General features: G+C 42.3%; 3 protein-coding genes across 9 annotated transcripts in view; 1 reads left to right on the forward strand and 2 right to left on the reverse strand.

Annotated features, from left to right (window-relative positions):
* Window positions 1-25592: 25592 nt before the first annotated feature.
* On the forward strand, window positions 25593-49680 carry LOC117867000 (xanthine dehydrogenase). Of its 3 annotated transcripts, none has more exons than XM_072290367.1 (14): window positions 25593-25990; window positions 34363-34462; window positions 34776-34884; window positions 37944-39446; window positions 39548-39784; window positions 39890-40204; window positions 40808-41047; window positions 41314-41598; window positions 41677-41898; window positions 42157-42318; window positions 42423-42557; window positions 43564-43800; window positions 44638-44690; window positions 48831-48968. In XM_072290367.1, coding segments are annotated over exons 1-14 (3750 nt in total). In that variant the 5' UTR covers window positions 25593-25839; the 3' UTR covers window positions 48832-48968. The 3 variants fall into 3 exon arrangements, with proteins under 3 accessions (XP_072146468.1, XP_072146467.1, XP_034607196.1); XM_034751305.2 differs by lacking the exon at window positions 44638-44690 and adding an exon at window positions 49337-49680 and having other exon boundaries at window positions 25595-25990; window positions 48831-49004; XM_072290366.1 differs by lacking the exons at window positions 44638-44690; window positions 48831-48968 and adding an exon at window positions 49337-49680.
* A 678-nt stretch (window positions 49681-50358) lies between these two features.
* Window positions 50359-59852, reverse strand: LOC117867001 (ubiquitin carboxyl-terminal hydrolase 5). Of its 3 annotated transcripts, none has more exons than XM_034751313.2 (13): window positions 59467-59852; window positions 57419-57661; window positions 56584-56728; window positions 56286-56345; window positions 56112-56207; window positions 55554-55970; window positions 54795-54938; window positions 54548-54718; window positions 53767-54024; window positions 53528-53676; window positions 52858-53343; window positions 51664-51937; window positions 50359-51233 (listed from the first exon to the last, which is right to left on the reverse strand). In XM_034751313.2, the coding sequence occupies exons 1-13, from the start codon at window positions 59589-59591 to the stop codon at window positions 51051-51053; spliced, it is 2751 nt and encodes a 916-aa protein (XP_034607204.1). In that variant the 5' UTR covers window positions 59592-59852; the 3' UTR covers window positions 50359-51050. The 3 variants fall into 3 exon arrangements, 2 of the variants coding, with proteins under 2 accessions (XP_034607204.1, XP_034607203.1); XM_034751312.2 differs by lacking the exon at window positions 59467-59852 and adding an exon at window positions 57990-59290; XR_004643080.2 differs by lacking the exons at window positions 50359-51233; window positions 59467-59852 and adding exons at window positions 52576-52641; window positions 57990-59303 and having other exon boundaries at window positions 51816-51937.
* A 3710-nt stretch (window positions 59853-63562) lies between these two features.
* The window catches only part of LOC117834074 (ER lumen protein-retaining receptor), a 3730-nt gene continuing 3495 nt past the window's right edge, over window positions 63563-63797 (reverse strand). For all 3 annotated transcript variants that reach the window (XM_034713691.2, XM_072295690.1, XM_072295689.1), the window contains exon 6: window positions 63563-63797. This exon is cut by the window's right edge and continues 129 nt beyond it. The gene's annotated coding sequence lies outside the window, so the exon portion shown is untranslated.

Consider the following 63797-nt stretch of genomic DNA (forward strand, 5'->3'; position numbering starts at 1 on the left):
ATTTAAATGCCAAAACAAGGAGCAAGGTGCCTCTTTTTTTTAACACCAACATATAAGCACGTTCATATTTCAACTGGTTTCTAATAGAATAGAAATGTCCGTACTTCATAGAAGTTGAAACAAATTATAATACATCCCTCATGGCAAACAAAGCCTAGCACAATCACTTCCTCATGGCAAATAAAGCATCCGCAAGATGATCACGGAAAGTGTTCATGTTTCCATCTTCATTGCCTAAATGATGGTAGACACCTCCTGTTTGAGATGAGGACGATGCCATTGGCTGGTAGTTTTCATCTCGATAACACATGTCAAAGTCCATACACTACGGGACACAGGAAAATTGCCGAGTGCCACTCGGCGAAGGGCAAAATACACTCGGCGAACCGTTTGCCGAGTGTAACACTCAGCAAACAACACACGGCAAATTCTGAGTCGGCAAACACGGATTTGCCGAGTGTTTTGTGTCGCGCACTCGGCAAAGTCTTTGCCGAGTGGCCAGAAAACACTCGGCATCCAAATTTTGAAAAAAAAAACTTGTTCCGCCGCCGCCGCCACCACCGGCCAACCACCACCGCCAGAACCACCACCGGCCGCCACCACCGCCAGCTCCACCACCACCGGCCACCAGCTCCGCCAGCTCCACCTCCCATGCTGCCACCACCGCCAGCTCCGCCAGCTCCACCCCCACGCCGCCGCGGATCTGGAGAGGGCCCCGGCACCGCCGGATCCGCCGAAGAGGGTGGTGGAGGGGCAGGGCGCGCCTCCACCAGGCCCCCTCCCCTCGATCTGCGGCTGCCGCCCGGATCTGGCCGCCTCCGGAGCCCCCTCCCCTCGAGCCGCCCGGATCTGACCGGCGGTGGAGGGAGGGAGGGAGGAGGCCGCCCCGGCCACCAGATCTCACCGGTGGGGAGCGGGATCGGGAGGGGGCGCCGCCCGCTGGAGAGGGAGGGGAAGGGGCACCGCCCGGCCGGGAGAGGAAGGACCGGAGGAGGGGCGCCGCTCGTCGGAGAGGGAGGGGAGGGGCGCCGCCCGCCAGAGGAGAGGGAGGGGAGGGGCGCCGCCCGCCGGAGAGGGAGGGGAGGGGCGCCGCCCACCGGAGGAGAGGGAGGGAAGGGGCGCCGCCCGCCGGAGAGGGAGGGGAGGGGCGCCGCCCGCGCCGGAGAGGGAGGGGAAGGTGCGCCGCCGGTCGGGAGAGGGAGGGGCGGCGCGTGGGTGAGTGCGGGTGGGTGGGAGTGCGGGGGCCGGGGGGGAGGGGCGCGCGTGGGTGAGTTAATGTGGCCAGCCGGCCGCGCGCGTCCCGTGGTATGGAGTTTGCCGAGTGTCCCTCTTGGCAAAGATTTTTTTTCATTTTCCCACCTTTTCCATAACAGTTTCTACTGATATTATTTGATTATATTATGCGGTGATAGTTAAAATTCACTCAACAATATATATTTGATTATTCTACTCATATTATTCCATTATTTTATGCGGTTATAATTCAAATTAAATTTATATCAATTAAAATTCTATAATTGCACTTAATACATTAAAATTATCTAACGGTTTCAAAAAATTATAAAAATTTCACATGACACAATATATGTTCTCTATTGCCTATACAGAAAGTTTTGTAGTCAAAATAAAAATGGACCATCACTCTAACTCTAATTCTTATCGAATCCTTCTCAACGCTACTATTCTTCTTCTGAGATGTTTCAGTTTGTAAACATCGTATGTGACGACATGTGCGAAATCTTCTCAATTTTTTACCGCAGCCTCCACGTTTAATATCATCACATCATGACAAATCTCATGATTTTCAGACTTCGCATGCTTTTTTTACAATTAAAAAATCATTTGGCCACACATTCATGGTTGTTTTTCCTAAACAAAATGTTCAAAATTTCTTTTCATTTCATGGGTAAGGCCTCAAACTTGGCTAAATAACATGAATATCATTTTTCTACTCATTTTATTCTATAGTTTGAATCACTTGCAGTTCAAAATTGACATATACAAAAAATTTCCTTGAAATGCAATTAATTAATTAAATATAGCAAACAAATCCAAAAATGTACCAAATTTTAACATGGAGTACCAAATGTTGTATGTGGGGAGTAGAAAAATTTTCAAGGTGAAAAGAGATAAAAAAACTTATTATTTTGCCGAGTGTCAAAAAAACACTAGGCAAACCCCCTTCTTTGCCGAGAGTTTTTTTTGACACTCGGCAAACCCTCCTCTTTGCCGAGTGTTTTTTTTGACACTCGGCGAAGAGGCGGGTTTGCCGAGTGTTTTTTTCTTGACACTCGGCAACGACCCGATTTGCCGAGTGTTTTTTCTTTGCCGAGTGTTTTTGGCTTGGCACTCGGCAAAGGGCTTGTTTGCCGAGTGTTCGAAAAAAAACACTCAGCAAAGAAAAAACACTCGGCAATTTTTAGCTTTCCCGTAGTGATATCCTAAAGCACTTTCTCGAATAAAGTTATAAAGTGCCATGCATGCAAGGATTATTTTGCTTTGTTTTGCTATAGGATAACTTGGTAATTTTAATAAAATCCTCCACTTCATCTTCAAAACACCAAAAGAGCGCTCAATGACGTTGCGAAGTGAGGAATGTAAATAATTGAAATGCTCTCTTTTACCACTTGATGTAGGGCCATTGCGAAACTCTAGCAAATGGTACTTTGTCCCCCTATATGGCACGGGATATCCTAGCCTGTTAGAATAACCCAAGTCAACAAGATAAAATTTTCCTACAAACAAATGTTTTAACAAAAGATTAGAAAACAGCAACATCACAAACTTTAGAAAGTGAACTTGTCATTTCAGTTTACCTTGTGGAGGATGCGGGAACTTGTCACCATATTTGGTTATAGAATCATTTAATACCTTGTGGAGGATCCGTGACGCCTCGTATGTTGAATTGACTTTGAAGATGGAACGACAACAGGTATATGCGTCCCATCTATAGCACCAATGCAATTGTTGAAATGTGGTGAGAAACAAGTACTTTGGAGTCTAGGATGTATGTATTGTCTTAAATTCTAGATCTCTAGGTTTGATAACATCAGCAGAGAGCAAGTACACACTATGTAACACATCATCAAACTTTATGCTCACGGTCTGTGGATCTCGCAAAGCGGTTGTCTGTTGGATTGTGGGGCACCAATAATCTGTAAAAACATGGCTAAAGACTCCACCGAGGTCATTTTCTTTGATGTCTTCAAGCCATAAGATTTAACTAGCACATCATAAAGCATATAAAAACTACTCTACTCATCCTTTAACAAGATGTTGGATGTTCAAGAGTTCTCAGAACTCATTCCTCTCCAGTCTCTCCAGTTTTTAACTTCTTGGTTTTGTTCATGAAAGTAGCTTCATAATACGTACCAAGCATACATGCAACTTCACCAAATTGTTGAATCTGGTGCCATTGATCCAATACTTTCACTGTATCATCCTCAACATCACTTGCAAGACTGTCATCATCACTCGAAGATTTATTATCCTCACTCGAAGAAGAGTTTATCTACACATCATTGAACCATTGATTAATAACCAAACAACAATATATATGAACCAAACAGCAATATATTAAGAGGAAACAACAAGATATATGGACCAAACAACAATATATTAAGAGGAAACAGCAAGATAGTATGACCAACAGCAATAAGGTTCACACACTAATAACTTGAAATGATAGGCAGGAAGTTAGTTCACTCGCTAATACAAAGACCAAACTAGTTCACGGTTTCACTAGCTAATACATGGACCAAACTAGTTCATAGTTTCACCAGCTAATACATACACACTAGTGGATGTTTTTGTCTTGGTACCATCTCTGTAGCCGGAAGAGCCTGTCTTCATCTGCCTCTAAGGTTAGAAACATAGTACGGTGCTGAGCTTTGTTAAACAGTTTGCTAGCCATAAAATGCTCCGGAGTTCCTGGTTTTGCTCCACTGTCCACAGCTAAACGCATCAATTGTTTGAAAAAATCAGTTTCATATTCCCCTTGCATTGCCTTTTGGGCTACTATAGCAGTGGCCTACATAGTTCCCCACATGCCTTTCATTATCTTCATCAAAGGACTCTTCACTTTCTTCCTAGGGCTAGTAACTGTAGTATTGGTACTACTACTCCTCTTCAAACATCCCATGCTCATAGGGCTGCCATCATCACCTCTGTCCTCTGCTTCATAGTCCTTAGTTTCATCCCTGTCACACAAATCAATACCACTTGGAATCTCCCCTGGAATGCAAGAGGATGACCCAACCACGGTTATGCCTTCAAACATAAATTCAAGATCTTGTAGACACTCTGGAGGACCAAACTTTAGCTTCTTCCTCTCAGGTTGTTTCTGAAACAATAAGAAAAAATAATAAGGGCAATGGCATTATAGTAGACAATTGCAAAGAAAAATAGATTAAGGAAAAGTACCTTAGTATGCTTTTCCCAAAAGTCATCATTGGCTGGTCGGTCGAGGAGCATGATAAGGTTGTGCTGCAAGAGGACAGGGCGGCGCACCTCCACTGGATGTCACAGCTCCATGGCCACCGCCAGCTCCATGACTACTGGCACAACCACCACCTTGTCCACGGCGACCACCAGCACCTCGACCACTGTCGGGGATAGATCCCCAGTACCTGTAAGGAAGGAAGAAGATGAACTCTTACTAGGATTCCCCTATAATCCTAGTAGGACTCTACCTTGTAACCGGCTAGTAATCCCACCTCCGGAGTATATAAAGGAGGGTAGGGGTCCCTAGATCAGTAGGTGAAAACCTCATACAATCACAATAGATGACCAAATCCTCAATACCAAACAACACCCAAGCGTAGGGTATAATATACAACACCCCAAATAGGATGTATGGTATTACGCTACTTTTGCGGCCCAAACCTGTATAAATTTGTGTCTTGTGTTCTCACTTTTACCTTCCAATTGCAGGTCCAACAATTCCCCACCAACCAATCTACTACCTCGGGATACCCCTTGGTAGGTTGTTGGGTATAAAATATCAATAGCTGGCGCGCCAGGTAGGGGTGATCATCGAGATCATTGGCGAGCTTGAAGGACCTCATCTTCAAAGTCAATCTACTCGATGAGAAGCAAGTCGCTGAGTTCCAATTCAAAGCGGATACGAGAAGCTTGCGGTAGATCAATCTGTTGTCGGCTTGTCTACATGAAAAAGCTACGGCACTTTGTATAAATACAGAGTGACGAACCCACAAGTAAGAGAACTGGTCTCACCCAAATAGAAATACTATTGACAGAAACTAATCACAAATATGAAGTTACTTTACTTGAAGGAAGCTAGCATCCATAGAGGTACAAGCTTAGGGAAGAGCGCCGACAGACCCGGTGCTTCCCTGAACTACACCTCACTCTCTCCCTACTCTAAGCACTAGCTAGGTAGTGCTTCGCCTTTGCAATGGAGCTCTAATTCTCTCTTGGTTGATCTTGTGTGTCTCCAAATGAGCCCACCCACTATTTATAGGCACTTGGGAGAGTGGAGATGCTCCAAGCATCTCAAGGGAATATTCTCCTCCAACTCCTTTCTTTGTGCCACCTAGTACTGTTTGATGTTGTAACTTCATGACGAAGCGGTCGTAACCACCTTTGGGATGTCTCGAGGAGCTAACATGTGGAAGATGGGCTCGAGGGGCCACCAGAGTGGTTCGGCTGAACTGGGGGTTCGGCGGACCCCTGGTTGGCTCCCCTCATGCCTCCTTTCATCCAGGACATTGCCAGGTGGGTCTCGAAGTGGGTACAAGGTGATTGGCAGTAAGTTTAGGCAGTTTAACCCCTAATGTGGGCTCTTTAATCCATGTGCTTGCTCCTGATTAGTTAACAGTGTGTTTCCTTGCTCTTTGAGGTGTGTTTTCTCCCTTAATGGACCTGCATACAAATATTCACCAACACTTGTGGCTTGTCGGGGATAGATCCCCAGTACCCACTAGGAAGGAAGAAGACAAACTCCTATTAGGATTCCTCAATAATCCTACTAGGACTCATACCATGTAATCCTACTTGGACTCCTACCTTGTAACCGACTAGTAATCCCGTCCCCTAGAGTATATAAAGGAGGGTAGGGGTACCTAGATCGGTAGATAGAAAACCACAACAAAGGACCAAATCCTCAACACCAAACAACACCCAAGTGCAGGGCTCAATATACAACACCCCAAATAGGATGTAGGGTATTACACTACTCTGGCAGCCCGAACCTTTATAAATATGTGTCTTGTGTCCTCTCTTTTACCTTCAAGTTCTAGGTCCGGCGATCCCCCACCGACCAATCTACTACCTCGAGATACCCCTTGGTAGGTTGCCAGGTATAAAACATTGACATCTAGCGTGCTCGATAGGGGTGATCGTCGAGATCATCGGGCGAGCTTGAAGGACCTCAACAAGATCAATTTTATCTACAAGACAAGAGATGTCGTTCTCCCATCCAATCGATGACTCGGTGTGCAACTTCATCAGAGTCTGAGGCAAAGTCGCTGAACAGGCTAATTCTGAGCTAGCATCTGTTCTTCCTGAATTGGAATTCGAAACGGAGTGTGGAGTGGAGCAATTCACCTGCCCCTGATCATGTCCAAGCATCAAGATCAAGATGGAATATAATTAGATGTCATCAAGATGGAATCCTACAGGGAATCGATTTCCTTAGTCGAGTTCGAAGCGGAGACCAGCTTTGTTGATCAAAGACAGAAAAGCACGCCAAGCATCAAAATAAAACAAATAGCTGTTGTTGTTCCCTCTGGTGCTATAAATCAATGGTGTATTCAGCTATGCGCACGCCAAAAAAGCTACCAGAAGGACTTCAGCTTGCGTGGCAACACCAACAAATCTTCGACAATGCGATCGACTACTTTTGCAAGAGCAAGACGTCTATGCTAGCTCGCTAATGACTACTTAACTACTCATCTCAACTAGAAAACTAGTCGAGGGCAGGCCTCATACCGTTGACAACTACTCAGAATCAACTCCAACTAGTCGGCTTCATCAACAACCATCACAACTTCATCGACAATCATCCATGAATCAAGATAAGTCACTTTTTAATAATTATTTTTCTCTAGCTTGTTTTCAGCATAGTTGGTGAATGCGCTGACTACTTATTTGTATACGCCTCTTGATGGAAATTACCCTTTAGAGCTACACTTTGCTGACTACTCTTGGGGCATGTTGACCGACAGCCATGGGCTTGGTACACCGAATTATGGAGGCTATCACCATGGGTTTGGTGCACTGAGTTCCGGAAGCTCCGCCATAGGCTTCACCAAATTAGGAGGCTCTGCCATGAAGTTTGGTGCACTAAGTGTTGGAGGCTCGCAGTGGCTACACCCTAAGGAGGCACAAATCCTATGCGCAGCAACACGAGCTCTCCTTGCCAAAAAGGCACAAAAGTCTTAATGACTACTTTACGCGCAATCACGCAGTTTTTTTGTCGCAATGTCGACTAATTTTTACTATCTTCTCTTAGTGGTCACTAATCTCTTCAAGCATAACATGCCTTAATTCGTAAAAGCCTCAGATCTTCTGTCTTGCCTAAACACTAGGACGCTAGGACGCGAGACAAAGATCTCTGTAGCAGCAGTGCCAGTACGCGTTCACGAGACAAAGATTTCACACGTAGTGGCAATGGCTAAATAGGGACTGAGAGCCTAAATATAACAGGCTAACTACTCAGGAAAAATATGGCCGAAACAAGAGTATGACACAAAACATTTACATTACATTCATCACTGAATAAATTTTAGTAGTTTCAATATTATACAATATGTTTCTTAGATGTCACCTGTCACATCGTTCTTTTTGATCTTCACCTGAAATGGTTAGCGAAAAAATACCCAAAGGAGAGTTTATCCTAAGGACATGCTCTTGCTTTTATTGAAGGTAAATTCTATGATGATCCGGGCTATCTCCCGGCAATACTTTATTTATGGTCACAAGCTCGACCATGGGAGCATCCTCTTGCAGCTATCATTGATGATGTGTTCTCCTCTCGCCACCAATTGTTAATGTGTCATTGAACCTTTAGCTGCAAGGTTAGTGCCACATTGCGTCCACGAAATTTGCAATGTTTACGATAAACATATGCATCTACAACCAACCTTCTAAACTTTTTGCAAGAGAGGACCTTAAGGTGGTTGTAGTCCTCGTGTGTGCGCATAGCACAAAGCATGGCTGACTCTAGAGAGGCATTAAACGAGCATGGTTCTTGTGGTATTTCAAGAATGAAGCTCCCATGCTCATCTAAGGAATCCTTTTCTTCAGACTCCAGAGTCGGTGCCTCACAAAATTCCATGGCCCATGGATTCTCCATCTCAAGAGACTCATCATAAGAGATCAATGTTGATTCTCGGTCATGATCGAAAACAACATAATACGGGCCAGTGGTAAGAGGCTCAAACTTGATCGAGGGTGATCGTGATCGTTCGTCTTCACAGAGGTGAAGGGTCACTTCCGTGTCATACTCTTTGGAGGCAGATTCTGCGACCTCAAAGAGAATAGGCTGAGATGATACGAATGGAGATGCACGCATCACCTTCTCGAGCGGGTTTTGCTTGGGAAGAGGCTTCACCATAGGAATTTCTAAACAAGAGGTAGCGGTGGCAGAAGCGGTTTCCCTAAGCTTTTCATCTAAGCTCCCTTGAGATGCATCGAGAAGTTTTTCTAGCAGGTAGCCTAGGAGGAGATCAAAATCGATGATATCATAGATGGGGAAGTCTAAGCCCAGCTCGATTGTCTATGATGATCGGCACGTTCCCCGCGATCCCCCAACATTAAAAGAAGAGTCCTGAAGGACTTCTAAAGTATTTTTCAATCGAGTTTAGAGGCTTGTTACCCACAAGAGTATCCATGAGATACTAGGATATGATACAAGCCTCAACAGTAGGGTCATGAAGGGCTTCTAGAACAAAGGATGGTGGTGGAAGTTGAGTTAATCTGAATTGCTTCGGAAGTACGCTTTACCTCCTTTGACAAATCCAAAAAAGTTGCATGGTGGAAAACTTTATCAAGGGCCTCGTAAGGACACAATGCTGTCGTTGGCTTCTCGTGTCGAAAAGGATTCGAGGAGTTTCTGATGTTTTCAGAAGGATCATCCTCGAACCAGGTTGACAACTCTGAAGGTTGAATTTCTTCTTCCTTCGATGTTTGTGGTTCGAGATAGGGCTCAACAGATGAATCTTGGAATGTGGAAGGTGAAGGCTCGGATTTGGCTGTTGAGAGACTCTCATGGCTCGACTCAGATTCCTCTCAGCGGGGTTCGTTATGGTTGGTAGGGAAGGAGGAGTTATATAAGAGGCAATCTAGGATCTCTCTTCCTTCCATCAGAGTTTTGTGTGCAAACAAACCTCCGGCGATGATGTCAAGGTCTAGGGCAGATTTCTTATCTAAACACGAGCAAAAGATGTTCAATGATACATCGTCGGGTATAAACTAGTCTAGGCTAGATACCAAAAGGCGTAAGAATCTAGCCCATGCTGCACCTATGGATTCCTTCTCTAATTGCTTGAAGCCGAGGATGTCAATCGGAAGGGAGTCTATGCGTTCTGTAAGGGAGAACGAGTAACAAAAGTCAACTCGAAGTTCTTCCCAATTACCGCTCACACTCCCTACCATGCAGGCGTACCATTGCTCTGCCCTCTCTATGAGAGAGAAAGGAAACAGCTTCCACCTCAAGGTTTCCTGTGTCATGCCTGGAATTACCAAGCATCATGCTTAGTGTTGGGTATTTTAGCAATAGCAAATAAATCTGCAAGAGCATGGATACTGTTGTAGCTTTCACCTCAGACTATTCCAAGGGTATCGAATCCAAAAGAACATGTGTGCACTAACTCTGTACTAGTCAGTCCAAGGACACATCAAGGTAGGTGGCGAGGATAGAGAGGATTCCTAAGGATAGCATTATAGGTGAGTTAGAGGTTGATCCCTCAGATAGAACTTGCTTCGAGCACCGGCTTACCCCTGATCTGTCAGGAGACTCTAGCCAGCGGTTCTAAAAGCCTATCTCTATGTTGTATCCAAATGTGGAGGATTACAAAGGACTAATAGGGTTGTCACCACCCACAGCCTACCTCTAGCAACCTATGGGATATAAGGCAAATGAAGGATAACCCTTAGCCTAGACACCACGTCTATGCTACTGATTACTACCGCAGTCTAACTACGTCTGATATCACGTAGCAAACTATGGCACTACGTATAAATACAGAGCAACGAACCCTCAAGTAAGAGAACTAAACACACTCAAATATAAATACTACTAAAATAAAGGAATCATGAATACGAATTTACTTTATTTGAAGGAAGCCAGCATCCGTAGAGGTAAAAGCTTAGGGAAGAGCACCGACAAACCTGGTGCTTCCCCGAACTACCCCTCACTCTCACCCTACTCTAAGCACTAGCTAGGCATCGCTTTGCCTTTGTAATGGAGCTCTAATTGTCTCTTGGTTGGTGTTGTGTGTCTCCAAATGAGCCCCCCCTACTATTTATAGGCACTTGAGAGAGTGGAGGAGCCTTGGGAGAGTGGAGATGCTCCAAGCCTCTCAAGGGAATATTCTCCTCCAACTCCTCTCCTTGTGCCACCTAGCACTGTCTGAGGCGGTAACTTCACGGTGAAGCATTCCTAACTGCCTTTGGGATGTCATGAGGAGCAACACGTGGAAGATGGGCTCCAGGGGCCACCAGAGTGGTTCGGCCAAACTAGGGGTTCGACCGACCCCTAGTTATCTCCCCTCGCATCACCTTTTGTCCGAGACACTGCCAGGTGGGTCCTCAAGTGGGTACAGGGTGATTGGCAGTAAGTTTAGCCTATTTAACCTCTGATGTGGGCCCTCCAATCCGTGTGCTTGCTCCTGATTGTTGAGAGTGTGTTTTCTTGCTCTTTGAGGTGTGTTTTATCCCTTAATGGACATGTATACAATTATTCACTAACACTTGTTGAATTCATTAGTAATAACTCCTACCACTACTGTTGATGCTCACCTTTTATGTGTTTATGCAGGAGTTGACGGTTTAGATTTGGTACTTAAGAGCCATGAACACTTAGGTTAAAACATCTTCTTTAATCAAATAAGACATGGGTCAACTTTGATTGATGAACCTTAGAGTTAATACTTTTATAGACCTTTGTTGTATATGTGGACTAACCCCTGCAAGATCTAATCTTCAAATCCGAATGGGTAAGTCGTTGAGCTTGATTCAAATGGGAAGATAAACCAAGGCATCAGATTCATGTTGCACAACATACAAGGAAGGTACATATCAAGAATCCACTGTAAGTATATCCTCTTTTGCTTATGTTGATGCAATTTTAATTCAGCCTTCTTTGAGTTAGGCTTAATGGTGAAAATAAAAAAATCTCAAAAATAATTGAGTTCAAATAAAGTAAGGCTCTTGGTTCTCGTACTAGAAGAGTCCCCCTTTTGTTTCCACCTTTTTGTTTGAATAAAGCACCAGGTACATGCACAAGTGTTGGGGAGATCTCTCAAGCTCATCGGTATACACACACACACACTCGAAATCTCCCACAAAGCTGTCGCACAACATCAAGTACGCCAACATGATAAGGGACAAGGCGAGGGCACCAGAAGGAGTCGGCCGCCCTCGTGGTTTGGCCGAATCACCACTGGTCCGTCTTGAACCCCATCTTCTTCAAGAGCGATGGTATGTGCACTCTACCTCTCTATTCCGCGATTCATAAGTTTAATTAAGTCTCATCTCTAATCATTAAAAAGTAAACTCAAAATTAAAATGAACCTGGGTTGAAAACATGCTCCTTATGGTTGGCGTACATGTTCTGTATTCCTCGCTTGCACCTATTTGCTTGTGAACCTATATCTTTAGGAAAGCATGCTACCTAGGTTGTTGATGTTTGAGATATGGCATGATAAAATGAACCTTGCTCTATTCTGTCCAAAGTACTTGGGAAATTTATCTTGAAAAATAATGACCTAGCTAGCTCCTCAATGATATGCCTAGCTCCATCCTACCAAAGCCATATGTTGATGTTTTTGAAAAACCTATACACATATGTTGCTTGCCTTTGCATTGAGCTTTGTCAAATTGTCGTGACCCTTATGAGATTTCTTTTCATGCTCTCATGATCAAGATTCACATGCACACCATATAACCCCTTGCTATGCTCCTATGAGGAGTTAGGATTGTATCATCCATCACAAAATAAATGCTCCACCATATGTGTTGGTCCCTCTCTCTCTCTCTCTCTCTCTCTCTCTCTCTCTCTCTCTCTCTCTCTCTCTCTACAGCTATTGTTACAAAAGAGACATGGGCTATCGAAAAATGGACACATGAAGGTCCAGGTATTGAAAGAAAAAAAAGTTGGACACATGAAGGTCCAACAAAATAAAAAGAAAAGGAGAAAGATAGCCATGATCTAAAAGAATTTACAAAAGGGAGAGAGATCATACAAAAAAGAGTTTCCATTTCATCTACCATCCACCATCCACCATATCCATACTTGTGCACATCTTGATCTGACTATATGACTTATTTTTCTCCTTGGATCTGGTTTTGACTTTGCAATAGATGTGATTTGACTTTGCAATAGATGTGATACAAGTATGCCTTATCCTTCGTACCTTACCTTAAGCCCCACATATAGCCATCATTAGAAGTAGGATGAATAAAGGAAAGTCCAATGCCTTGGTAAGGATACATACACATTGAGCGATCTGAGAGAATCATTTGAGGAGCTAAGGTTTTCTTTTGGAAAAAATAAAGCAAAAACCCAAGTTACTTAGACAGACAGAGTGGAAGGGATTTGAGTCAAGACCATTCCAATCATCAACCGCCCATGGTAACATGATAGACACTTCAAAAAGTTCACAAGTACAGGTATGACTTAGAATATCTTATATGGTTGCTCTTTACCATAAGAAGACATGTTCCACCTTAGACGTTGCCCTTCACTCGAGGACGAGCAAAGGCTAAGTGTGGGGTGTTAATGACGACTCTTAAGTGCCAATTCTAGGCCTTCAACTCCTGCATAAACACCAGAAAGAGGAGCATCAACCTAGTGGTAGGGGTTTATTACTAACCATTTCCACAAGTGTTGGTGAATATTTGTATGCAGTTGACTTATCCTTAGAAAGGAAGAGGAAACACAGCCAAGAGCCAAAGAAACACAACTCCAGCCAATCAGGAGAGAGCACACGGATCCATGGGCCCACATTAGGGGGTAAAAATCCTTAACTTGGCGCGGGCACCCTGAACCGACTTGAGGTCCCACCAGGCAGTGTCCCAAACAAAGGACGGCGCAAGAGGTGGTGCCCGGGGTTCGGCCGAAGTAGGGTTGACCCCGCCCACGCCTAGCTTCCACGTGGCAACTCCTGGTGACTTCCTGAAGGTGGTTGTGACTGTTTTGCTGGGAGTTACTGCCTCGGAGCCTCAGATCCTGCTAGATGGCACAAGGAGAAGAGTTGGAGGAGAATATTACCTTTGGATGTTAGGATAATCTCCACTCTCCCAAGGCACCTCCACACTATAAATAGAACCCTCTACCCCCTCTCTCAACACACCACACAAGAGTACAATTAGTGCTCCATTCCAAAGGTGAAGCCCTGCCTAGCTTGTGCTTAGAATAGGAAGAGAGTGAGGGGTTTTCAGGATGAGTGCCGGGGTGTCGGCACTCTCCTCCCAACTTGTACCTCTATGGATGCTACCTTTCTTCGAGTAAAGTAAGTTAGTATTTGTGATTCCTTCTTATAGTGTTATACTTGGTTCTATTTGCATGAGTAGTCTTATATCCTTGCTATGTTTATACACTTGGCTTATATGCTCGTATGCTAGTTATATACCCTTGCTATCATAGTACATGCTTGTATGCTCTGATGTATGCCTTTACACCTTGATATAGTATACACTAGTAGTACTTATATCTAAGTGAGATCAATCCTCCTACTTTTGGGTCCGTCACTCTATATTTATACAGAGTGTTGTAGTTTGCTATGAGGTACCAAACGTAATTAGACTATAGTAATAATCAATAATGTAGATGTGGTATCTAGGCTAAGGGTTATCCATCATTTGCCTTATATCCCATGGGTTGCTAGAGGTAGGCCGTAGGTGGTGATAGCCCTATTGGTCCTTTGTAATCCTCCACGTTTGGATATAGCGTAAAGCTATTGGTCGGAGTCGCCTGACAGATCAGGGGTAAGCCGGTGCCCGAAGCGAGTATCTTAACCGAGAGATTGACCCTTAACTCACCTATAGTGCTACCTTTAGGAATCATCTCTACCCTCACCACCTATCTTGGTGTGTCCTTATGTATCTGATAAACCCTTTTATACCAATACCATCCTTTGGAAAAAAATATAAATAGCAATACCCTGAATGCTCTCCGAGTGAAACGATACAATGATATATTCGTGTGCTTGCGTATTTATTCGTAACATTAAGAAATACCAACAAGCATTTCTGGCTCCATTGCCGGGGATGGCATCAGTTAAAAGATTTATCAATACATGTTCTTGGCTATATGATTAAGGAATAGTCATTGCTTATCTAGGCTAACTTATCTTTGTTTTCTCCTGATGGATAAAAATAGGGTAGTGTATGACTGGTTTCGACCTGCTGACCAATTTCATCTAGAATCCATTTCATCTAGAATCCGGAACGACGGGTGAGAAGGGTCTGACCTTGCATCATCCCTCCTCATATCGTTCTTTCAGCAACCGAACCAATCATCCCATCACCATTCGCTCCCAAAGCTATAGCTCAAAAGACTCTTCGCAAGTTCTCCATTCCCTCCACCGACAATATGGCCACTAGCCCCGCGGTCAACCTGGGGATGTGAACTTAGAGCTGAAGACGAACCTCATCAACATGGTGTAGGCTAGCCCATTTTGTGGCAAGCCTAATGAGGACGCCAACACATTACTCCAGCATTTCCTTGGCCTTTGTGATAGCGTCACAATGCGGGGAGTCACTCAAGATGCCATCAGACTTGATTACTGCACTACGGTTCTACAAAACGTGGTTCTACAAGGACAATGGTGATGTCAACACGTGAGACAAATGTTTTGTGGCGTTCCTCGCTAAATTCTTCCTGTTGGGCAAAACAAATTCTTGATTACTGCACCTAATCCTGACAATATTTTCACTCACTTCACAGTTGTATTTGTGATGCATGGGGATACTACACTACGGCAGGTAGTTAACTTTTTGAACATAGTTGAATCTTTTCAAAGGTAAATACTCGGTTTCTAAATGAAGACAGTTTTGCAAAATTGGTCTACCCCGTGGTTGGAAGGTACGTATGATAAATTTGTGCATGTTACCTGGACAGCCGATGTACCCTTCCTGTAGGAAAGAAAACAGATTCAACTCAAAAAAACAAAGAAACAAGACAGATTAGCAAACAGCAAAGAGTCAGAGCTCCCTCCACCCTGTCTGCTGAAGGAAAGAAGTCTGGCATGCGCCTTCCTCACTGGAGACGACTTGGAGAAGGCAAAACATATATGGCAACCACATCCCCAAGGGATAAGGACTCTAGAGAAGCTCTGAAGGGGACAATAGTCCTCAGGCAACCTCATCGCCACGAGGATCCTACAAACTATCTGCCTAGATCTACTTCAAGATGGAGACTTTTTTACATACTTCCAAGTCTCCACTGCACTATAATTATGCTGACATCACAACTACATAATCCTGGCCACATCATGTTATGTATGGGTACGTTTGGTTGCGTGCAGTACATGATGCATGTATGGATGATTCTGAATGGTGTGGTTGGTTCACCATTCTTAGTAGAATAATATAGAGTAAATTTCACCCACCATACATAACTTGTCAGGTGGGTGCAGATTAGTCCAACAACTTGTAAAATGTTCGATCTAGTACAATAATTTATCACGTGAGTGTAGATTGGTCCAACAACTTGAAAAATGCTCAATCTAGTACAATAACTTGATAGCTGAGTGCAGATTGATAAAAAAAACTTGTAAAATGCTCAATTTAGTGCAATAACTTGGCAAATTGGTACATCCGCAGTTCAAATATTATAACAAGCAACATATTTGCTAATACCGGGTTAGAGTATATTCGCGTCGGAACAAGCAGTTATTAAGCATTATTTGACCATTGATATTTGTATCGCAATAGTAACGTATTGGACCAGGACAAGAACCTTATGTTTTAGGAAATGAATGTATACCTTCATTTCAATTATATTTTTATACAATGGTTTAATTTTGATTAAAATTTCAAAGGAATATTTAATTTTATATTCGATTAGTTTACCTTTACTATTTTATATGTTTGATTATATGTATTTTTGTTTAGCTAAAAAATAATATGTTAATATATACTAACAATATCTTTTAGAAGTTTGGTATGAATATTTTTTAAAGTTTCATATACTTGTTTAGAAAGCAAAAATGAGGGAAAAAATAGGAACAGACATGATTCTTTAAAGTTGCTGAATACATGAGCATAACCACAGAAGAAACCTAAGGTCCCAAGATCTTTCTTATTTACTTTAGTCTTTCGGTAATGCCAATTACATAATTCTAAAAATTTTATTCAAGTTTAACTAATAAACAAATAAGTTATGCTCACAGTTGAGAAGCAACGACTGATCACGATTAACAACTTTTACTAACAAAAATTAAGAATTATTGATTGCAAGAAAATTCACATGTCCATGTACTTTACTTAATACGTTGTTGTTGTAAGGTTTGGACTATAGGTGCACAAATTTGCCAAGTTTTGCACTAAGTTGAGCATTTTACAAGTGTTGGACTAACCTGCACCCACCTATCAAGTTAGGTACTGAATTGAGAATTTTACAAGTTAAGTTGTTGGATCAAATTTCACCAACTAACAAGTTATTGTACTAGATTGATTATTTTACACGTTGTTGGATCAATCTGCATCCATCTGGCAAGTTGTTGTATGGTGGGTGCAATTTACTCAATAATATATTAAGTGGGATGGTTTCATCTTTAATGACCCGACTAAATAAAAAGATCACTATTATTTTGAACAATTCCATACACGAATAAAATGATACAAGTAACAAACATACCCAATATGTATCGTTGTATCCATCCATCCAAAATTCCTAAGCTACCTCCTTAAGTGACCAAGCATCTACGACTTTAGATATAATGCCGGCATGCCCCTTCGTATTGTGCTGAGCCGCATGAAGGCCATAAGTTATGTTCATTATTGCATAAACATATAAATTGAAATTATACAAAACTAGCCTGTTCAAATGGGCTAGCAAATGTAACCAACCTGCCATTAAAAAAACTAGCAGAAATACCCAGATGTTTCTACGGGTGCTTACTTGCTCTAACGTTATTATTCGCTTGTTCCTAATATGTTAGCTTCGCTTCACAATATGTTGGTGCGTTATCCCTAGTAGTCTTCTCTTTGCAAGTATAGTAGTAGAAGACATTGGCGGGTGGTTTGATGCCATCTGTTTATTATGTGGGACCCACACATGGAACTCGTGCGTTCCGACGAAAGCGGGGGGAGGCACAGCTCTGAGTGGCATACCGCCATTCAAAGTCCCACTGCCGTGGTAGAAGGTGACCTACGATGGGAGCGGCGTCAAGATGTATGACGACGATGACGGCGCAACCGTTGTTGAGCTCCGTAAATAGAAACAAAGCTAAGGATGGGAATGATTAAGTTTGAAGGCTGTATTTTTTTAATACAAACTTTTGCATACGATCTTGGATGAATACAAACTTTATATCAAAATTGTAGAGCTCGATGAGATTTGAAACTTTGTAGTTGACAACTTTTTCATTCGAGATCATTTATTAGTCCAAAAAAATATGTTATAAGTTTAGAGAAGAAACACAATTGCCACGCCATCGATCTACAACTCCGAAACCAAGCGTTCCTATTGGCCGAACTCTCCTCCCACCCTTCCCTCTCACCAGCCAACCTTATCTCCTACCTCTCTCTCTTCTCTCCCACCTCTCCTCTCTCTCCCGGCCCTATCTCACCTCTCTCTTCTCTCCCACCTCTCCTCTTTCTCTTCTCTCCCACCTCTCTGGCGTGCCCCCGCGGAGGAGCCCCAGCGGTTGGCACGACCACCTTGGCCCGACCCCGATGGTGGAGGCGGCAGGCGCGGTGGCCACCCCGGCCCCCACCTCGACGGTGGAGGCGGCACGCACGGCACCCACCCTGGCCCCGGCTCTAGCGGCGGAGGCGGCCGGTGTGGCCACCTCGGCCTGACCCCTGCGGCGGAGGCGGCAGGCGCGGCAGCCCCCCAACCCCAGCCCCGGTGGCGGAGGCGGCCGGTGCGGCCACCTCGGCCCGACGCCGGTGGCGGAGGCGTCAAGCGCGGCGGCCACCCAAGTCCCGGCCCCGGCGGCGGAGGTGGCCGGCGTGGCCCCTAGCAGCGCAGGTGGCCGGCCGGCTCCAGCTCCACGGCGGCGACAGACGGTGTAGCCTAGGCAAGGCCGGCCGACGCGGGTGGCCGGCGCGGACGCCTCCACCTTCACAATTGCAGTAAAATTTAGGGACCTTTTTGCAAAATCGTCAAGACATATTCCAAGGACTGCAGGTTAATTACAAAAAAGTTGGAGAATTTTTTGCAAAATAATCTCGACGGTTGGAAGAAACAACCGTAGTTTAATATTATGTATATATTTTGGTCATCTGCTGACGCAGAATGCCACAGCATGAAAAAGGTGCCAAAATAGCTAGCTCATATGTAGCAGCTTCATGTTCATCTTCCGTACTCCGTCCACTCTTAATGCCAACCCAGCATGCTGTCCACATCAGGGCATGTTTGGTTGGCAGGGATTTAATCCCTAAGGAAATCCTATCTAGGAAGGGATTGAATGAATCCCACCCGTGCCGCTCAATCCTCTCTCTCTTGATAGGTTACCTTTTGGGATTTAATCTCTCTTAAAACTTTGTGTTCGATTGTGGATGTGGATTTAATCCTCTCTTTTGGCACGATAGTATCTATGACTGGAAGGCCGAAGTACAAAGAAAACCGTGTACATAATCTACGACAACTTAACAGATCGGCAAAAGCGTCCAGTCATAACCAAGTATCTCCAACCCTAACAACAATAATTTAATTATGCAAGTAGATTTTAGATATACGAGCTTGACCCATATAAATAGTTCGGGTTAGAGAGTGTGCACCATCTATTAGTCCCGTATTGCTAATGGATGACGGTGTGCGGGTTGTCCTTCCTACAAATACGGACGACCCCTCACAGAAAAGATGCATCATAGACTATTTTACGAGGAGTCCTCTAGGTTCGGAAATCCCTAAGGTGGTCTATACGAATTAGGTTTTGCCTCTTCTACACTACTGCGCCGCCACTGTAGTCTTCTCAATTCTGTTGCATCGGCGTGCACCAGAGAGCGGGAGAGCAGGTCTCTGGGACCACTCATCCTTGTGATCCTGCACTAGGAGAGGGCGAATAAGATTTTTGCGAAAAGCTCCATGTGAATGTTCAAGTTCGTCATCACAGCTCGTCCTCCATCCAAGTCAGGCATTGCAGCATACTGTCATCTTCAGCACCGATTGCTGCGATCCGTCCGCGACATCATGGACATCCCCTTCACATCGCTCGTCGTCACAGCTTCGTCATCTGCAAGGGCTTAGTACGTACATCATGATCTAATCTGATTTTTAATCATGTTTTTGAGATCATGATTTTGTTGTTCTTGTTGCCTATTATATTAGAGAATTGCATGCTAAGGTTTGCTATTGTCATGATTTATTTTTTTGGAAATTAATACTACAATTGTATAATTATCCAACAATCCAAAAATCTTATTATAGGGAATCTGTTGATTTTACCATGGCTAGTTTTGTTGAGTCACTAAGGCCAGAAAAGTTTTCTGGTGTGAACTTTAATTAAGAGATGGCAATCAAAGATCTATCTCTGGCTTAAAGCGATGCACATCTAGCACATGAGAAAAGGCAAACCAGAAGGTGAACTGACTGCTGAACAATAGCAGAAATTCACGGATGCCAGTAATCTTTTCGTGGGATGTATCATCAGTGTGCTCTCTAATGTTCTAGTCGATATCTATGTGGACTCAACAAATGCGAAAGAGTTGTGGGATGCTTTGGTTACAAAGTATTGTGCAACAGATGCAGGCAATGAACAATAGCTCATCGAGAGCTTCCATGAATATAGGATGGTTAACCATTCTGTGGTAGAGCAGGTGCATGAGGTGCAATGCATTGTGAAAGACCTTGAGCAGCTCAAGTGTGAGATACCCGACAAGTTTGTGGCTGGATGCATAATTGGAAAATTGCCTACCACATGGAGGAATTTCACCACAACTCTAAAACATAGGAGACAAGAGATATCAGTTGAAAACCTATTAGCATCTCTTGATGTTGAGGAGAAGGCTCGGAAGAAAGATGCTGATAAAGGAGATCAAAGCCAGTCTAGAACCAACATGGTGCAGAAGTTCCCACGCAACAAGAATAAAGGAAAAAATAAGGTCGTCAAGACTACTACCTTTAAGAGGAAGGAGATGAACAAAGCTGAGTTGTCTTGCTATACATGTGGTGAGCTGGGACATTTCTCAAAGGATTGTCCAGATCGCGCAGATTGCAAGGATAAAAGGGATAATCATGGATTTGAATCCAAGGATGTCAACTAGGTGACCGTAGGCAATACTGGAGATGGGTATGGTAATTCATTACCTACTATTGTTTCAGTTTTTCAATCTACTAGTTGGTGGCTTGATACGGGTGCCAATGTTCATGTGTGTGCTAACATATCTATGTTCTTTTCTTACAAGGTCGCTAAGGATTCCTCCATCCTGATGGGGAATGGGTCACATGCTTCAGTTTATGGTGTTGGCACGGTAGATCTAAAGTTTACTTTGAGAAAGATCGTGCAGCTGAGGAACATGCAGCATATGCGTACTATCAACAAGGACCTTGTGAGTGGCTCGGTCCTATGCAAGGACAGGTTTAAGGTAGTGTTAGATTCCAATAAATTAGTCGTGTCAAAACAAGGACAATTTATTGGTAAAGGCTATGATTGTGGATGCTTATTCTACTATTCCCTCAAAGATTTTTGTAATAAGTTAGTAAACCATATTTGTGGCAATGTTAATGATGACGTGAATACTTGGCATTCATGTCTATGTTACGTTAAGTTTGGTTTGATGTCTTAGCTTTCCAGCATGTGTTTAATTCCGAACGTCACCATTGCCAAAACCTGTAAGTGCCATAGCTGTGTGCAATCAAAGCAACCTTGGAAGCCTCACAAGGTGGCTAAGGAGAGAAACTTGGTACCTATAGAACTCATACATTCTAATCTCTGTGAGATGAATGGTAAGTTGACAAAAGGTGGAAGAGATACTTCATGATATTGATTGATGATGCAACTAGATTTTGCTATTTCTATTTGTTGCAAACTAAGGATGAAGTGTTAGACTACTTTAAAATCTATAAGGCTGAAATTGAGAATCAACTAGAGAGAAAGATCAAGCGTCTAAGTTCAAATTGTGTAGCGAGTATTTTCCTAAAATCTTTGATGAATTCTATAAGGAACATAGTATTATTCATGAGAGGACGCCTCCCTATTCTCCCTAATCAAATGGGGTTGCTGAGAGGAAAAACAGCACGCTGGCTAATCTGGTTAACACCATGTTAGACACTGTTGATTTATCTAAGGCACGCTGAGGGAGGCTTTATTGACTTCATGTCATGTCATGAATAGAGTTCTGAACATGAATAAAGAGCAAACTCCATACGAGATGTAGGTTGGGAGAAAACCATCACTTTCTTATTTGCGCACTTGGGGGTGCTTGGCGAAAGTCAATGTACCAATTTCTAAGAAGAACAAGTTGGGACCTAAGATAGTGGATTGTGTCTTTTTAGGATATGCTCAGAAGAGCATTGCTTATAGATTTTTAGTAGTTAAATCAGACGTAACTGATATGCATATTGATATTATTATCTAATCACGTGATGCAACATTTTTGGAGAATATTTTTCCTATGCATAACACTTCTAGATTTTTCTCTGAGATAATTTCCTGAACTAATGACATTTATTGAGTCTTCTGAACAATCTGATGTGAGCATGAGGAGGTCATTGGGAAGGATGACAGTGAGGCTCCTAGGAGTAAGAGACAAAGGATCACAAAATCTTTTGGTGATGATTTCACTGTGTACCTTGTGGACGATACGCCCACATCCATTGCTGAGGCATTTGCATCTCCAGATGGTAGATGATTGGAAAGAAGTTGTCCATAATGAGATAGACTCGATTCTTTCTAATGGAACTTGGGAGCTCACTGAATGACCCTATGGCTACAAACCAGTGGGTTGTAAATGGGTGTTCAAGAAGAAGTTTAGGCCTGATGGTACCGCTAAGAAGTTCAAAGCATGGCTTGTGGCCAAAGGCTACACATAAAAGGAAGGTGAAGATTTTTTTGACACTTACTCACCTATCACTAAACTGACCACAATTCGAGTATTACTTTCTTTGGCTACCTCATATGGTCTTATTGTCCATCAGATGGATGTACAGATAGTTTTCCTAAATAAGAAGTTGGATGAGGAGATCTATATGGATCAGCCTAATGGATTTGTGGTGAAGGATCAAGAAAGAAAGGTGTGCAAGTTATTGAAGTCTTTGTATGGCCTGAAACAGATGCCTAAGCAATGGCATGAGAAGTTTGACAGAACTTTAACTTCTACGAGCTTTGTCATAAACAAGACTAATAGATGTGTATACTATCATCATGGTGGGGGTGAAGGAGTTATATTATGCTTGTATGTGGATGACATACTAATCTTTAGCACCAATATTGATGTGATCAATGAGATCAAGTATTTTCTATCAAAGAGTTTTGATATGAAAGATTTGGGAGAAGATGATGTTGTTCGCAACATTAAGCTGATTAAGGATAAGAATGGGATTATTCTTTCGCAATCCTATTATGTGGAGAAGATCTTGATCCATTTTTACATGGACAGCAAGCCTTCTCCATCTCCTTATGATTCTAGTGTGATACTTCAAAAGAATAAGAAAACTGCGAAATATGAACTGAGATAATCTAAAATTATTGGTTCACTCATGTACTTAGCTAGCGCAACGAGACCCGACATATCTTTTGTTGTGAGAAAATTGAGCAGGTTCATGTCAAACCTGGGTTCTAATCATCGGCATGCACTTGAAAGGGTTATGCATTACTTGGTGGGTACTATGAGTTATACAATTTACTATTCTGGGCACCCTATTGTGCTTGAGGGATATAGTGACTCGAATTGGATTTTTGATGCTGTTGAGCTTTATGCCACGAGTGGGTATGTGTTTACCCTTGGAGGAGGTTTAGTATCATGGAGGTCTTGCAAACAGACCATTTTGATGAGGTCAACCATTGAGGAAGAACTGACTACTTTAGATACAGCCACTATTCAGGCAGAGTGGCTGCATGCCTGTGGTTGAAAAATCAGTGACAGTCATCCTTATGAACTGTGACAACAAACTGTGATACTCAAAGTGAACAGTGTAAGGATAATGCAAAGTCATCAAGACATGTCAAGAGATGACTAAAGTCTATCAGGAAGTTGAGAAACTCCGAAGTAATAAGTGTGACTTATATTCAAACAGATGAATACCTGGCAGATCCCTTTATAAAACGGTTATCATGGAATAATATAGAAAGTGCATCGAGGGGGATGGGTATGAGACCCATTTGAGTTGCCATATCATAACCAACATATGTGATCGGAGATCCCGTGAATTAGGATCCGGGAAAAATAAGGTATTGGTTAACTGAGGAGAGTAATTATTTTAATCCTCTCTAAGTAAAGATGCAATACTCTAAATGTTGTAAGGCAGGTATGCTATAAGTCAGGTTGGATATATGCCTTAATGTGATTTTATTGGCTTTGATAAGCGAAGATGCGGTCCTAAAGATCATTCTTGAAAGAACACGCCTATATGAGTCTGGCTATTAAACGTCGCAGTCTATGAGACTTGGGTCTATATGAGTTTGGCTGTTAAACATCGCAGTCTATGAGACTTGGGTGATCTCTAGTAAGCTCATGAAAGAGACCAATGAATACGACGTATATACTCCACCCACGGGGTAGGCTACTAGCAGCCACGTACTAGTTATGACTTTGAGTGAAACTTGTTCACACAAAACTAGCAATTCAAGGTATAGTCCATTGTCAAGTTATGGATGAATGTAGCTTGAAGCTCTAGGCAAGAGTTCAATTTAACAGTCCTTACTGAAACACTGGTATATCAAACAGTAGTGAGAAACATGCAAAACAACTAAATGGGTATTTGAGATGTGGTGGGGGTTTGTTAGATATATGGACTTGGCCCATATAAATAATTCTTAATAAATCTCAAAGATCCATTAGGGGTACACCATCTATTAGTCATGTATTGCTAATAGACGAAGGTGTGGGGGGTTTTCCTCCCTATAAATACGGACCACCCCCTCATGGAAAAGACGCACCATAGACTATTACACAGGGAGTTCCCTAGATTCGAAAATCCCTAAGGTGGTCTATCCGAGTTACATTTTGCCTCTTCTACACTGTTGCACCACCATGGTAGTCTTCTCCATTCCGTTGCCTCGGCGCACCGACGAGCCGGAGAGCGGGTCTCCGGAACCACTCGTCCTTGTAATCCTGCACCGGGAGAGAGCGAATAAGATTTTTGGGAAGCACTCCGCACCACTGCTCAAGTTTGTCATCGCGGCTCGTCTAAGTCAAGCGTTGCAGCGTACCATCGCCTTCAGCGCCGGCTGCTATGATCCGTTCGCAACATTGTCATCGTCTCATCCGCACCGCTCGTCATCACGGCTTCGTCATCTGTAAGGGCTCAGTACGTACGTCATGATCTGATCTGATTTTTAATCATGTTTTTTAAGATCGTGATTTATATTATTCTTATTGCCTAGTATATTAGAGAATTGCATGCTAAAGTTTGCTATTATCATGTTTTATTTATTTCAAAATTTAATATTCCAATTGCCTAATTATCCAACAGCAGATTGATCCATCAGAACTCTGAAGCATATTCTAGAAACAAGTAGCGCCACAAACTGAATCACAGCTCGAGAGCAACTTAAGAAACAGAGTTGCACTACAAGCTCAAGATGATGCACTCAAATAAGCAAACTTAAGCTAGCTATTTCGCCATCACCGCACACCAAAACAGGTGGAAATTTATCATAGTCAGCGATCTTGAAGCTAATAGAGCTTCCTTTTTTATCGGGGAAAAGGAATATATATTCTCAGTTTTTGAACGAAGACCGTAAAGCAAAATTAATCTACCGGCCGCGTGGTTTTAAGGCAACCATTAACTATATAGCACACGCCGATAATGCACCCTTCCTGACAGGTTTCTTTTCTAAACTAATCCGGAACACATAGATTAGCGAAGAGCAAGAGCCAGAGCTACGTCCACCCCGCCTATATTATATCATCCTGGACGCATCGTGCGTTCCCAGGATACGTAAAGAATCAAGAACTGCGGCCACCGTACGTGACTAAGCGTCTCACCATTTGGTCACCATCTTAAAGAAATTTTGGCTAGTTTTGTTGACGCATGAAAACCTTGCCAAATTAGCTTACACGCAGCAGCTCCGACCCGTCCCCGATCGAGCAGCGTCACGTCGATCGATCTTCCACCGCTTCCGTGCTCCGTCCACTCTCACTGCCAACCCCTTGTTGTCCTCATCACCATACGTCGTCTAGTCCCAAACTATAGAGGAGTCACCAGCCAACTTACAATTGTGTATGTCCATCCACTAAATGATCCACACGAGAGATATAAAGCCAGGCTACATAGCCTTGCTTGCTCACTCGTGCGCTCCGAGCTAACGAACCTCAACGATGGGGTCGCGTACGACGCCAGAGGAGGAGGAGCCGACGATGGTGGGGGAGGCAGAGGAGTGGTCTAATGAGGCAGTCATCTACGTCAACGGCGTTCGCCAGGTGCTCCCGAATGGCCTCGCCCACCTCACCCTGCTCCAGTACCTCAGAGGTCCATCACGCTCGTTCTCTCTCTCTACTCATCTTCGGATTCTATGACCTAGAGCGTATCAATTCGTTCTTCCACGCATACTAGTAATTTTAAGAGACAAAATTAGCATGTGACTAACCAAAATTGCTTGTGTGTGTGTGTTCCCTCTTCTGTTCCTACTCTGACAATATTTTTCATACCTTTCTTCAATTGTGATACACTGTATTACCAATTAACTCTATATATGCTTTTCCATTCCTATTCATAGTTCTTTTTCGGTTTATAGCACAGCTCTATATGTGTTTGCCATGTGTTTAGTTGAATCATTAGCTTGAGCTATGTGTTTCACATAAAAATATATATATGCTCATCCCTTCGTACATACATGTTTATGGTGGGTATGATGACACACATCATGCATTTATACATTGAGTTGGTTTTACTCTATATTAATAATGGCATAATTTGGTAGTTAAGAAGATCATGCGCACAAATATATATATATATATAGGAGTATTTTGGGACAAACTTTTTACAATATGAGAGTGATAGGTATTTTAGATGCAAATTTAGGTTTTACTTCAATTTATTTTTAATAATAACATACGTGAATAATTTAGATGCAAGTTTAGATGGTTATTTTAGCTTATTTTTTATAATGACATATGTGGGTAATTTAGTTAGAGATTGGGGGTTACATTAGATTGATTTTAATAATAATAGAGCTGTGATTTAGATATAGATTTAGGGGTAATTTTACATTATTTTCAAAATAGCGGTTGTGGGTAATTTTTTTAGAAAAAATATATGTAATATAATGGTCATTATTAGGACAAGGATAATGTGAAGAGAGGTCGTGATCTGCGTGAGCGCGACCCCGCCTGTTTGCTAACACGTCACTAGTGCGAGAGCACATGGAAGAATCTATCCCGTGCCATCTCTTTCGGATGAGATCAGTAATGATGTCAACGAGGGGAAATGCTTGTATTTTCTTTAAATAAGCACAATTCTCGCATCAAGAGTGCCTATTTTTTATTCCACTTGCACTATTGTGTTTCTTGTGATGAGATTTACGAAACATGTACATCATGAATTTTGTTTATAAATCTAATCGTAAGAAACACAGCGATGCAAAAGAAATTGAAAATGAACATTCCATACAAAATCTATCACATTTCAAAGCAGTGAAACAAATAGTACATATGAAATCATTTGAATTAGCTTTTATGGGCTCCGGCCAACCGTAAGGCAAGCCGTGTTACACGAGCTTGGCGCGAGAGCGACCCTGCACACATCATCTAGTTTCTAATTTTTACGAGAATTTATAAAAGAAACTCCACCACGACTCGGGAAGACTAACCTACCACTCTGTAAAATAGTAAGATGGGTTAGCTAGCTTAGCTTAAGTAATTAAGTACTCCCTCTGTTCTAAATTATAAATTATTTTAGCTTTTTTAATTCATAAATTTTATTATGCACATAGATATACCCTATATCTAGATGCATAATAATGTTTATGCATCTAGAAAAGTTAAAACGACCTGTAATTTAGAATAGAGGGAGCACGTGTGCAGGAACAATAGAAATTAGAGATTGAAACCTGCATCGGCGTCAAATTTAAAGATGCCACGGCACCATCAAGAGTCCCCAGCAGGCGGTGGTTAGCGACCCTTGGTTTGTTTTCCAATGCGGTTCTGCCCCACGCACTTGTGACCTCCTGCGTCTACGCCGTCATCAGCTAGCGCAGCGGAAACTATGTGGGCGTTTTCTTCCCGTGTCTTATTTTTAGCACGTGTCACATCGAATATTTAGATACTAATTAGGAGTAGTAAACGTAGACTATTTACAAAACCAATTACATAAGTGGAATCTAAACGGCGAGACGAATCTATTAAGCCTAATTAAGCCTAATTAATCCATCATTAGCAAATATTTACTGTAGCAACACATTGTCAAATCATGAACTAATTAGGCTTAATAGATTCGTCTCGCCGTTTAGATTCGTCTTATGTAATGGGTTTTGTAAATAGTCTACGTTTAATACTCCTAATTAGTATCTAAACATTCGATGTGACGGGTGCTAAAAATAAGTCAGTGGAAGAAAACGAGACCTATGACCACGAGGTCGAGGAAACGAATTGTTGTACCCGTCAGGTGTGAGCGCACACATGACGTCACTTTCTTAGCCGTATGACCGACCAGCAGGTAGACCGTACACACGTGTGTTCGAACTTCAAAGGCATTAGAAAGTGGTCAGAAGGTACGGGCGGCGAGCTAGTGCATGCGTTGGAAGTACCTGCATGCTTACGTGTGGCTGCTGTGTGAGGACAAGACGATACTACGCCTACATTTTTCTTGGAGCCACAGAATTGTTTCTGCTACGATACTATGGCGTGCATCAATACTTTGATAGCAGCTTTCCGCCTCCCAGCAAATGATTAGAGCATATACAACAGTGATTAATGTATCGTCTATATGATGCTACCTAAGCTAGATCGGTTTTGCTGAGTTGAACGAGAGAGAAATGGGAGAGAGATTGAAGTCGTTGTATCGTGAAATGCGGCTCGTGCTCACACGCGGACACGCCCATCGACGGCTTCCAGGCCCCGTCGTACATTCATCGATGCGAGTCTGGATAAAGTGTGAAAAATCAGCCCACCACGCTCGTTCAGACCCAGCAGCAATGCAGCGAGTAGCACCATGCTCGGCCGCGGAGGGCCGGAGGCCATGCCGCGCTCAGTCCGTGGCAGCGGCTCGCCGACGGAGGAAGCCGGCCGTGCTTGCTTGGTCCGCAGCGATCGCACCCAACGGGACAAGTTGGCCGCGCCGCGTTGCGCCTGTCACTATGCCTGATTTCCTCACCCCTCGCGAGATTCGGACGAGCACCATGAGAGAGAGAGAGAGAGAGAGAGAGAGAGAGAGACGCGACATAGAAGAGATGACATGAACGAAGAGATGAGAGATAATGCGACTCACATCAGATAAGATCACAAGGGCAATTTAGTCTTTCATCCATGATTTTTATTTTTTCCTTTATTTTTAATTCTTTATTTAATCCATAAACAATCAAAAAATGACATACAACATACGTGCATTCACACAAATAAGCAACTACATAGCATACAAAGATAGAAGTTATGCATAATCACCACAATTTATGTGCATAAGCATGAAATAAATAGTATATAGACAAAGAATGGTCTATTTTGTTGTATGTACACGCTATTTTAAAGTGTTTGCAAATGACTGCCGTCTAAACTGTTGAACGTGCTTTTAAAGGCTATTGTTCATCCTTCACCTTCCTCTAATCAATGTTACATTATAGTCCTACAAAACTTGGTCCGTCGCAACCACAACACGTGGGAGATGGTTGGAGATACCATAGTCACAACTAGTTTGTTCAGGATCTCTTTGTTGGGGATTTTACTCCTCTGAACAGAGAAGAAAGAGGAGGGAGGGTAGAAGATTAGAAATGGGAGTCATAAAGGCCCCAAACAAGAGAGCAAATGAGACGTGCTCCTTATGACCTCTTTATTAATCCTTTATAAAGATGAGGAAGGGAGGTGGCAATTTATCCCCAAACCTCTTGTGGATATAGCATTCATAAATAGACCTTTGGGCCTTAACAAGAGGCTCATTTTCTATATGTGGGCTACTGGGCTGGATCATTACCCAGCACTCTTTGATCATGCGCGCCATAACAAACAGTATTATTGATCATGCGCGCCATAACAAACAGTATTAATGGCATATAAAAAAAAGTCCACCAGATTGTGCACGGTGGAGTATGATTAGAAAGAGGCTACAACGTTGAACCATGATTTTTCTTTGAAACAATTTTGAACCGTGATTAATTGTATTGTCAAGTCATAATCGTCCTCCGTGGATGGAGCAAGTCCATGCTCCTATCACGCATTGGAAAAGACACTAAAACCATTCTATATGTGCTGCAAGGAAGGACTGTCAATGCAGGAGGAGCGACTTCTAGTACCGGTTAGTAACCTCCTTTAGTACCGGACGCACAACCGGTATCGCTTGGTCGGTATTAAATGCCACGCCATTTAGTACCAGTCAGCCCAACCAATTGTAAATGCGTCATTTAGTACCAGTCGGTAATACCAACCGGTACTAAACTGCGAGCTACGTCGTGCTGTTGCGGACGGCAGTTTAGTACCGGTTGGTTTTACTACCGGTACTAAAGTTTATTCATTTTCTTTTTTTCGTTTACCTTTTTATTTTAATTCGTATTCGTATCCGACGGAGCTTTTACTAATAATATTACGATAATATATCAACCCATTCAAATCCAAGTATCACAAGTACCAACCCATTCAAATCACTAACACTCAATAGTTCATACATGAATACTTAAGGTATTACAGAGAACAAGTTTAAATCCATAAGAAAAGGGTACGGTAGGATCCATGCATGCTACATATCTCATACTCTGCTTCACTTCCTTAGATATGCAACATAGCTTAAATCCCCAATCATAAAGCCTAGAACTTCATCAATATAAGCTAGAGCATGAATTAGTGCACTCTCTAGCGCTTCACAAGGACGGTCACATACACTACCATAAATCTCAAATAATGGAGACAACGTCAACTAAAATGTAGAAAGTGAGATGAGCCTGGAGCTTGAAATCTCGGGTTCATATCGGATTTCCATCGGTGTAACTATAATTCAACAGATCCATGACTTGAGCTAGAATCGCATGAAAGCTCATTGTTGCTAAGGTTTGACCAAAGAGATCCTAAAATAAGAGAACAATGTGATAAAATTTAAAAGATGTAATATAATTAAAGATAAAAGGATTATTAGATATATTCCATACCATGCCATTTTGATTCAGCTCACAAAGCCTCTCAGTAGTCCTAGTCATATTGCTTTCTCCATCCTCGAGCGCCTTTATTCAAAAATATGAGAAGCCTGGCGTTGTAGGCAGGCCTCCAGGCGGTCCTTTCAAAAGTTAGCTTACTTGGTGATAATTGACCCCATGCGGCAATTAAAACCATCGGCCTAGGCTGTCCTGGTACTCTCATCCAGTTGGGAACAGGTACTTGAAAAGAGATTTTACTCTTTTAAAATTATGTGGACCAACTATCTTGGATTGCACTAAAGGAGAAGTACCACCTAGAGTTTTGACAACATCTTTCAGCCATTTAATATTGTCAATAAGCTACATTGTATGTAAAATTTAGGAATTATTCATGTGTAGTAAAAAACCAATTACAAGAAGGAAAGAATATTACTGTGTTGGGAATTACTCCTTTGTTTCAATCACCTTTTAGCAAGTCAATGACGCGATTAGGGAGAATTCCTGGAGGACGAGCCAACGGTGGCTCCTCAAAAATGTAGTGTCCACAGCCGCCACCACCACGGCAAGAAGAACTTCCACTTGCTATAGTTAGCCCAAACAGTCCAAATAAAATTGTGGCAAGATAATTTGCCACTATTTTTCTTAACCAGGCAACTTTACCACCAATAATACATTGTCATATACGCACATCATATACATTGAAATAAATATAGCCTTATGCCACAAAAATAATTACTTAGCATCCAATACAAATTGCTATCCAATTCAAGCAAAATCATAGCCATTTTAATCAAATACGGGCATAAAAATCATTTTAATGCATCAAAATCAAAAATATCGAACAAAAGAAAAACTAACTGGGGAGGGCGCGCGGGGGAGGCGCGGCGGCGAGCGGGGGAGGCGGGGGAGGGAGAGGCACGGCGGCAGCCCACGGGGGAGGCGGGGGAGGGAGAGGCATGGTGACGGCCCACAGGGAAGGTGACGGCAGCAGCCCGCGGGTGGTGATGGTGACGGCGGCGGTCGGGGATGGGAGCGATGGCGACGATGATGGTGACCGGGATAGGGGTGACGAGCAACGAAGTCGGGGATAGGGTGAAGGCGATAGAGCCGAGGACGGGGCGATGGGGACGGGGTGGCGGCGGAGGGGCCGGAATGGGGCAGCGATGGTCGGTGACGGGGTGGTGCGGAAGGGCTGGGATGGGGCGGCGGCAATCAGCGACGGGGTGGTGTTGAGGGGCTGGGACGGTGGCAGTCGGCGACGGGGCTAGGGACTAGGACGGGACGGCGATGGGGCGGCAGCGGTCAGCGATGGGGTGGCGTGGACGGTGCCGGGGTGGCGGAGGTCGGCCACGGGGAGCACGGGGACAGGGATGGGGACGGGGACGGGGCGGTGGCAGCGACGGGGAGCACAGGGACAGGGTGGTCACGGAAACGGGGAGCACAGGGATGGCGACAGGGACTAAAGAAATTGCTAAGTGTTGGAGAAGGCGATGGGTTTTTATAGGGGCAACAGTTTAGTACCGGTGCTAGCCATCTCCCGGTACTATTAGTACCGGTTGAAGCAAATGACCGGTACTACATTTAGTACCGGGTATAGCTTCCAACCAGTACTAAATGTCTCCATTTAGTACCCCGCACACACTCTATTTTCTTTTATTATTTATTTTCCTTTTCCTGCAAACCTGTAGTGTTATTTCTGAAAACTCATTTAAATCATGGAAAAAAGCAAAACACCAAAAAATAGCACTCGATTTCTTTTATTATTCCTTGCAATAAACATGAGATAAATAAATTATTGGTCAAAGAAATAGAATTATTGTTAAATTAGAGTGACATGAAAATTACACCAATCAACCTTCATATCATTCCCACATACGCTCTAGCTAAATATCATAAAGTAACGGTACAAGAATCACAAAAGACTATAGACGCTCCATAGTAGATTTCACGGAGTCATGAATCCTAAAATAATGGTACAACGGTAAATCTTTGAGTCCCCGTACTCTAGCTGAATATCATAAAGTAATATTGAAATAATTATCCAAATATCTTTTGGAGCAGGTGCCACATTTTCATAATAGAAGTATGGTGGTCCAATAGCCTGTCCAGGCAAAAGACTTGTTCACTGAGCATGGCTCATTTTGGCAATCAAAAACCAACCAAAAACTAATGGGTCAAGGTTAGTGAACAAATCTCTGCCTGAACTGGCTATTGGCTACTATACTTCTATTATAAAAATCTAGCTCCAAAAGGTGCGTGGAAAACTATTTCAAGATTCTTTTATGAAGTTCAACCAGAGTTTGTGGACTCGAAGTTCTTCTATTCTCTGGTATTGGAGGAGCGGAGATGTTACATTGATTGCCAGTCCATCTACATTGTATTACTTAAAAAATGGACATAGAGCTTCGTATTAGATAAAGAACTTGATCAATATTAGGTAGGGGAAAGATAGAGTAAATGTGTTTATAATATTTGGTCCTCACTCTAAAAAACTCTCCATTCTCCTCACTCTAAAAAAACTCTCCATTCTCCTAGTTCTAAAAGATCAACAAGTACTCCATTTGTAACATAAAACTCCTTCTAAAAAAACTCTCCATTCTCCTCACTCTAAAAAACTCTCCATTCTCCTCACGGTAAAAAACTCTCCATTCTCCTAGTTCTAAAAGATCAGCAAGTACTCCATTTGTAACATAAAACTCATTCTAAAAAACTCTCCATTCTCCTCACTCTAAAAAACTCTCCATTCTCCTCGTTATAAAAGATCAACAAGTACTCCATTTGTAACATAAAACTCATTCTAAAAAACTCTCCATTCTTCTCACTCTAAAAAACTCTTCATTCTCCTCGTTCTAAAATATCAACAAGTACTCCATTTGTAACATAAAACTCATTCTAAAAAATCTCTCCATTCTCCTCACTCTAATAAAGCAACAACTCTAATAAAGCAACAAGTACTCCATTTGTAACATTAAACTAGCTCATTCAAAAAAAAACCTAGAATACCATGACCAGAGGAGGGAGAATGAAGTTGCTAACCGGTCTATTGAAGAAGCCGGTCGAGTGAAGAAAAACGAAGCCCGAGCAAATGGTTGAGCTTGCACGGGGAGGAAGGAAGCAGCTGATTTATAGAGCAAATGATTAGTACTGGCTGGTAGCTTCAACCGGTACTAAATGGTTACAATTAGTACCGGTTCAAGCTACCAGCCGGCATTCTCACCATTTAGTACCAGCTGGCTTTATGAGGAATCTAGCTGTCGGCCACGCGGTCCACGTGCTGCCATTTAAGTACCAGATGAGGCGCCAAACAAGTACTACAGGAGCTTCGGTGGCACTGTGCGTCCCGACCGGACGAAACACAGTTGACCAATGCTCAGTTTTCCAGTAGTATGTACTCTCTCACCTCCATCATCTTGCAGAGGTGGTTCCATCTGGAAATTGTAAGATCTCAGGATTATCAGTCCAAACAATAATTAAGTAGCTTAGTATTTCCCTTCTCCCATTTGTCTGTCAATGTAATCTGATACAAATGGCTTGCAGTATGCTTCGTAATTTTCTTTAGCTAATGTTATAGATATCGGTCTTCGAGGAACAAAGCTTGGATGTGGTGAAGGTGGTTGTGGAGCCTGCACTGTCATGTTGTCCAGCTATGACCGAATTTCAATGAAATCACTGTGAGAACCATAATCTTCCACCTAGTCATGTTATTCTTATTCTATCTAGCGAAAAGGAAAACTTTAAATGACAGGTGACCATATAAATATATTGCACACTCGCCCTTCAGTTTCATTTTATTTGCGGTCGTATTTTTTCTTCCAAGTAACTGGCTTTGCCGGTGGTGCAAACATTTCCTCACATGAAAATGTGAAATCCTAATTTAGAATGTTACTTATGTTTCCATTATGTGTCCAATCAATTTTATGGATTCTGTTGGTTCTAGAATTCGAGCTCTTCATTGTAAAATGATTGACTAAAGCTATGATTCAGGCATTTTGCGATAAACGCGTGCTTGGCTCCACTTTATTCTGTGGAGGGAATGCACGTAATAACAATTGAGGGAATTGGAGACCGCAAGCGTGGGTTGCACAAAGTTCAGGTGATTCTTTATTCGTATGTTATATGTAAATAGAACATGTGGGACCCATCGATAACTTAAGAAATAGTTCGTATGGAAATTTGAAGCCTATACAATGAATATGAAGCCATACTGTAATAATAGAGAATTCTTTGTGTGACTCTTCCCTTATAGGCCATCGAAAAAATGATTTTCTCTTCTATACCATTGGTTCGAATTTTAGATTCCTTCTAATCCCATTACATTTCACAAAAAAAAATAAGTTTCAGTTAGGGCCTTTCACCTCGTTAGATTTTTATATTTACACGGCTATTTTTCTCTATCCCGCATCATAACTTAAACAAAGAGAGAAAATAGAGACTGGAGATGGCGACGGCAATTTGATGGGGATGCATGGTGGGAAAGAACTAGGAATGGGACACATGGCATGGGACCCAAGAGTGTGCAAACAGGAGTAAGCCACAGTCTAGAGCAGCAGCTCAGTCGGACGATGTATCGGTGGTCGAAGAAATTGGCGGTGGTGAGCACAAAACCAAGTACATGGCGAATGACCTCAAAATTATCCACCACCATGATGATGATTCTTGCTCCTCGCTTGTGCGTAAATTTATTGGCAGTAGAATTTGAACTATATAGGGGCATGCACTACGGGAAACAGACAGTTCGCGCCGAGTGCCTGGGGCACTCGGCGAAGGCCCGAAAACCCTCGGCGAAACGTTTGCCGAGTGTAACACTCGGCAAACGACACACGGTAAATTTTGAGTCGGCAAAGTTAGCTTTGCCGAGTGTTCTATGTCGTGCACTCGGCGAAGCTTTCGCCGAGTGACAACAAAACACTCGGCAAACATATTTTTTGAAAAAAACAAAAAAAAAACAAAAGTGGCAGCCGGCACCACTGCCGGCCACCACCGCCGCCGCCACGCCACAGCCGCCGGCCACCACCACCGGCCTCCACCACCGCTACCTCGCCACAGCCGACGCCCACCGGCCTCCACCACCGCCACAACCGCCGCCCGCCACGCCGCCGCCCGCCACGCCACGGCCGCCGCCCGCCACGCCGCCGCCTCGCCACGGCCGCCGCCCGCCACGCCGCCAGATCCGCCGATGGACGAGGACGATGGACGAGGACGGTAGCGGGGGAGAGTCGGATCTGGCCCGTCCGCCCGGATCTAGCCCGTCCGCCGCCCGGATCTAGCCTCCGCCTCCCGCCGGACGCCGCCTCCCCTTCTCCCCTCCTCCGCCACCCCCCCCCCCCCCCCCCCCGCCGGTCGACGTGGACGCCGCCGTCCGGATCTAGCCCCCGCCGCCCGGATCTGGCCCGTAAGCCGGGGGAGAGGGAGGGGAGGGGGCCGGGGGGGCGCGTGCGGCGGCGGCGGCGGCGGCGGGCCGGGAGAGGGGTGCGTGTGCGGCGGCGGCGGCGGGCCGGGGGAGGGGTGCGCGTGCGGCGGCGGTGGCAGCCGGGGGGGGCGCGTGCGGCGGCGGGCCGGGGGAGGGGTGCACGTGCGGCGGTGGCGGCGGGCCCGGGGGGCGCGTGCGGCGGTGGGCCAGGGGTGGCGCGCGTGCGGCGGCGGCGGCGGGCCGGGGGGGCGCGTGCGGCGGCGGCTGCAGGAGGTCGGGGTGGGGAAGAGTGGGGAAGAGTGGGGAAGAGCAGGAGGCGGCCGGTCTGCGCGGGGGGTCGGGGGGGTGTTTTGAGGCGTGGGCCGGGGGGGTGTTTTGAGGCATGGGCCGGTCTGGTTTGACGAGTGTCCTACGTAGACACTCGGTAAACTATTGATTTGCCGAGTGTCCTACTTAGGACACTCGGCAAATTTTTTTTGAAAAAAAATAAAAAATATCTAACAGTTTCAAAAAAATACCAAATTTTCACACGAACTAATATATATTCTCTATTGATTATACAAAAAGTTTTGTAGTCAAACCAAACTCGACCGTCACTTCGACTCTAAATCTTATCGAATCCTCTCAAAGTTACTATTCTTCTTCTGAGATGCTTTGGTTTGTAATCATTGTACATGATGAAATATGCAAAATCTTCTCAATTTTTTTCCACAGCCTCCACGTATTATATCATCACATCATGATAAATCTCATGATTTTCAGACTTTGCTTGTTTTTTTTACAATTTAAAAATACTACTGCCACACGTTCATGGTCGTGTTTCTTGAACAAGATGTTCAAAATTTCTTTTCATTTCATGGGTCAGGTCTCAAATTGGGCCAAATAACATGAATATCATTTTTCTACTCATTTTGTTCCATAATTTGAATTACTTGCAGTTCAAATTTGACTTATACCAAAATTTTCCTTAAAATGCAATTAATTAAATAAATATAGCAAATAAATCCAAAAATATACCAAATTTTAACATGGAGTACCACATGTTGTATGTGGGGAGTAGAAAAAATTTCATGGTGAAAAGAGGAAAAAAAATTATTTTTTGCTGAGTGTCAAAAAAAACACTAGGCAAACGCCCCTCTTTGCCGAGTGTTTTTTTTGACACTCGGCAAACCCCCCTCTTTGCCGAGTGTTTTTTTTGACACTCGGCAAAGAGAGTGGTTTGCCAAGTGTTTTTTATTTGACACTCGGCAAAGCCCCGATTTGCCGAGTGTATTTTTTTTTGCCGAGTGTTTTTGGCTTGGCACTCGGCGAAGAGCTTGTTTGCCGAGTGCTCGAAAAAAAACACTCGGCAAAAAAAATACACTCGGCAACTTTTAACTTTCCCGTAGTGATGGGTGCGCGCCCCTCCACCGACTATCCACGTGAATATAGCATGCAAAAATAAAACCACCAGGTTTAAGAAAAATGGTGGGAGGCTGAAGTGGACAGGATCACAGGATCGACCAAAGAGCGATTTTTTCTTTCTAGTTGGTTCACTGGTCCGATTCTAGTTTCAATTCTAGGTCTAGAAGCTGCTTATCGATCGATCGGCTTCTGTTAGATTTTGACAGAACTAAGAACAAATGACATAGGTGCCGGGGGCAATGCTATATATATATATATCATTATGGCACAACTGCACCAATTTAGTTCCTTACCTATTAGTCTCTCACTTCCTTCATGATTCTCTACTCCTCTTGCAGGAATTTTTAGCCAAAGCACATGGTTCACAATGTGGATTTTGCACCCCTGGTTTTGTGATGTCCATGTATGCACTTCTGAGATCAAGTAAAGAACCTCCTACTGAAGACCAGATTGAAGAGAACCTTTCTGGGAATTTGTGTCGGTGTACCGGCTATAGACCAATAATAGATGCCTTTCGTGTATTTGCCAAAACAGATAATTCGGTATATACCAATTCACCTTCAAAAGATATAGATGGCCAAGCTGTCTGCCCATCAACTGGAAAGCCGTGTTCCTGCAGAGATCTGGCAGATGGCAATGTTAATGCATCTAAAGTACCATTTTCCAGGGAAAGATATTCATCTTGTTCAGATAATGGAATTGATGGAAATGCCTATAGTGACAGAGAACTAATTTTCCCCTCAGAACTTGTATTGAGAAAAATGATGCCACTTAAATTGAATGGACCTAACGGGATCAGGTGGTATAGACCTCTTAATCTGAAGCAGGCACTTCATTTGAAATCTTGCTGCCCAGATGCAAAGCTTATCGTTGGTAACTCTGAAGTGGGAATTCAAACAAAGTTCAAGAACGCCAAATATGAAGTCATGATTTCAGTTACTCATGTTTTAGAGCTTAATACTCTTGAAGTGAAAGAGGATGGCATACATATTGGTTCTGCTGTAAGGCTTACACAGCTTCAAAGTGTCCTCAAAAAGGTTATTGCAGAACATGATCTGCATCAAACTTCATCTTGCCAGGCAATAGTAAGGCAGTTAAAATGGTTTGCAGGAACACAAATCAGGAATGTTGCTTCTGTTGGTGGTAATATTTGTACAGCTAGTCCAATATCAGACCTAAATCCAATCTGGATAGCTGCAGGTGCAAAATTCCAGATAATTGATATGAATAGCAATGTTAGAACAGCCCTTGCAAAGGATTTCTTCCTTGGCTATCGTAAAGTTGACATTAAACCTGATGAAATATTGCTTTCTGTTATACTACCATGGACTAGGCCTTTTGAGTTTGTTAAAGAATTTAAACAGGCTCATAGAAGGGCAGATGACATTGCTTTAGTAAATGCTGGAATGCGTATGTATTTGAGAGAAGTTGATAGAAACTGGATAATTTCTGATGCTACAATTGTTTATGGAGGGGTAGCTGTGGTTCCACTTAGTGCTTCGAAGACTGAAAACTATCTTACTGGAAAGAAGTGGGAGTATGGTATTTTGGAAGAAGCCTTTGATTTGTTGAAAGAAGACATCCCTTTGTCAGAGAATGCGCCAGGTGGAATGGTTGAATTTCGCAGATCTCTTAGTTTGAGTTTCTTTTTCAAATTTTTCCTTTCTGTTACTCATGAAATGAAGAGGAAAGGATTCTTAGAGGAGGGACTGCAGGCAACTCATCTATCAGCTACACAGTCTTACCGCAGGCCTGTTACTGTTGGAACTCAATGTTACAAATTGATCAGGCAAGGAACAGCCGTGGGCCAGCCACTGGTTCATATGTCAGCAATGCTTCAGGTACCTTTTATTTATTTGCATTATCCCTGAAATTAAGGTCTATATATGTTTTTCCTGTCATTTATTTTTAAAAAAAATCGCAATATCTTCCACTATGCTAGGTTACTGGGGAGGCAGAATACACTGACGACACACCAGCGCCCCCCAATACTCTACATGCTGCTCTGGTGCTGAGTAAGAAGGCTCACGCTCGCATACTATCTATCGATGATTCACTTGCCAAATGTTCCCCTGGGTTTGCTGGTCTGTTCCTTTCAAAAGATGTGCCTGGTGATAACCACATTGAACCAATGAACGAGGAGATTTTTGCATCAGATTTTGTTACATGTATTGGTCAGGTATTCACTTCTCATATTTTATCTTGTGCACACTATGTAACTAGTTTGTTTATACTTTCTTATCAGGTCTGGTGAAACCTTTATATTCTTTCTTATCATTGACAGATCATTGGAATTGTTGTAGCTGATACACATGATAATGCCAAAAATGCTGCCAACAAAATACATATTGAGTATTCAGAGTTTCCAGCAATTTTATCAATCGAGGAAGCCATCAAGACAGGAAGCTTCCATCCAAATACCAAAAGACGCCTTGTAAAAGGCAACGTTGAACAATGTTTCCTGTCTGGTGCATGTGATAGAATTATAACAGGAGAAGTTCGAGTTGGAGGTCAAGAGCATTTTTACATGGAACCTCAATGCAATCTTATCTGGCCAGTTGATTCTGGAAATGAAATGCATATGGTCTCATCTACTCAAGTATGCTCTTTTCTTTGGAGCTTTAGATTCACAGCACGAGATATAGGTGTCCATATAGCTGGATGACAAAAATTATGTTGTTGCTCAAGCCATGGAGTATCTCAACACTATACCACTTGTTCTAGACACATGTAATGCCCACGTGGAAGCTGCCCTGAATTTCATTGACCTGACATGTTTTTGCTTGTCCTTCTTCCCCCCTTGTCTGTAGTGATGATGCTGTGGTTCTGGCATAGTTATTATTTTACAAATCTCCAGGACATATGTTGACAAAAATACCTTTTCCAGGGTTAGCAAAGAATATGATAAGGTGCGGCAAAGATTTAGGTGAAACAGGTCAAAACAGAGTATGAAGGAATATGATTGATCACAACTAAAACAGTTTTATTGAATTGCGTTCTGCGGATTTAATTTCTTCTTGAGTTTGGCACTACACAATTTTTACTTCCTGACACTGGTGGGGCTGCTTGCGTCACGAATGAAAAACTGTTGGGAATGTAATTCTTTTATATTTTTACACTACTGGTCACTCATGATATTTTTTTTTCTATATCACTAATTGTACACATTTTGTCAATTGACAAAAAAATTCTTGATATGTAGGCACCATATAATCATCAGAAGTGTATTGCTAATGTTCTTGGTCTTCCACTATCAAAAGTTGTTTGCCGGACTAAGCGTATTGGTGGTGGATTTGGTGGAAAAGAAACCAGATCGGCATTATTTGCTGCAGCAGCATCTGTACCCTCTTATTATCTAAGAAGACCAGTAAAGATTGTTTTGGACAGAGATATTGACATGACAATCACCGGACAGAGGCACAGTTTCCTGGGGAAATATAAGGTACGAATTTAAGCAGTATATGTCTCTCAATCTCTGTTCAGATGAACGCATATCAACAACAAACTTGGTTGTCATGGACCACAAGGTTTCCTTATAAACCATGCCATGCAATACTAGTAGTTGAATTAAATGCTAACAAGTGAAAACTTTACACAGCCACCATGTAATGACTACTACTGGAATGCTCATAAATTGCCAGTAGTGAACTTTTTTCTTCTTCTTCTTTTTTTGCTTTTGGCATTTTACCTAAGTTGTTGACCTTTTAGGTGGGATTTACCAATGACGGGAAGATGCTGGCTTTAGACCTTGAAATTTATAACAACGGTGGAAATACACTTGACCAGTCTCTTGCAGTCTTGCAGCGTGCTATGCTTCATTCAGATAACGTCTATGATATATTAAACATCAGGGTCAGTGGTCAAGTATGCCTTACAAACATCCCAAGTAACACCGCTTTCCGAGGCTTTGGTGCTCCACAAGGAATGCTGATTGCAGAGAATTGGATTCACCACATGGCTATGGAACTCCAACGAAGTCCTGAGGAAATAAAAGTAGGAATGCAACTTAGTTTAGTATGTACTACTAGACAAGTCATCCTACTATGGATTAATAGATTCATTGTTTTACAGGAACTTAATTTTCACAATGATGGAATCGAGCTGCATTATGGCCAGTTGCTCCAGAATTGTACAATAAGTTCAGTGTGGAACAAACTAAAGTCATCTTGTAACTTTGTGGAAGCTCGCAAAGCAGTAAGCAATTTTAACACTAATAATCGTTGGAGGAAGCGGGGAATTTCTATGGTTCCCACAAAACTTGGCATATCCTTTGGTGCAAAATTCATGAATCAGGTTAGTTTTGGTCCATAATCAACAGGAAATCCATGTAGTTTTCTATTACCAAACTGAGTTTGCAAGACCATTCGATAATTTTAGTTTTGGACATTTATTATGATTTGGATTCATTAAATGTGAGATTTAGGAAACGTGGTACTGAAGTTTTCCATCCCAATTTTTCAGTACTTCTATTCAGCCATTGAGGTTCCATAGAAATTATCCAAGAGCATTATAATAAATATATATATTTTATGCCTTACTGATTAAATGTAGGCTGGCGCTCTTGTGCAAGTTTACACCGATGGGACTGTCTTGGTAACACATGGCGGGGTTGAGATGGGACAGGGTTTGCACACAAAGGTGGCCCAAGTTGCGGCTTCATCGTTCAACATCCCCCTTGGCTCTGTATTTATATCAGAGACGAGTACTGATAAGGTGGGTTTGTACTCCTATTCTGCATGTCACCGGCTGGTTCTAGTGTCTCTGATTATTTGTATGTTGTAACATTCTTCGACAACAATGGACATGCATATTCTTAGGTTCCTAATGCATCAGCGACAGCATCCTCTGCTAGTTCAGATATTTATGGAGCTGCAGTTTTGGACGCCTGTCAGCAAATTAAAGCTCGGATGGAACCCATAGCAAGCAGAGGAATCCACAGCTCGTTCGCCGAGGTGATGTCATATTAACCTATATTCTCTATCTTAAGTAGTTTGACAACAGTCAAGATTACAATTTGAGCCATCAGTTTCATTTTGATACTTCATAATTCGTGTGTGCTTCTTTGCCATTTCAAGATTTGGATCATCATATCTTTCAGGAGCTCACTGAACTTTCATGTGTGCAATGTTATTTAGGGATTAAGGCCAAAATTAAGCCAATGGAATTTGAGCTCCAATTCAGCTTGTTGCTGAGGCAAAACTGCTTCATGATTCCAATTCAAATACTTAGGCAGCCAATATGCAAACGAGAATACAGTAACAATCAGTTCTAGTGTCTCTGCATAGTTTCAGATTCCAGGGGCTGTTGAGCTGGGGGAGCTTGCTCACCTCCGGTACCTGTTCATAACTGCATAGCTGCATTTAGCCGCCATATGTGCACATAAATGTGACACCATAGATTTGTCACTTCAATAAGAGGGGGGATAAGACGTTGTGAAAGCAGTACATACCATTTTTCATGCTTGTGAAATAGGGTAAAATATGATGCGCTAGTCTGGTTAAATAAGGGGTTGAATGAAACAATTTAATAGTTCAGGGGAGTACAGAAAACTCTTTCCAAATGCAAAAGTATTTTCCAATACAAAATCTTGTTACAAGATTTCTTCATATGTTACAAGCATCCCTGGTGCAGATTATTGGCTTCCCTGGTGTACTGAACCTGTCTTGTGCCGTTGTGCGAATGGCCCTCATCCAAAATTGCTCCTTAACAGTCAATGTGTCTGCTTCCAGTGCTGAATTGCTCCATCCTGTTCAGTAATATATAGTGACCAAATTGAAAAGCAATATTACATTTTTTTCCCATCTGCTGGCTTAGTCGTTACATCTTTGCCCGATTTATCACTCTTTGCCCATCTTACCAAAAATACTGTTCAACATAAAACTGTAAAAAAAATATCGCGTTTCGTTCATAAAACATATAGCTAAATTCATTTTGGTGTGTGACATCATATTTTTCCAGTTGGTTCAAGCATGCTACATGGAACGGGTGGATCTCTCTGCCCATGGGTTTTACGCCACCCCAGACATTGATTTTGATTGGGCAATCGGCAAGGGAACTCCGTACCATTATTTCACTTATGGAGCTGCATTTGCCGAAGTTGAGATTGACACACTAACTGGGGATTTCCATACAAGGACAGTCGATATTGTTATGGATCTTGGCTTTTCAATTAATCCAGCAATTGATATTGGCCAGGTATGTTCTCTACAGCAGGAAATGTTTTCTTTGAAAGTTAATCAGAGGTGCGGAAGTAGTTTTGGGTTAAAGTGCTGCACCCATGCCGTGCGCATCCTGCATGTTAATGTAGGGATGGAACAGCCCCATCCGTAGCTTACCGATAAGTTACAATCATCCTTGGTTTACAAGTAAATAATTTTAACAACCTTCTATCTACAAGACCAAGGATAGATATTCTAGATGAAACAATACATATCACGTATGCTAACCAAACTCTACTTTTCACACACCCTCCCTCAATCACAACCTATCGAGGTTGAGATTGTGCTTGAAAATTTCTAGCTGCCTCACTGGAAGTGCCTTTGTAAATCCATCAACAACTTGATCACCCGTAGGTATATAATCAATACATAATAATTTCTTCGAAACTCTTTCTCATACAAAATGATAAGCAACTTCAATATGTTTAGTTCTAGCATGGAACACAGGATTAGCTTATAGATACTTGGCTCCAATGTTGTCACACCATATTTTTGCCATTTAAGGATGTGATACACCAGTCTCTTTTAGAAGTGTTTGTATCCACATAATTTCAGCTGTGGCATTTGCTACAGCTTTATATTTTGCTTCTTGACACAATAGCTTGTTTGCGTGCACTCCAAGACACAAGATTAGTCCCTAGAAAAATAGCAAAGCCTCCTGTCGACCTTCTGTCATCTAGACAGTCAGCCCAATCCGCATCAGAGAACCCGCTCACAAGCAGTGAGTTGCTCTTACTAATTTTCAATCCGATCTTAGTTGATTGCTTCAAATATCTGAGAATATGCTTAACAGCTAACCAGTGTGTCATTGTAGGCGTATGCAAGAACTGACACACTTTGTTTACTGAAAAGGAGATATCTGGTCTGGTAAGCGTTAAGTACTGAAGGGTTCCCACTATACTTATGTATTGAGTTGCATCATTAGGCTCTAAAGGTCTACCATCAGAAATAGACAATTTTTCACTAGTCAACATAGGAGTATTTACCGGCTTACAATCTCCCATACCAGCTCATTTAAGTATATCCGAGGCATATTTATCTTGAGTAAGAAGAAGTCCATCACACACCTTCCTGACTTCTATTCCCAGAAAGTAACGCAAGTTGCCCAAATCCTTGAGTGCAAAATCTTGGTTGAGATGACGTAACAGAGCTGAACATGCTTCTTGAGATGAACTTGCCACAATTATATCATCAACATAAACCAATAAAAACATAGTAACATTTTTTACTATTGAAATAGAACAGCAAGGTGTCAGCCTTCGATGCCTTGAAACCAAGGTCAAACAATTTTAGACTTAGACGAGAATACCATGCCCTTGGCGCCTGCTTTAAGCCATAAAAAGCCTTGTCCAATTTGCACACATAATTAGGCAAGGCCTTATCTTCATATCCAGGTGGTTGTCTCATGTAAACTTCCTCTTCTAAGTACCCATGGAGGAAGGCATTCTGAACATCTAGCTGTCTTAAGCACCACCCTTTCGAAATAGCAATATAGAGAACAACTCTAATGGTTGTTGATTTAATAACAGGACTAAACGTGTCTTCATAATCTATACCATATCTCTGCTTAAACCCCTTAGCAACAAGACGAGCTTTATATCTATCAAGGCTGCCATTTGCATTGCATTTGATCTTATAGACCCATTAGCAATCGATAATATTTCTACCCTTTTGTGGTGGACCAAGGTGGCAGGTTTTATTCTTAACCAAAGCGTCATATTCTAGATCCATAGCATGCTTCCAATTCTTGTCATGTAAAGCTTCAAGGACATTATGTGGTTCGCTAGTAGAAGTAAAACCACCAAAAAGAATTGTGCCATTAGTATATACCTTAGGTTTGCATATACCCGCTTGTAGTCTGGTGCGTGGCTGAGCCGATGAAGCATCTGTCATTGTTGTTGTAGTAGACGGCAGCGCACCATCCGCAGACGATCCCCCCTGGCACCGGGTGGATCTCCTGTCGCACCAGCTACAGGTGGGCTGGACCTGTCAGAAGGATTCAGCAGCTATGTCTCCTGGTGCATGGCGCAAGGAGGTTGGACAGCCATAGGCTCGGACGGAGTGGTGTCGGGGGCGATGTGAGCTAGAGGACATGTCGCGCCTGGCGAGAGGTCGCGAGGGGCCCAGGCATGTACGGCACGGGGACAGAAGTACTAGCGCCTGGGAGAGATCCATCAGTGCTGCTGTCGACCGGATCAGCTTCGAGAGTCGCGCCAGGGTCCGATCCTCGCTGTATTCCATCAACGCGTACTGGATTTTGTCCCTAAAAATTGCCATCGCCTTCAAATAACACGTTAGATTTAGTTAGTTGATCACCTACTAATTCACCCCCGACCGTGTGTGGATTGAGAAGAGAAGTAGGTAGAAGAAGGATCTCAAAACGGAGTTGAGCGCCCGCATTTGGATGAAGTTTAGCGAAAGAAAAAATCTGTTCATCAAAGATCACATCTCTTGAGATATAGACACAACCAGTAGTCGGTTTGAGACACTTAAACCCCTTGTGTAGGTTACTGTATCCCAAGAACACACATTCTTTGGAGCGAAATTGGAGTTTGCGGGTATTAAAAGGACGCAAGTTATACCAGCAGGAGCACCCAAAAACTCTCAAGGACAAGTAGTCAAGCTAGACCTGAAACAAACGCTCCATGGGTGTGTCATATTGGAGAACCTTAGTAGGAGTTCTATTTATAAGATAAGTTGCTGCAAGAAAGGCTTCATCCCAGAATTTTAGGGGCATAGATGCATGAGCTAGAAGGGAAAGACCAACTTCAACTTCAACTATATGTCTATGCTTTCGCTCTGCTGACCCGTTATGTTGATGTGCATGAGGACATGACACATGATGAGTAATTCCTACTTTGGTAAAGAAAGAATGAAGTTTCTCATATTCACCTCCCCAATCGGTTTGCATGGTGATAATCTTCCTATTAAACAAGCGCTCAACAAGGCTTTGAAATTCATGGAATTTTTGGAAAACTTCAGATTTAAATTGCAGGAGATAAATCCAAGTAAATTTGCTATAATCATCGATAAAGCTCACATAATATTTGTACCTCCCAACGGAATCAGGAGCAGGCCCCCATACATCAGAGAAAACGAGTTCCAACGGATGACTAGACACACTGGAGGATTTCGGGTAAGGTAGTTGATGACTTTTGGCTTGTTGGCAAGCACCACAAACCTTTATTAGACTCAAAAGAACATGGAAGATCAAATTTCCTAACAACCTTTTCAACTATAGGAGATACAGGGTGCCCGAGACGACTATGCCATCTAGATAGAGACAGCTTTATTACTCCAAAAGCTTGCTTCTCAGATGACGGGGGAGGAAGAGGATAGAGACCCTTGCTGCATCTTCCTTTAAGTAGAATGTTCCTCGTGTCCTTGTCCTTTACCAAGAAGAAATTGGGATGAAATTCAAGGAAAACATTGTTATCGGTGGTAAGGCGATGAACGGAAACAAGATTTTTTTTGAGCATTAGGAACATGTAGAACATTATTTAATTCAAGATTACGATTCGGGGTATGAATAGTAGATTGACCACCATAACTAATATCCATACCTGCACCGCTTGCAGTGTGAACTTGGTCATTCCCAGTGTACTTGTTGCGGAACGATAGCTTCTCTAACTCTCCTGTGATGAGATCAGTAGCTCCCGTGTCGGTGTACCAATTTGTGTCCACCGTGTAGGATGATGTCGCTGCAGCCACAAGCTTTGCATCTGGCACATAATTTTCATCATACCTATGCCAACATCTATCAACTGTGTGGCCCTTCTTGAAACAAACTTGGCACAAGGGGCGATCATCACCACTGGAGTTGTTGTTGAAGCCGGCGCGGTTGTTGGAGAAGTTGCCGCCTCCCTGACGAGGCGGGTTATTGCTGTTGTTGGAGCCACAGCCACGACCAGAGCCACGACCACGGCCTCCTCCACGCCCGCTCGGATTCCCAGATCCTAGGCCGCGACCACCGTAGTTCACCGACAACCCTGATTGTCCTCCCTCCTGGAGAAGACCAAGTCGAGTCTCAAAGCTGAGCATCTAGGAGTAGAGTTCTCCCAGCGAGATTGATTCTCGCCGAGCAACCAAGGCAGACACCAATGGGGTGAACTCTTGGTCCAGCCCCGTGAGTATGTGCTCAACGATCTCTTCTTCTTCAAGCGGTCTTCCTGCAGCCACCATATCGTCGCTGAGCCCCTTCATCTTGCTGAAATATTCAGCTGCTATCATGCTGCCCTTTTTCGTAGTTGACAGGGTGATGCGAAGATTTACCGCGCGAGCTCTGGTCTACGCAGTAAACATCCCCTCGATGGTTGTCAAGGCTTCTGTCGCCGTCTTGCTATTGGCGATGTTGACGAGGATGTCCCTGGACACCGACGTGAGGAGAAGGCCGAGGACTTGCTGATCCACTGCATCCCACTCTTCAAAGGCGGGATTGGGATTCTTGTTCCCATCTTTATCTTCAATCTCCTTGACAGGTGCTTTCAAGGTGCCTGTGAGGTGACCCTCAAGTTTGGCACCGCGAACTACAGCACGCACCTAAGCTCTCCAGAGAGCGTGATTCGCCCTGGTGAGTTTCTCGGAGACAGCGCTTCCGAGCATTGGGTTGGATGGAATTGCCGACGAGCTGGCCATTGGAAGGTGGAGGTTTTAGGAGTAGATTGAATCTAGGCTCTGGTGACCATGAAAGTTAATCAGAGGTGTGGAAGTAGTTTTGGGTTAAAGTGCTGCACCCATGCCGTGCGCACCCTGCATGTTAATATAGGGATGGAACAGCCCCATCCATAGCTTACAGATAAGTTACAATCATCCTTGGTTTACAAGTAAATAATCTTAACAACCTTCTATCTACGAGACCAAGGATAGATATTCTAGATGTAACAATACATATCACATATGCTAACCAAACTCCATTTCTCACATTCTTGACCCAGTAAGACCAATGTCTCCTATGATATAATTCCTAATTGTCGCCTCTGTCGTACCTTACCATGGTGTATGTTTCAGATTGAAGGAGCTTTCATCCAAGGTTTGGGTTGGGTAGCCTTGGAAGAGATAAAATGGGGGGACGATAACCACAAATGGATTCCACCTGGACACCTCTTCACCTGTGGTCCTGGATCTTACAAAATACCCTCTGTCAATGATATACCTCTGAACTTCAAAGTTTCACTATTGAAGGTAAATGATATACCTCTGAACATCGCGGACGTAGTTAAGAAATGTTCCGACACCAGTTTCCATATGAGTAGTCAGTCCGAAATGTTCCATGCAAATTTAAACTACTGCAAAAAATCATAAAATAAATTGGACATTAAACCCCTTAGTCTCTTCCATTTGTTAAGCATTATATAATTATTTTTCACTCCTCTGTGTATGCATTCTACCGTATGTTTCCCACTCTATTTATCGATGGAGCACATTATCTAGATCCTAGCTAGTTCAACAGCTTCATGATTTAGTGGGTAGATTATGATTGGCTCATTGGCATCATGTTACTTCTTTCTTTGTAGGGGGTACCAAACCCAAAGGCTATTCATTCTTCCAAAGCTGTAGGAGAGCCGCCATTTTTCCTGGGATCCTCTGTCTTTTTTGCGATAAAGGATGCAATCTTAGCTGCAAGGGCTGAGGAGGGGCACATCGGCTGGTTCCCACTGGACAACCCTGCAACTCCTGAAAGAATAAGAATGGCGTGTGTTGATTCCATTACAAAGAAATTTGCTAGTGCATATTACCGGCCCAAACTTAGCGTGTAAAGGTTGCTGCCAATGTTGAAGGACCAGTATATAAATATCTATGTGAACCCACAAGCCTTTTCTGTTCATAATAAAAACAAAGTGTGTTCAGTACTTCAGTACCTGAAAATATAGTGAACTAAAAACAGGACAATGTAAATTTTGGGATTGCCGCTGCTGTGGAGAGCACACGGTGGTCCTGAAAAATGTTAACCCTCATAGGGGTTGATACATTTTCTCAACTGCCAGTGCTTCATCTTGTGCCTTGAAATTTGAAAATCCTTTTTCAGTCAAAAACACCACTCGATATCTATTTTTCCGCATTCCCTCCGCTGTTTCCTCGAGTCGTGGCGGTGGCACAGCAAGAACTTAGGGATTTGGGCGTGTTTGGTTCCAACCCTGGGCCAAGCAGCTAGCTCCAGGCACCAATCAAAGCCCCCGGCATCCGAAATCGATGGCCTTGATTCATTGCTTGGATTAGGCAGCTTGGCCAGGGTCACAAGCAAACAGGCACAGCTTGGCCAGGATCATAAGCAAACAGGCCCTTAATAGGTGCATGAGGGCTTCTTACATGAAAGGAAGATCGGCAGGTGGGAGGAAATGCGGGTAGCTGGAATGGAAGGCAGGGAGGGAGTGCCGTGGCGACTTGCGAGACCTGCTTGCAATGCATCGCCACATCGCCCACATTTGCGCAAGTGCACGCAGACAAGAGACGAGAGATCACACTGAACTTGAAAAATATATCCGTTTGGACACCCAATAATACTAAATCTTGGCATAATTGCATAAACATACTCCCCTGAAACACAAGCCGCTCACTTTCAAACTTTTTCCAACAAACACTTCTTATCTCCAGTACACATAGGGGAATGCCTGCCATCGATGTCAGCACTTCAATGCATTTTACAAACTGGGAACAACTGCCAGTACAAAAAAACAAGTACAAAGAAAAAATGTTACAACTCCTGCTGTAACAACAAAGGCGCATTCACTGCCGCATTGTTTGGTATAGTTGGGTACAGTACAGTTGGCCACCACAAGCATCAACCAACACCGGCGCACCCATCTCTTACAACAGTCAAGTGTACAAGCTAAACTAAATCTAAAAATGGTACGAAATCAAAAAATCAAATTAAACTTGGTGCTCCTTTTTTCTTGCTTCCCGTTGCTTTCTCTCTTCTGGACGAAAACAGATAGCCAGAAAGCCGCCAAGCTCTACCTTCCAGTTGAAGCTACCCAGTATATATGACAAGGAAAGAGTAAATCGCTCCTTCAATCTGATCCGCCTCACGCGATACCCATCTGCATCAGCACTACATTAAAAACATGCTTCAATCTTTTGTGACTTTCACCTTGGATAACAGTATCGCATTGAATGCACCTGACAGGCCTTTTGCCTGCTATGATAGAGCTATGCCATTTGCTCCTTGCAGTTCCAACAAAATAGGTGCAGGTGTCATTCCCAAAATCTCCTGGTGCACAATGGATGAGTCTATCTATGGCTAGATCTGTGGCTTCTCTTTGCATATAACTGAGATCCATTACTAGTTGCTCCATCTTGTTCTCTAACTCTTCTGTAGAACAGCACATAAGCTGCAGCAGTCCTCACCTCGTCTTCATCAATGGCAGCAACATGGCTATCATCAAAGTTGTACCACCGGTTCTCATCCACGAGCTGCATAGAAATAAATTTCCATCAGCATTCTGTGCTACATAAAGGAGCATCAATCAGGATTCCAGAGCACAAACTGGTACTGGACAAATTAGGGACTTCTCAATTGACAACTCACAAATCAAGCAAAAATATCACAGCCGACACTATCTGTCTTGTGAGCCATCTTATACCCAAAGTGGGGCTAGATTGCAAACTGAAATGAATTAAAATTGTAAGAGGTGGCATTGTTAACAGGTTGCATTGACCATTGTGATTGCAATGATACAACCAACTTCAGCTCAAATTATAAAAATGGCATAAGAACATGCACAAACAGTAGAACCGAATACAGACAATATACAAGCAATAGACAGCTATAGAACACTGGTATCACTATCAAACTATTTCTTGCAGAGAAACTAAAGTAATAGCTTGCAATTTATAAATGTACCTTTATGTGCGCAGTATAATGCCCACTCGCCATGCTGCCGTAATGATTGCTCACAGCATACAACTCATACATCTGGCGCTCTGAACTCTTCTTGTTAGCAATATACTTGGTCAAATCCAAATTATGTATTGGAAAATTGACAAAAGTTTCTAATTTTTGTTTTGTTGACCTACTAAATGAAAATCTCTTGAGATGTATGACTAGCACTTCCGGAAGTCTCCATAAATCTAACTTTTTGCTAGCTTGCCTTTGCTCCTTGCACCTTGGACAGTACCTAACAGAATAACGTAACTCTGTCACTATACAACGTGTAAATGAAAGCTATTAGACATAAGGCAGGAACATTTTTCAAGTGCTTGTCCAAAACTCAAAACTATAATTTCTACCAAATTCCAACAAAAGGAACTATGTGTTCCAAAACAGGCTTCTAGTTGGTTGCAAGAGGCTGAGAAAGTGAATTATGCTTCAAGAACACTGCATAAGCAACAAAACCTATCAATCTACACTAAACAATCGCACAATACTAATTAAGATGCCTAATTTGATGGATACACAGTTTGATCATGTCAGCATAAGCATCTGAAACTGTATTCCATTCATTGCAAGACATATGCAGCTAATTATCTTCGCATTTTTCCCATTGTGCATTGCAGCAGGCAAACCCACTAAATCACTACCACAAGGTTTAAGAGTGCCCCCAGCCACATGCTTAATAAAGTAAGAGATGATGGTTAAGTGCGTGATCAGTGATCACTGTTAACTGCTTTGAGAGAATGAAATAATCATAGGCAAAACAGAGAGTAGCATTGAACACATATGCCCATGTTTAGGAACAAAACTCAAAAGCTTATATAAAATGGAACAGAGGGAGAACAAGGAATTCTGTTCAGCAGCAAAACTGGCAAAACCCACCAACAAATTTCATGGGGCCTCGATTGTTACAGCTTCTCACAGGATCCACATGGTTACACTGAACTCCTATAAGTTTTCAAATTTCATGTTACCAAATCGTACAGAGGTTTATGCTGGTACAACAACACAAGTGCAAGTGCAAGCAACAAAGTAACCACCTATGTTATCCAAGCATGAGTGAAGTACTAGTGAACCAGCCAAAACGGACATTATGCACCCATGAAGGGACTGTCATTTTTGAAGTATCAAATGTATTTTAGAATGCGGAAATTGAAAACTAACCACATGTCTTCAGGTACAAGAGGTTCTTCTCTCAAGAAAGCATCCAAGCATGCATAGAGTGAGAGAGCTTCACCACGGGTTCTCTTGGCAGGAGGAGCGTACATAAACACCTCTGGAAGGTGTTCTAAAGGATCGGTGTTAATCTTTTTCAGATCTGCCTTGGACCAATTGACAAAAAATACAGTTGCGAGTGAAGATTGTGGGACCCTGATAGAATCATTTGATTTTTCAATGACTGTGTTGCTATCATCAATCAATTGTAGCTCAAATTTGCTGCTGTCGGTATTATAACTATGCATTCTTGTGGAAAGAGAACTATGAGCAGCCAAATGCGGAGAGTCCTGATTTCTTAGCATGGGCACAAGCATTTTATGGACCAACTCATGGATATCAAAACCTGTGACAGTTTCATTGCGAGGTATTTGTGCAATAAGAGGAACACCATAGGGTTTCCAAGATGTCAAGCTGTTATTGTTTCCATGGTCCCTACAAGTAGCAAAGGATAATATTAACAGAAAAAAAATTCGCAATAAGTATTTATGTTAATCATGTAAATAGCATATTGACATGACATACGTTGGGTTCGCTTTAATTTATACCAAGCAAACCACTACAGCTACCATTCTAGCAAGAAAATAAATGTATATCAGTTTTTTTTCCTTTTGCTTACAAGTCTTCATGACGATGCACAAACTGAATGTAATTGGCCCTCTTTTCCAATTTTGGGAGCCTATAAACTGCGAGACGGTCATCATCGCTGACTGTAGACAATTGAAGCACTGGGTCGTCAAGAAAACGGTAGATCTTATGATTCCGTATCTGTAGACAAATTCAAGAAAAATGTTAAGCACAGATGATCATCAAACCTACCAACCTGTATATTAGGTCAAGTGAGCAGTAATGACGGACCTCGGCAATTAGAAGTTTCTCCCCATTTTTAAGTGAGCATGCATTGCCGAGGGCTTGTAATAGATCCCTGCACCTACCTTGCTTAGGAACATTTACAGTGAATGGTGTTGGTGGAGAACTTCCGTCGCAAGAAAAGACCACGGCAGTCATGCTCCGGGTTGAGGCAAATTGTAAGGGCAAGGAAAGATACATGAACGGGTCAAAAGTCACTGAAACCTTTCCGCAGACAGGGCAGACCAAAGTTGATTTGTACTGGCCCTGAAAAAATATCATAGAAGGAAATGTCAGCAAGATCCTGAGCCAAATCCCGAGCCAAAAACATGTCAATTTGCACGCAACATGCTGATGTGTGCATCTTGTGACACGTATGTAGCTCAAATGTATTGCGGTGTCCAAAAGGGAAGATACACAAGTATGTATGCATATGTAAGGAACACCCTACACTGAAGAGTAAAATACACAGATAGCAGCATTATGAGTCTAACACTGCTAATCGTTCTAGATATACATAACATGTATCCCTGGCTCCATGCACACCTAGTCACAACAGGAAGGTCACAGAAAAGAGGTAAAAACAGGAACAGTGAAGACCTGAAACTGAAAAGATGCTTACATGCACATGCACGCACAACTACAGTCATCAAAGGAACACTTTGTTCCAAAACCAGAAGGAGGAACATGATGGTTCCGAATTGCAATTGGCTATTAGAATTTATCAGGAGCCAACGCATCACCACATTAAGTGAAGTGATTTACTCGGGTAGTTATGTTTAGAACTAACCTGGCATACATCAACAATGATTGAATTGTTTCTAGCGATATGATTTGCCCAATATTCATCTGCAACTTCTTCATCAGATCGCCCATCAGCATCTCCAGAATTTATGTAAGGTCTATGTTTCACACGATTCAAATCCTCATGGAGTCCATCCAAGAGGAACGCCAACAGCTCCTGCAGTATTTTAAGGTACAGATTCAGGAAAGAACAAATAATAAGATGGAACACCAATATAAAGACATGATCAAACCTGTGAATCATGCTGGTTGTATCCACTGAACTGAGATGCAAACCGAGAAAGCTTCATTTTGAATGGTCTAGGCGAAACTGGGGCACGTCCTCCAGGAGCCCAGAGTTTTCTTAGTAGCTCACCAAAAGCTAACGCAAGTTCACCCTACATGGCTACCATCAGAACTCAGTACAATTAACACATGGGATGCTAGTGAAAACGAAACCAGAAAAGGCAACTATGTAGTAGCCAGGTTTTTTTGCAGGATTAAAATACGGTGTAGCTGTAGAAAATGTTCATTATAAATGCTCATTTCTGATAATCCTATTTGAGTACATAATAGTAAACACATAGGTTACTTGGTATGTGGGTAAACAAACATAATTTTTTTTGCTTATATTACCAGACTAAGAAAAAACTGGCAGGCCACTTTTAGAATGGCAAGATTACAAATCTGAACTAGAAATGTGATCAAGGAGCAATACAACTACCACACTCAAGAAAAGATATTGTACATCTACAAACAAATCAAAAGAAACTGCAGATTTTAGAAATTAACCTGATGCCTTTGAGTGACTGCCGCATGTCAAGAATTATGGGAGAAAACTAAATAAAAGATAAACCTCAAAATTTGGCTGACTGCTACAAACAATATCATGATAAAAAAAAGTTATGCCAAATGCATATAATAACGATCATCTTTTCTAGTTTTCTCCATAAAAATGACTTTATGTTCAGACATCAGGGCCTCCAGGTCATATGTGTGGAAAGAGTACTTACCACGTTACCAAGAGGATTTTGCCGATTTATTTCGCGGTGGTAATCTTCACAAAAGTATCTAGTAAACTGTGGCGTGTGCACAAGACACTGTATGGCACTGTTCATGTAGCATGTATTTCCCAAATTAAGTAGCCCTGTAAGGCCCGAAGGTGATCCCCTCGTGATCATGCCACTAGAACCATGCACATTATCAAGGTCACCATTGGGAGATCGCAGGTGGAGGTTTGGCGTCAGACTAGAGTTGTAGTTTCTAGAAGAATAGTTGTTGGCTGCAAAATTGTCATTTGGCAATCCTGATCTTGGAGCATCAGCAATCAGAGAAGTTGATTCTTGCTCAAAAAAATCATTTCCTTTAACCAAACTCATGCATCCACCATCCACACTACCATTGGCATCAGTAGTAATCTCGACTAGAATCTGTGATAACAATACAAAAGTATATGAGTAAGTCAGATCATTTACTCTAGAACAGCTATGAACTAGCAGTGCATTTGTTCTACAAATCTTTGAGATTGGGGGTGGGGCTGCTTGTCAGTTATTATACAAGTTTTGACTCACATCTTGATCCATCTGAATGTTGGCATCGTCAAGGGTTTTCTCCAAGTTATCCATCAATGTATGCTTTGTTCGACCATAATAGTCCCAAATGCATACCTGCCAATGATGGCCACAATAACTATCAACAAATTCCATGCAGCCAAAAGAAACATAATCATCAAAATAAACAGCTACCTCATCTGGTATCAAGTCAAAAGCATCACAGGCCCTTTTATGGAGTTGGCCAACTGTATCCTGCAAAAGGTTTGTAGTTTTTTTTTTTTGGTAAATTTTCAACCTTTCAGTTCTTCATACAAAACATATAGCAAACATCTTCAGAAGCTATTAGTGACATTGAAAGATATCAACAGTAGGTCATACTTACAAAGTGGCATCATAGTTTACATAATACTGTACAGTCTGATCAACGTAAGGAAGTACAAATTAAAAGAAAGGACCCTGTGCTACAGTAACCAAAGAGATTAGAGCATACCTTCTTGCTTATCCTTATAAAGGTTCGCTCTCCTCTTGACGTTAGAAGTAACTGCAGACGTAGGGGATAAACTTCTATGGCCAAATCAGTTTGAGAAAAGCCAGTATTGATTGCCTTTCTTGGTATTGTTGGTCCTCCACCATACCTATTAACACATTTACGAGTAATGAGAAAAGAATGCCAAACATCAAAAAAAAAGCAATCTAGTTTGTTTTGTTAATGGAAAGATATCACAGGTTCTCACATAGTGAAACAAATGAATGAACTCGTATTTGTGTATCAGGGAAAAGCTCTCGACTTCTTAACTTAAATTTGTGGTATAATAGCATCAACCTTCTTTCATGCACATCAATGCAAAACATCAAGAGATTAAACAACACCACTTTTCATGCCTCAATTCATCTTACGATCAGATGGTTTTTTTTTTTGTGCTGCTTTCTACACATGATCATTTTAAGAAGCGATATATTTGACAACTACCGACAAAATTGTGAAGACTGATAGCTAATAAGTGCTACACATTCTTAGAAAATTAACTACTTTTGATGTGCATTCATTATGTTCAGGAAAGTGAATATATTGGTGTACAGTAATATATGTATATAACCTAGAATCATCTTGAAAGACAGTAATTCATATTCCAGAAAAATAATATGGAATCATAAAATGGTAGACATGTCCGTGTGAATAGAATGATAAGCTATGCTGACCAACAAGAAGAAGATGCCACTGCACAACTAGGCACGGAGAGGTATTGCAAAGCGACAGATCTTGCGGGGATTAGTCTTTTGGGAATTATATTCCACAGTATAGAGTTCAAACAAAGATTACGTACCAACCATGCAACTTTTCCCATACTTGCTGAGGAAGAAGTATGTAATCACGACCCTCAACTAAGGTATCATGTATCTCAATCTCCATATTGGAGACTTCAAGTGCCGCATCATCAATTAAATCGGTATTGTTAATAGCTCCTGGCCTTCTAGGAGTTTTTGAACCAAACTCATGATGATGAGAACCATTACTTGTTACACTAGTCAAATCTTGAATGACGTAATCAATCCAACTTTGCCACCACCTGTTAAGCAAACAAAAATCACGCATTTAAAATCCAAAGTGACAGTAAACAAAAGAGGCAATTGACAGGTAAACTAATATATTAAATGAGGCAAAAAGGAAAATAAAATAAAATAATATGGATCTGCATTTTTGGAGAAACCTTCTAGAACAGATATATAAACGTGCAAATAAAGAGACAGGGAAAAGGTAACATTCCAGAACCAAATTAACGATGTAGGAAGCTTTGATACATCTTATATATCACATACATCCTCTAGCAGTGCACCTTTCCAAAATATACTCTAAAATATTCTAATCATAACATGACAAGAAAGGTCCTCAAATACCATGGGGCAGATGATACTTGTGAGTTGAGGCAATTGCTCTCATAGCACATCAGAAGGGATTTGCTCATGCCATTATTTTTGCCCAAATGCAACAATAGCACCGGGTGTGCTCCATCTCTCACTCTGTCTAGCATCGGACCATTAGACTGCAAACTAACGGTCTACTCACACCTGACTTCAGTCATCTGTTAACTCCCATCACACCTCTATTCTCCTCTTTCTCTCCTACTGTCCATCATCTCCGGTGGATTTGGTGGAGGTGAGGGTTTCGGGCAGCTGTCACGTCCCTGTGGTCATCATCTCATTTTGACAACACACCCTCCTTCCTGTGGCCCCTTGCTCCTCCGCTCACCTTGCTGGATCTGAACAGAGGGGCCCACGCCAAAATCGAACCAGCTCTGTCAAGGGAGAAGCAGGTGGCACATCCACGGGCAAGCTCCCACAGCCCATCCCTGCTGCCGAGCCTTTCGACATTATCTTTCCATTCCCCTGTCACCGGTGGAATGAGCAAAGAGAACTGCTCAAGGGATCATGATGCCCGATGCCCACAAAGCCAGTGGCCGAGCCATGGTGCACGCTCCCACAAGCAATCTTTGTTGTTTCTCCTCACCTCTCTCCAGCTCCCTCTGCCTGCCAGAGAGAATACAGGTCTCGGGGAAGAAGCTGCAAACAGAGTGCTACATGTAGGGGAAGACAGAAAGGAATTCGGTGGTATTTTCACAATCGACAAAAAAAGGATGGTTAACACAGCAAAAAGATTTGGATTAAGTGCTAAGACGGCAACTCTCTCTTGTGACGGCAATTTTCTCTGGTGAGTTTGGTCCACAGCCTACATACTGCACCGCCCATGGATATGTGCATCAGTACCCAAAAAAAACTTCACAGAATCTCACCAAATTGCTTTCTGAAGTCCTAAAATGCCCAAGGGGGCTCAGAGATCAAATACAGAATGCTGAAAGGCTCTAAATAAGAATCTCGGGTCTCAAATGTGGACGAAAAATGGTTAAATTTCAGAAATGCTTGACACAACAGCCTTAGAACTTCCCCCAGCTACGGACAATCTCTTGCATGCACCATTGCTCTCCATTTCTCTTTGCGAACCACAGGTGCGCCACTGGCGTCAAGAGGCGCGCACAAAACTGGTAAGTCTAGCCAAGACTGACTACTAGGCTCGTAGGAGGAAAATCTCGAAGACTCAAATCTTTCAGCAAAGAACACCTAAACCGCCCCGCCTCCAAATACACCCCCATGCCAACGCCGAGGCGCAGGCGCAGCGGCGCCGCGACAACCCGCCGGCGGCCATGCACATCCCTCCGTCCACAAACAACAAGAAGAACGGTTTAAAAAAAAAATCTCGCGCCCCGTAAGCCCCTCTCAAGCGTCGCGGCGGCGAGAACGGCTGCAGAACCCGGGACTAGATCGACACGATTGTGGGAGAAGAGGGACGAAGAGAGGGCAGGCACAGGCACAGCCGGACCTGGTGGTGATGAGGTAGAAGGTGTCGCCCTCCTTGGCTTGGGCCTCGGCCGCGACGGTGATGTCCCGGATAAGGGCCATCTCCACCTCGGCGGGGAGCGCCGGCGCCGCCACCACCATCTCCATCCCCGCCGCCGCCGGCGAGGAGGCGGGCCCGCCGGCTAGGGTTTGAGCCCGCCCGTCTTCTCCCCTTCCCTCAGGCCTTAAGCCCTCTCTGCGGGAGCGGCTGGAGCAGGAGGTGGAGGAGCGGATGGATGAGGCAGTGGAAATGGGGGCGACGGCGGTGAGGTGAGCGGAGCGGGAGGGGCGCGGATCTGCGGCTGTTCTTCCGGGCCGGAGGGAGGAGAGGAGCCTGTCCTGTCTGGCTTCTGTTCTAGTGTTCAGCTTTCAGGTTCCGGAGGCTTGTTTTTCTTCTTTCCTTCTCTACCCTGATGAATGAAGAGATTTTGCTATTTTGGAACTCTTGTGATTTCATAATGCTAAATTTTAGCAGTGTCACATCAGATATTTGATGCTTATTAGAAGTACTAAACATGAGCTAATTATAAAACTAATTGCAGAACCCCGAGCTAATTCGCGAGACGAATCTATTAAGGCTAATTAATCCATCATTAGCAAATGGTAATGTAGCACCACATTGTCAAATCATGGGTTAATTAGGCTTAATAGATTCATCTCGCGAATTAGACTCCATCTATGCAATTAGTTTGTATTAGCCTATGTTTAATACTCCTAATTAGTATCAAACATCCGATGTGACAAGTGCTAAACTTTAGCACGTGGGAGCCAAACAAGCCCGAAGTTTACCTGTCTCGTAGGGCTATGTAGAGTTTTGAATTTAACTAGTACTCCATCTATTTTAAATTGTAGGTCGTTTTGATTTTTCTATATGCAGTATACACTTAGATATAGTATATGTTTAGATATATAATAATATCTATAAACGTAGAAAAGTCAAAACGACCTAAATTTGGAACGGAGAGGGTATATTTTATTGTTGTTGTTATTGTAAGTCGAAACATAATGTAACTACATCTTTAATCTTTAATCAGATTGATAGTGTGAATATCAATAGACAAATGTGAAAAATTTCAACCGTGCACATCACAAGACCTGATGTGGTTGGCTCTTGATGCCAAAATAAAGTAGCATTTTCAATTATAATGGTGCTATTACTTTTGTGATACACTTCGGATTATGTGCTCATAAACCAATTTTATAGAGAACTTTCATCTATCGAGATACCTAAGCAGCAAGTGAATAGGTTGGAGGTGTATCCAAAGGTACAATTTCTGCTATCGGGACAAAGCCCCTCGAGAATAACGTGGTTTCTATTCTATTTTCTCTCTCTCCTTGGCAATGCAGTTTTCTAGTTTTCATTTCAACACTAAGTTTGGATCGTTTAGTTTTTATATAAAAGACCATAATATCAAGAAACCATAACCTTAATATTGTGCTAAACCATGGTTTTGTAACAAGATGCGCTGAGTAAAGTTCTATGAGACCTTGTTTTAATACAATTTTTTTTCCTTGGAGTTTTGTGAAGATACTAAGATTTTCTTAAATTTTTGGTTTTCGAAAGCTTAGAAGTGTTTGGATGCAACAATTCTATATTTGGAAAAAAAATATGGTATTGTTAAAATAGTAGTATTTTTAGAGTTTAGGAAGTCTACTTAGAATCTATTTTTCCAAAACCATGACTCTGGTCGGTTATTAAAGTTTGTTGGCGCCGTAGTTTTTCATAACTACCATATCCAAATAGACTCTAAAACTCCAAAAGATTGCAATTTTAGGAATACCATGATTTTCCAAAACTGTTATATATACTTTGGATCATTGGGTCGATTCAAAAGGTTGAAAAATGAACTAGAATGGCATTCCATGTAAATAATTTGGGAGGATAAATATACTGAAATGGCATGCCATCGTAGTAATCAGCTAGCCCAGAACTATTGAGTGCCCACTTGCATCCCTATTTCTTGCATCCAAGCACTTATTAGCTTTTTTGAAACAACTATTTTCAACAGAACACTTGGGAAAAGGACATTGTATCCTAATAGACATTGATGTGTTGTTCCTCACCACTTGATATTTGAAGGCTGTTGGAAGTAATACATCGAAACATATAGGGGGTCCAAAATGATACACATCTTTTGGCCGTTCAACCGGAAAAAGGATTAGATGCCTCAATTTGTTTTTGGATATCACACACGAATTTGATATTTTTATTGGATGTCAGATTCAAATATAAGATGACAATAAATAGATAGCTGGGATAGTTGAACCCAATACCCATTAGGTCTGGCCTATAGGCCCAACTTAATTAAGGCCGGGGAGGATATAAAAAACATAATTTCTTATTTTCTGTTCATGAAGTATTTTATAAGTCAAATAAGTAACTATGCTTCATCAAAACATTTTAATTAGTTTTAAAAGGACTAAAAAATTAACGCAAATTGTCAAGTTTTAATTTTTGATAATTTTAGAATTACAAAGTTTGGTGTTCAAGAAAATTGGGATTCAAGGAACATTTAAGTGGATCTTTTAAATTTTTTGAAGAAATTATAAATTCTTAATTTTGGTGGTTTAAATGGAAAGTTTAACTTAATCGAAACACCAAGGCTTGCAATAGTGACTTCATTGCTATGTGTTTATGACTATCAAGCAATTTTTCCATGTAAAGTGTTACAATGTTGTGCTCGATATTGTGTTCTCGAGCGTCCATAAAGACACCAACTATTTAGCTACCCATGTATCTATGTATCCGATAAGCACAATTTGGTTGGAATTTGGACTTCTAAAGTGTTGATATAATTAGAGAACGTGCGATATATATGGTTGTTCCTTTTACTCGACGTCCAAAGAAATATTTTTTATGATCGATGTTGTCCACATTCAATTCGTTCCATATTCTGTACACATTTATTTATTTATATTTGTAACCAAGATAATCTGCATTTCTATCCAGATTTGAACACTATCCACGTCCGACTCCAAAAATGTGAAAACAAATATGAGGTAAGTAGCATACATCCGTATCCAACCCGATTGCATGCCTAGAAACCGATGACATGCATCGACGTTCTCTAAATAAAAGTGTAGAACCTTGTGGAGGTCCGAATTACAGAGGGCATGTTTCAATGTCCCCGATTCATCTTGAAATCAGTTTCGGCATCAATTCCAAATCCAAATTATGATAGAATTTAATTTTAATTTCATAATTCCGTTCCAATTCTAAAACCCATATGAGGCCTTACTAGCATTGATAATCCCTTGGCGCTGGCAATTGTAACATATACATCCATTTTAATTTATAATACTTATTTTATTTTGTTAAGGCAAATTTTTACCAACAATTAATCTATAAATACTATATTACCATATTCATATTAAAAATGCTTATGAATGCTATATTGTATAAATGAAATACATTATAACTGTTGAATAAATTTTAGTCAAATCATGTATTAATGAAATGAAAATATGCCTAGAAAAAAGTAGGGGAGCAGTATTCAGCTCCCAAGAAGATCAAAGGGGAACACCATAAACAGAGCGGCTCGTTGGGTTGGAGGTAAGTGGTGGGAGGGAAAGATAGTTTAGATGGAAAAGATTAAAGTTCTATTATTTGTTTGGTAGGAATGGGAGTTTTAATAGATGATGAATGTGAGTTTAGAGGCGCAATTCTCACCAATCACTTCCGAAGGAGAGAGGTGGGAATTGAGTAGAAATTTGTTTTAAGTGGAAGATGAATGCATCTACACCGTTTATCATGACTTAAGATATAATTTCCTACATCTAAACTCTCACACCAAATTAGGAATATCTAGCCTCACTTAAACTTCCACTCTTAATTCCCTCCAAAAGACAAAGACAAATAAGGGAATGGGACTAAAAATCGTGAATTCCCTCCACCAACTCCCACGATTAATTCCCGTAACCCTTCCCATTAGTTTCCCATTAGTTGCCAAACGCTTTGTTAAATAAAGGAATGGGACTAAAAATCATATTCCCGAGTGAATTCCCTCAACTCCCACGATTAATTCCCGTACCCTTCCCATTAGTTGCCAAAGGCACCCGAGGAGCTATAGTACGAAGGATTCCACACAATCACCACATTCCACAGTATGAGATTATATTGTATGACAGAATCACTTGCCAAAAGGGTTACAGCAGCACGAAACTCCCAAAAGCACTCATAATTCCCAGCTTCCTGGTGCTGATCTTACACAGCTTATTGTACAAGTTACAAGCTGAGCCCACCTGCCTCTCCTCCCACTAAGAGTAGAAAGATACAAGGGCTGGAGAACCAAAATGCATGTCATTACCCCATGG

The sequence above is a fragment of the Setaria viridis genome, chromosome 8 (assembly GCF_005286985.2).
Source record: "Setaria viridis chromosome 8, Setaria_viridis_v4.0, whole genome shotgun sequence".
Classification (NCBI taxonomy): domain Eukaryota; kingdom Viridiplantae; phylum Streptophyta; class Magnoliopsida; order Poales; family Poaceae; genus Setaria; species Setaria viridis.

What these genes read in the sequence shown, in the direction of transcription:
- LOC117867001 (XM_034751312.2), bottom strand. Translation starts at nt 58,123, where the DNA reads ATGCTAGACAGAGTGAGAGATGGAGCACACCCGGTGCTATTGTTGCAT. An exon ending in ACAACCAGCATGATTCACAG is followed by an intron (nt 54,719 to 54,794) that starts GTTTGATCATGT and finishes AAAATACTGCAG; the next exon opens with GAGCTGTTGGCGTTCCTCTT. An exon ending in AGAAACTTCTAATTGCCGAG is followed by an intron (nt 53,677 to 53,766) that starts GTCCGTCATTAC and finishes ATTTGTCTACAG; the next exon opens with ATACGGAATCATAAGATCTA.
- LOC117867000 (XM_034751305.2), top strand. Translation starts at nt 25,840, where the DNA reads ATGGGGTCGCGTACGACGCCAGAGGAGGAGGAGCCGACGATGGTGGGG. An exon ending in ATATGGTCTCATCTACTCAA is followed by an intron (nt 40,205 to 40,807) that starts GTATGCTCTTTT and finishes CTTGATATGTAG; the next exon opens with GCACCATATAATCATCAGAA. An exon ending in GTTTCCTGGGGAAATATAAG is followed by an intron (nt 41,048 to 41,313) that starts GTACGAATTTAA and finishes TTGACCTTTTAG; the next exon opens with GTGGGATTTACCAATGACGG.